At 49.6% G+C, this 67,616-nt stretch overlaps 1 protein-coding gene across 2 annotated transcripts; it reads right to left on the reverse strand.

Moving 5' to 3' along the window:
- Nucleotides 1-15,661: 15,661 nt before the first annotated feature.
- LOC141172613 (indolethylamine N-methyltransferase-like) lies at nucleotides 15,662-33,400 on the reverse strand. Of its 2 annotated transcripts, none has more exons than XM_073657016.1 (4): nucleotides 33,253-33,400; nucleotides 30,021-30,204; nucleotides 19,598-19,805; nucleotides 15,662-17,946 (listed from the first exon to the last, which is right to left on the reverse strand). In XM_073657016.1, the coding sequence occupies exons 2-4, from the start codon at nucleotides 30,169-30,171 to the stop codon at nucleotides 17,517-17,519; spliced, it is 789 nt and encodes a 262-aa protein (XP_073513117.1). In that variant the 5' UTR covers nucleotides 30,172-30,204; nucleotides 33,253-33,400; the 3' UTR covers nucleotides 15,662-17,516. The 2 variants fall into 2 exon arrangements, with proteins under 2 accessions (XP_073513117.1, XP_073513116.1); XM_073657015.1 differs by having other exon boundaries at nucleotides 30,021-30,214.
- Between the last annotated feature and the right edge of the window lie 34,216 nt (nucleotides 33,401-67,616).

Genomic DNA, 67,616 nt, shown 5'->3' on the forward strand with positions numbered 1-67,616 from the left:
TAACATGTCCGCCTGCATCTTCCTCACAGACCGGCAGTTTGCCAGGGACACCCTACTCAACCCCGTCAAAGCACAACAGCCAGCCCTCGGTCCCTCAGATGTGGACAAGTAAAAGACCATTTCCTCCTAGCCATGAGAAAGCTAAGAGGTTGAATTTCACCATCTGCAAGCTGTTGGCTACAGAAATGCTGCCTTTCCGCCTGGAGGACACAGTGGATTTTTGAGACCTTATGTCCGTCGCAGTGCCCCAGTACCAGATGCCCAGTCGGCACTACTTCTCAAAGAAAGGTGTGCCTGCGCTCCACCAGCATGTCGCACACAATATCATCGCTTCTTTGAGAAACTCTGTGTGTGACAGGGTGCATTTCACCACAGACACTTGGACGAGTAGGCATGGACAGGGGCGTTACATGTCGCTGACAGGGCACTGGGTAACTATGGTGACAGCAGGACAAGGGGCTGCTGTCCAAGTCTTGCCGTCCCCACGAGTTGTACGTCAATCCTCTTTATCTAGAAGTTCCTCCACTGCTTCTGCCTCCTCAACCTCCTCTCGGTCCTCCACCTGCACCCAAAGCCTGTCTGGTAATGCCACCTGCTTTCTAACTGCGCACCTCCTTACTATGCTGGCAGCAGGGCTCAACGGCATCAGTGTTTACTTTGAAATGTCTGGGAAATGTGAGTCACACAGCTGAGGACTTGTGGTCAGCTCTGGAGACCCAGTTTCATGAATGGTTGTCTCCACTGGACCTGCAACCAGGGAAGGCCGTGTGCGACAATGCTGCAAACCTGGGTGCGGCCCTTCGCCGGGGCAATGTTACACACGTGCCTTGTATGGCTCACGTGTTGAACCTGGTTGTCCATAAATTTTTAGCCCACTATCCCGGACTAGATGGCCTTCTGCAGAGGGCACGGTCGCTGTGTGCTCACTTCCGCCGTTCGCATCCCGCAGCTCAACGACTTACATCTCTACAGAAGTCGTTGGGCCTGCCAGTTCACCAGCTGAAATGCGATGTGCCGACACGGTGGAATTCAACTCTGCACATGTTGCAGCGACTGTGGCAGCACCGACAAGCCCTGGTGCAATAGTTTCTGACGTATAGCCTGGGCCAACGAGATCCAGAGGTGGGGCAAATCACACATCAGGAGTGGTCTCAGATTAGGGACCTATGAAGTTGACGCGCCCCCTGGGCCGTGGGGTACCCGGAGCCGGGCCGGTAGACGCTGGCGGTTGTAGTCACTGTGGCGGTGACCCGGTCCGTGACCCAGGGCGGTCAATCCAACGGTAATTTGTATATATGGATTTTATAATGTCCGACTACGCCACCTGTGGAGTGCGGCCAAAGGGGCCGCCGCTGCGGAACAGTCCTCTGAAGCTGGTGGTTTTGCTGCAATGGTATTATTACTCACCACAGGAAGAGTGTAGCTTCAGGGCAGTGTGGGTGGATGATGGTGGTTGTAGTGCAGGGAGTCAGTAATGAACACAGAGTCCGTGTGATGCAGTCCCAAGATCTTTACTCACAGTTGTTGCAGTCCAGATTACAGGTACCAGAGCTATCTCACCCGTCGTGCTGTGCGTACTCAGTGAGGGGCTCAGTCCACCCCCAGATAGCTCCGGAGTACTTAGCAGGACCCCCTTCTGTGTGTCCTTTCTCTGGCCTTCTCCCTGCACCTCACACCCAGTGACACTTCTATCCGGTATCCTCGGGCCTTGGCGGGCGACTTGTGTTCCGTCCCCTGGGTCCTATGTGGCTACCTTCTTAGTGAGACTGGTGTGGACTTTTGCCTGCAGTACATGAAATGCTGCAGCCTCCGGTTTCTAGTTGAGCCTTGCTGTTTCTCCTCTAGTTGAGGGACCGGTTCCCCTTATCTGGCCTGACCTCTCTACCTCCTGGTAGCAGCGGGAGTACAGGTGGCCTTCTGCACGGCCCGTAGCCCTAGGGTCCCTTCGGTTCCTGGAGCCTTCCTGCTCCCACTCCTCTCTTCTCTCCTTCAGTCCTGGGCCTCCCAGGCTAGGCCCGCCTCCGGAGCAGAGCTCATGCCGAGCCTCTGCTCCTGTCACTTTTCCTCCTCTGACTGGCTTGCTCTTTCTAAGATGGCTTCCTATTTATACTCTCCCTGTCATGTGCTCCCCTAAGCTGCTCCCCTAAGCACCCACTACATAGGATCCTCCCACCAGCTAGGGACCTGGGACTGTGCTCTCCCTTAGGAGCAATCTCGCCCTAACCCCACTGCGGGTATGTGTTGGATGCAGGTGTTAGGGTCCCGAGCCATACGCCTTCCTTACCTGAGGGTGAGATACCACACCTCTGGGTGAGATGCAGTAACTCTGTGGTGACTGCACCCTCAGGGGCGCCACACACCTTTCTGCACAGTTTTGAAATGGCGACGAAGATGTTTAGTGCTGACGACGATGCCATTATCACCATAACTATTCCGGTGATTTACATGCTGGAGCACACATTAAACAGAATTCAGAGTCAGGTGGTCGGACAAGAGGAGGTGGAGGAAGTAGAGGAGGAGTCGTATGCGGAAGGGATAACATCTCCAAGGTCCAGACGGTTGGCAGCACCAAGGAGGCAGGCATGGGAGGGTGGGGGAGAGGGATTAAACAGGGCGCATGGTAGCAGCCAAACTGTTGAGGAAGGTGCAGGAGCCGAGGAAGAAGTGGAGGATGAACTGGCGATGGGCATGGAAGACTCATCAGATGAGGGAGACCTTGATCACATTTCTGTTGTGTGAGGTTGGGGGGAGAGGGCAGAGGAAAGAAGCATGATTCTTACCTCGCTACCAACACAACAAGGACTTGGTCCTCCTGGATGCGCAAGACACATGAGTGCCTTCTTGCTGCACTACCTGCAACATGACCCTCAGATTGCAGAATTCGAAGTAATCTCGACTACTGGGTTGCCACACTCTTAGATCCCCGGTACAAAAGTAAATTTGCCGAAATAATTCCTGCCATAAAAAGGGATTGACGCATGGAGGAGTATCTGCAGACGCTGTTGCAGAATCTTACATGTGCTTTTCCACAAAACACCAGTGGTGCACGAAGTGAATCTCACAGTTCTAACTTGCCAACCGCGGGACTGTCGAGTCTTCATCACTCAAACCGTAACAGTAACACAGTATCTGCTGGTAACAGCAATTTTGTGAAATCGTTTCACCACTTTTTTAGACCATCCTTTGCAAGGCCACAGGAGACAAGAAGTCTGACACATAGTCAATGCCTAGAGAGGATGGTGCAGGAGTATCTCCAAGTGAACATCGAAGCCATGACTGTGTCACTGGACCCTTGCTCATTTTGGTATTCCAATCTGGAAAAATGGCCGGAGCTCGCCACTCACGCCTTGGAGATCTTGTCATGCCCTGCAGCCAGTGTTCTCTCTGAACGTGTGTTCAGCGCTGCTGATGGTGTGCTGACAGATAAGCGCACGCGGCTGTCCACTGAGAATGTAGACAGACTCACGTTCATAAAGATGAACAAATCATGGATTCGCAAGGACTTTTCTAATCCTGTGTTATCCTTGGGAGGCTAAAAGCTTGAGGATTTGGTAATATCACCTCACCAACCGTTTTAAGCAACTGTGGGGCAATTGATGCCACTTAACCCTAGAACGCATGACCATAAAAATCTACACTTTCATATACCTGGGGCCTTTTAGTCCCGTGTGCAAATAACATTGAATAACTCAAACTCAAATGACAAACAACTATATACATGAAGAATACCTAGAGTTTCAAAATTCTAACTAAAGTAATCTTGCAGAAAATAGAAAACAATTAACAGGGCGGGACTGCGAGGCCCCAGGTATGCGTTCTAGGGTTAAGTGGTGTCTGTGCCACAATTTTGGGAAAAATTGGAAACTCTTTTTGGAGTCCCCTTGCTGTGTCTTACGTGACGTTGGCATCGTCAATTCCAGGTGGGTTGGGTCGCTCCCCCCCCCTTTTAACTGTAAGAAACTACATACACTATGGCTTGGGGTAACACAGATGATTGAGTCTGAAGAGCTGTTTACTCAGTGGTCTGCTCCAAATCTTCAGTGTCTGCTAGTCAGCGTAGAATTTTTAACTGCATCTAGCCTAGGCAATACTTTGGGCGTAGTAGCCCAGCTGCGAAGCAAGCTGCACCGCCTGTGTATCTAATAAGAATTTTTAAATGCATCTAGCCTAGGCAGACTGTGGGGACCCCCAACCAAACCCAGACGCTCAGCCCCCCTACCGCCCCCCTTTCCTTGACAATACAATAATGTAACTCTTACAACTGGATGGGTGAGGATCGGTCACAGCTTTATTAACTCTTTATACTCATTCCATTAGAAAGACATTTTATTTCTAAAATAATTCAGCTTGTTGCAGCATGCCCTGGGTCTCCACTCCGGCAACTTGGCCAACAAGTGTAACTCTCCAACATGTCCTTTCTATTTCCAGGCCACGGAGGATCCTGCGTACTCGTATGCAGGACTCTGACCCCCACCCATCACTCTTAACGCTTGTTCCACTCCGTCCTGGAGTCCTGACAGGAATATGTCCAGTCCAATATCCATTAAGTGAACACCGTCGGGCCGTATGAGGCCTGCTTTATCTCCTTCCAGTTGTCGGTGTCGTACCACTATACCGCCTCTGTCTCTTCTAAATTTTGCCATCCGAATATTTATTACCCGCCTTGTCCGTTCGATGGCCGTGATGTCTCGCACACCTTGCCATACCGCTATCGGCACAATCTCTGACCATACTATAGCTAGTTTTGTGAAAAATTCTCTGAAGCGCTCAGTGTCTAGTTTCATTATTGCCATTAGTTATGCGCTCTTGTGATGACCTAGGTTGTTTCCCCCGGCCTGTATAACTAAGATGACCAGACATCTTGCCTCTCTCCCTACCTTGATTACCTCCATTAGTACCTGTGGCCATAGCAGGCCTCTAATACCTCTCCAGTTGAAATATGTGTTATGAAATTCTAATTTCCTCCCGCCTGGGCGGACTTTCGCCCTTTAATCTGCCCAATATATATACGAGTTGCCTATCACCCACACTGTTGGCTTAGCGTCACCTGTAAAAGAAACAAACCACGTTAGGATAACAAGTCCGGTCTTATGTATCGTGCCAAACACGTGGATCACCATCTCTCTATCCTCTGAACTTCCGTTTCTGACAGTCCTGCTCTTGCTGCTTCTGTGGCCGCGCCTATGCGGAATGAGTGTGTCCCGTAATCTTTGGGGTGGTTCCCTGCCGATGTTATGCATTTATTAAATATAGCTTGGAACTGGTATCTTGATAATGGCGTCCCATCAATGTGTGATAGGAACAAATTACTTTGTGATCTGATGGTTAGATATGGTTTTACTATTGTTACCCGACTCAGTGTACCGTTTGTGGGTTGTAGAAGTACCCAAGTGCCCCTGCCCGCTGGAACCATTTTCGATTTGTGTATGCGTAGACGTATTGCATTATTGCCTATGACTACGTCCTGGTGTAATAAACCTCCACTGGTGCTAATTTTGGATTGTGGGACTAATTCGCTTATGCATAGCGCCCCGAAGAAGGCGATCACAAATGCAGTAGACAGTAGTGTTGCTTCAAATTGTGAGTGTCATGTTAATGGTGTTAGGGATATGATGTGAGAAATCAGTTTTAGTGACACGGGACGGGACGTCTACACTCCTGACTTGGCTGACCCCTTTTCCACCCTTTTATGGATTGTCTGATGATGAATCTTTGTCACATCTCCCCAATTCAGTAGTTGGAAGTGAAATGCTACTCCGGTCAGACACCGCTGCGCTGACGCCCCTGATATGCCCCTCATCATTAGCTGGTGGAGAAATTCTATGGTGACTTGTGATCTGGCTTGTTCACATTGGTCAACCCGTCTGCCTGCTACTAGTCGTGTCCACTCTTCCCATGCCTTACCGTATGCTTGCCACGTCGACGGGGCAACTGACGCTCTGATTAATGGCATCAACTATTCGCCACTAGATCCCATAGGGAAGGTGGGCAACTGTTGTCCCGATGGGTGGGCATTGTGGAAGAGCTCTGTGAAAATCTGCCAATTGAATTGTTATAAAGCGTTAGCAGCAGCTTTAGACCCCTCAGCATAGTGGCTAGCGCGGACCCATACATTGTGTTTTAGGCACAGGAATGCTAGCCTGGGTAGTAGGCCTAGCACTGGGAGAGACGATGATGCCATCTTATTAATGCAGTGCGCTAAGCTGGTGTTTTTTGTTATGAAGCGTATATTTTTGTAAGCCAGGAGCGCGCCCCATATTTCTATTGCTACCACTATTGGGAAGAAAAATTATTTTCAGGGCTAGATGCAGCGAAAAATTATTATTAATTGAAAAGCTGGTGGAGCTTGGTATAGATGGCCTAATACAATGAGACCCACACACTGCTAGAAGGCCAAATATTTTTTCAGAGTTAGATGCAGAAAAAAATTATATTCAGTTTGTAACCTGATGGAGGTCAGTATAGATGGACTAATAGAACAAGTCCCACACACTGCTAGAAGGCCAAATATTTTTTCAGAGGTAGATGCAGACAAAAAATTATTTTGAATTTGCAACCTGATGGAGGTCAGTATAGATGACTAATAGAACAAGTCCCACACACTGCTAGAAGGCCAAATATTTTTTCAGTGCTAGATGCAGAAAAAAATTATATTCAGTTTGCAACCTTATGGAGGTCAGTATAGATGGACTAATTGTTATGTTCTGCTACCAGAGCTAAGGAAAGAGAGAAGATCTGTCCCTACGATAGAACTCAGCTGAATCCCTACGATGTAACAGGGGACCTGATCCTGCGATCAGACCTGCTAAAGTCCTAAGCTAGTCTGTACGGAGACCTATAGATGTGGGGAAGGAATCCCTACAAGTACTAAGGACTGGGAGGAATATGGGACACCTCCTAACAGAAATAGTAGCAGACAGACGAACAAACAAAATATATAGAACATAGAGGTCAGTAGACCAAGCAAACTAACAGAGCAAGACACAGAGCACAGGCTAGCTAGAAAGTAGATATACAATGAAGTCCAGCAAAGCCAGAAGGGCGGAGCAGGATTTAATAGGCCAACAAGGTCATGTGACCAGCAAAGGAAAAAAAAACCTAAGAGCAAGGTTCTAACAGTACCCCCCCTTCTAAGAGGATCCTCCGGATCCCCTAGGACCAGGCTTATCAGGAAATCTCCTGTGAAACGCTCTGATAAGTCTGGACGCGGAAACATCATCCGACCTCACCCAAGAGTTATCCTCGGGACCGAAACCTTTCCAGGCCACAAGATACTGCAAACTACCTCTATACCGTCTAGAGTTAAGGATGCGAGAAATTTCATATTCCCCGTCCTCCACCACCGGAGGAACAGAGGCAGAGGCGTCACAATCCGATACAACAGCTTTTTTCAACAGAGAGACATGAAATACCGGATTAATTCTCCAGGAGGTAGGAACCTCCAACCTAACAGCAGATTGGTTGAGAACCTGAAGCACCTTAAAGGGCCCTACAAACTTGGGACCCAATTTCTTTGAAGGAATCCTCAACCGCAGATTCCTAGAGGACAACCAAACCATGTCACCAACAGCGAACAAAACCTCCTGTCGTTTCCTATCAAAGTAGTCTTTAGATTTTCTGTTGGCCTCCTGAAGATTACCACGCACATCCGTCCAAACTCTCTCCAAATCACCGGAAAAATTCTCCTCCTCAGGCACGGCAGATCCCAACTTGGAGAACGACCCAAACGACGGATGTCTCCCAGAACAACAAAAAAAAGGCGAACAACCAGCAGAAGAAGATGTATGATTGTTCAGAGCAAATTCAGCAAGTGGCAGAAACTCAGACCACCCCTCTTGATTGTCTGCCACAAAACAACGCAAGAACTGCTCAACATCCTGGTTTTTCCTTTCTGTCTGGCCATTAGATTCAGGATGATATCCGGACGAGAACGACAAATGAACTCCCAACCTATCACAAAAGGCACGCCAAAAACGAGCCACGAACTGAGGACCCCTATCAGAAACAATGTCAGTAGGAACGCCATGAAGTCTGACAATTTCCTTGACAAAGGCCTTAGCGAGAGTTTTAGCGCAGGGCAGTTTGACGAAGGGAACCAAGTGACACATCTTGCTAAAACGGTCCACGACCACCCAGATGACAGAAAAAGCCTCAGAGGGGGGAAGGTCAGTTATAAAGTCCATAGCCAAATGTGTCCAAGGAGCACTGGGAACCTCCAAAGGACAAAGCAACCCCGCAGCAGGAGTATGTGAGGACTTAGATCTAGCACATATAGTACATTGACGCACCCACTTAATGACTTCCTTCTGCCATCCAGGCCACCAAAAACTGCGACCCACCAGTCTCTTGGTCTCAGAGATTCCGGGATGACCTGCCAACCGAGATTCGTGACACTCAACAAACAAATCTCTCCTAAAGGTCCCAGGCACAAACAACCTCCCATGAGGAGTGTTAGAAGGGGCATTCTCCTGTGCTTTAAGAATCTCATTTTCCAAAACGGAGTCCAAAGCAGCTATCACAACACCTTCTTGTAAAATGTTCTCCTCTTTCTCAGCACCGACTATGGGAGAAAAACTGCGAGACAAGGCATCCGCCTTAACATTCTTAGTACCAGGGATGTAAGTAACGGAGAAATTAAACCGCGAGAAAAACAGTGCCCACCTAGCCTGACGGGCATTCAGGCGCTTGGCAGCATCAAGATATATCAGATTTTTATGATCCGTAAGAACCTGAACGGGAAATTCCGCACCTTCCAAGAAGTGGCGCCAGTGTTCAAATGCGAGTTTAATAGCCAATAATTCCCGATTACCAATATCGTAATTCAGTTCAGTCTCCGAAAATTTTTTTGAAAAAAAGGCACAGGGATGTAATCCATCCCCGTTATCCTGAGACAATACTGTGCCTACCCCCACAGAGGAAGCATCAACCTCAACCAAAAACGGCCTAGTAACATCAGGCTGCATAAGGATGGGAGCAGAGGTGAACCTCTCCTTGAGATACACAAAAGCTTCAATGGCCTCAGAAGACCACTGAACCGCATCAGCACCTTTCCTGGTGAGATCAGTCAGAGGTTTGACAATACTAGAAAAAATTTTTATGAATTTTCTGTAGTAATTGGCGAAACCCAAAAACCTCTGTATCGATTTCAAACCAATAGGCCTAGGCCATTCCTGCACAGCCTGAACCTTAACCGGATCCATCTCAAAACCTTTGCTGGAGATAATGTAACCCAAAAAACTAATTCTCTGTACAGCGAACTCACATTTCTCCAGCTTAGCAAAAAGCGAATTGTCCATTAATAACTGTAATACCTCACGCACGCTCCGCCAATGAGACTCCAGATCCGGCGAATAAATCAAAATGTCATCCAAATACACAACCACATTTTTACCGATCAAAGGTCTAAGGATGTCATTAATCAGATTCTGAAAAAATGCAGGAGCATTAGTAAGACCAAAAGGCATAACCAGATTCTCAAAATGACCCACAGGAGTGTTAAAAGCAGTCTTCCATTCGTCACCCTCCTTCATGCGCAACAGATTGTATGCCCCCTTAAGGTCAATTTTAGAGAACCACTTGGCCCCCATTAACTGGTTAAACAGATCAGGAATCAATGGCAGTGGGTAAGGATTGCGTACAGTAATTTTGTTAATCTCACGAAAATCCAGACAAGGACGTAAACTGCCGTCCTTTTTTTTTACAAAAAAAAATCCAACCGCCACAGGAGACTTAGAGGGCCTAATGTGACCGGCGGCCAAACTTGTCTGTATGTATTCCTCCAAAGCCTTCCTCTCAGGAATAGTAAGGTTAAATAAACGACTTTTAGGAAGAGTCGCTCCAGGGACAAATTCAATAGAACAATCATAGTCCCTATGGGGAGGCAAAACCTGCGATTCCTTCTCAGAAAAAACTCTCCAAAAATCCTGAATAGGAACAGGCAATTCTCCCCTATCCAAAGCTGCAATACGCCCGTTACAACACTTGTCATAACATTTATGGCTCCAGGATTTAATTTCACTGGTAGACCAATCCAGTACAGGATTGTGAAATTTTAACCAGGGCAATCCCAATATTACTGGAGAAGGCAAGTTATTCAATACTACCAAATCCAATTTCTCATGGTGAACACCATTAATAGTGAGAGGAAATTCACAGACCTTGAGAGTAATATTCTTCAAAGGGGAACCATCCACAGAAACCACAGCAATGGGGGATGATAAAGGTTCAGGTTTTAAATTGAGTCTTTCCACGAATCCCCCATCAATTACATTCAGAGTAGACCCGCAATCAACAAACACCTGAAATTCCATTAATTTTTTCTGAGCAATCGTGGAAGCAGCTAAAAATATACCCTTGGAATTTAAACAGGCAATACGGGCGTGACTGACCTTTTTTTTTTCTTTCTTCATACGAAACTCACAGCCTTTAATCAAATGACCAGATTTTCCGCAATAGAAACACAAGCCTTCAGAAAATCGACGGTCTTTTTCTTGAGAGCGAGGTGCCACCGATCCAATCTCCATCGGTTCACCACTGTTAGTACACACATTCTTATAACCAGAAACTGACATAGCAGAGGATTTGCTCTCATTAACCCTTGCACGCAGTCTTCTATCCACCCGTATAGCTAATTGCATAGCCTGTTGCAAATCTTCAGGTGTAGGATAAGCAATTAGCAGGTCTTTAACCCTTTCACTGAGCCCAGCAAGAAATAGACTTTTCAGAGCAGAATCGTTCCACCCTGTTTGAGTAGACCAACGACGGAAATGAGTACAATATTTTTCCACATTACCTGATCCCTGTTTTAAACGTCTCAACTCAGTCTCAGCTGATGCGACACGGTCAGGATCATCATATAATAGTCCCAAAGCAGAAAAAAAACTATCCACTGATCTGAAGCATGTATCACTAGGTTGCAAAGAAAAGGCCCACTCCTGAGGCTCTTTGCGCAAAAGTGACATTATGAACCCTACGCGCTGGGATTCATCCCCAGAGGACTTAGGTCTCAAACGAAAATACAATAAGCAAGCATTTTTAAATGAAAAAAATTCTCGGTGTTCACCAAAAAATAAATCCGGCAAACATACCTTAGGCTCCAAGAAATGTGCTCCAGGACAGCTACTCACGTGCTGACGGAGCTCGGCCACCTCCAGAGAGAGTCCCTGCAGGCGATGAGCCAAATCCTGAACCGACACCATGATGGAACAGAAAAATCTTTCCTTAGAGAATTTGCAGGCTGGACTTACTGTTATGTTCTGCTACCAGAGCTAAGGAAAGAGAGGGGATCTGTCCCTACGATAGAACTCAGCTGAATCCCTACGATGTAACAGGGGACCTGATCCTGCGATCAGACCTGCTAAAGTCCTAAGCTAGTCTGTACGGAGACCTATAGATGTGGGGAAGGAATCCCTACAAGTACTAAGGACTGGGAGGAATATGGGACACCTCCTAACAGAAATAGTAGCAGACAGACGAACAAACAAAATATATAGAACATAGAGGTCAGTAGACCAAGCAAACTAACAGAGCAAGACACAGAGCACAGGCTAGCTAGAAAGTAGATATACAATGAAGTCCAGCAAAGCCAGAAGGGCGGAGCAGGATTAAATAGGCCAACAAGGTCATGTGACCAGCAAAGGAAAAAAAAACCTAAGAGCAAGGTTCTAACACTAATAGAACAAGTCCCACACACAGCTAGAAGCCCAAATATTTTTTCAGAGATAGATGCAGAAAAAAATTATATTCAGTTTGCAACCTGATGGAGGTCTGTATAGATGGATTAATAGAACAAGTCCCACACACAGCTAGAAGCCCAATATTTTTTTAGAGGTAGATGCAGAAAAAAATATATTCAGTTTGCAACCTGATGGAGGTCTGTATAGATGGATTAATAGAACAAGTCCCACACACAGCTAGAAGCCCAATATTTTTTCAGAGGTAGATGCAGAAAAAAATATATTCAGTTTGCAACCTGATGGAGGTCAGTATAGATGGACTAATAGAACAAGTCCCACACACTGCTAGAAGGCCAAACATTTTTTCAGAGCTAGATGCAGAAAAATATTATATTCAATTTGCAACCTGATGGAGGTCAGTATAGATGGACTAATAGAACAAGTCCCACACACAGCTAGAAGGCCAAATATTTTTTCAGAGGTAGATGCAGAAAAAAATTATATTCAGTTTGCAACCTTATGGAGGTCAGTATAGATGGACTAATAGAACAAGTCCCACACACAGCTAGAAGCCCAAATATCAGAGGTAGATGCAGAAAAAAATTATATTCAGTTTGCAACCTGATGGAGGTCAGTATAGATGGACTAATAGAACAAGTCCCACACACTGCTAGAAGGCCAAACATTTTTTAGAGCTAGATGCAGAAAAATATTATATTCAATTTGCAACCTGATGGAGGTCAGTATAGATGGACTAATAGAACAAGTCCCACACACAGCTAGAAGGCCAAATATTTTTTCAGAGGTAGATGCAGAAAAAAATTATATTCAGTTTGCAACCTTACGGAGGTCAGTATAGATGGACTAATAGAACAAGTCCCACACACAGCTAGAAGCCCAAATATTTTTTCAGAGGTAGATGCAGAAAAAAATTATATTCAGTTTGCAACCTGATGGAGGTCTGTATAGATGGATTAATAGAACAAGTCCCACACACAGCTAGAAGCCCAATATTTTTTCAGAGGTAGATGCAGAAAAAAATATATTCAGTTTGCAACCTGATGGAGGTCTGTATAGATGGATTAATAGAACAAGTCCCACACACAGCTAGAAGCCCAATATTTTTTCAGAGGTAGATGCAGAAAAAAATATATTCCGTTTGCAACCTGATGGAGGTCTGTATAGATGGATTAATAGAACAAGTCCCACACACAGCTAGAAGCCCAATATTTTTTCAGAGGTAGATGCAGAAAAAAATATATTCAGTTTGCAACCTGATGGAGGTCAGTATAGATGGACTAATAGAACAAGTCCCACACACTGCTAGAAGGCCAAACATTTTTTCAGAGCTAGAGGCAGAAAAATATTATATTCAATTTGCAACCTGATGGAGGTCAGTATAGATGGACTAATAGAACAAGTCCCACACACAGCTAGAAGGCCAAATATTTTTTCAGAGGTAGATGCAGAAAAAAATTATATTCAGTTTGCAACCTTATGGAGGTCAGTATAGATGGACTAATAGAACAAGTCCCACACACAGCTAGAAGCCCAAATATTTTTTCAGAGGTAGATGCAGAAAAAAATTATATTCAGTTTGCAACCTGATGGAGGTCAGTATAGATGGACTAATAGAACAAGTCCCACACACTGCTAGAAGGCCAAACATTTTTCAGAGCTAGATGCAGAAAAATATTATATTCAATTTGCAATCTGATGGAGGTCAGTATAGATGGACTAATAGAACAAGTCCCACACACAGCTAGAAGGCCAAATATTTTTTCAGAGGTAGATGCAGAAAAAAATTATATTCAGTTTGCAACCTGATGGAGGTCTGTATAGATGGATTAATAGAACAAGTCCCGCACACAGCTAGAAGCCCAATATTTTTTCAGAGGTAGATGCAGAAAAAAATATATTCAGTTTGCAACCTGATGGAGGTCTGTATAGATGGATTAATAGAACAAGTCCCACACACAGCTAGAAGCCCAATATTTTTTCAGAGGTAGATGCAGAAAAAAATATATTCAGTTTGCAACCTGATGGAGGTCTGTATAGATGGATTAATAGAACAAGTCCCACACACAGCTAGAAGCCCAATATTTTTTCAGAGGTAGATGCAGAAAAAAATATATTCAGTTTGCAACCTGATGGAGGTCAGTATAGATGGACTAATACAACAAGTCCCACACACAGCTAGAAGCCCAATATTTTTTCAGAGGTATATGCAGAAAAAAATATATTCAGTTTGCAACCTGATGGAGGTCTGTATAGATGGATTAATAGAACAAGTCCCACACACAGCTAGAAGCCCAATATTTTTTCAGAGGTAGATGCAGAAAAAAATATATTCAGTTTGCAACCTGATGAAGGTCTGTATAGATGGATTAATAGAACAAGTCCCACACACGGCTAGAAGCCCAATATTTTTTCAGAGGTAGATGCAGAAAAAAATATATTCAGTTTGCAACCTGATGGAGGTCTGTATAGATGGATTAATAGAACAAGTCCCACACACAGCTAGAAGCCCAATATTTTTTCAGAGCTAGATGCAGAAAAAAATTATATTCAATTTGCAACCTGATGGAGGTCAGTATAGATGGACTAATAGAATGATGCTATGCCCAAAAGATTTTACTTCACTAGGTGCAGTAAAAAAAAAAATTGGTATTCTATACACAGGTGGTATATCTTGCAACACAGATAGGCTACTCCACTGACTAACACACTCTGCAATAGGCCAAAAAGGATTAGCTTTGCTAGATTCAGCCAAATGCTGTGAAAAAAACTTGCACAGCACTGGCACAGACCTGCCTGGCAAAAACTGATAGGAACTGATGTAACCTAGTCCTGAAAAGGACTCCAATTACAATTAGTCTTTACTCCCACAATCTATCTATTTAAGAGCACAGACCTGCCTGATAAAAGTCGTAGGAAATGCTGTAACCTAGTCCTTAAAAGGACTGCAATCACAACTATTCCCTACTCCCAAGCTATCTGTAGATTTGTGCGAAAATTGGCTTGAAATTAACAAGGTATAGCGCACACAGCAACAGCGGTGCCGTCTAACACGCAGCTGCAGCAGTGAGAAAATGGTGGCGACGGGGAAAATGGCTTGGTCTTATAGGGCAAGGACATGTGACATACACTGCCAATGACACATGCCCTTGCTTGTGTGAAAAAAAGCACTTCGCTCCGTGTGTGCGCTGGTGATAGGCTGACAGATTGCACCTCCCCACTGCAAATGCGGGAAAGAGAAAAAAAAATGGAGATCTTCATTGTTCCTGCAGAGATCCATCCCCTGCCCCTCCCCCCACCCCGCTGTACACTCAAACTGCGTATTAACATTAATTTTCATCATTACTGAGAAAAAATCCAGTTATGATTTTGGTGCACGAACAGTTATCGAACATAACCTCGAACAGCCGAATTTTTCTCAAATTGTTCGTGTTCGCCGAACGGCTCGAACACCGCCCAAAACAGCTCGAATTTGAGATTGGCGAACAGTTCGAGTAGAACAACGCTCATCTCTAATCCTGATGCATTTAAAACCACCTGCGGCATGGAGGTGGGGGTGGAGTGCTCAGTCAACGTTGAATCTAGTAACAAAGAAAATGACGGCACTTCCACTACAAAAACTAGGTGTGAACAGGTGCTTACTAAGAGCAGCTACCTCCATATATAATGAATATATATGGAGGTAGCTGCTCTTAGTATTCATTATATATTGAGGTTGCTGCTCTTAGTAAGCACCTGTTCACACCTAGTTTTTGTAGTGGAAGTGCCGTCATTTTCTTTGTTACTAGATTCAGCGTTGACTGAGCACTCCACCCCCACCCCCATGCCGCAGCTGGTTTTAAATGCATCAGGATCTGTCTTTCCCACACATAAGCAGACGGAGGTCTCTTAGAGAGGTATTCACATTGGTAGGTCCTGACATTGAGAAACGCCTTACCGCGGCTGTCAGGTACACATGAATTGGCAAATTTATGCGCTAAGATTTCTCATTTATTTACAGCAGTAATGCTATTCATTTTCCATACTTCATATTTACATGCGCTAAAAAAAAATTAAAACATTTTTTTTCATTTATTTCTATTTTCTTCAGCAGTTATGCTATTCATATTTCATATTTCATATCTATATACTCAGTGTTACAGTGTGCTACTTTATTTGTTCATTATATATGGAGATAGCTGCTCTTAGTAAGCACCTGTTCACACCTAGTTTTTGTAGTGGAAGTGCCATCATTTTCTTTGTTACATACCTCAATGTAGTCAGTCAGCTTCCTTAGCTTGCCGCTACCCTCTCTCTGTGGGTGTCCGCCAAAAGCTGAGTGCTATTTGTTGGGCTAGTTGGCCCTGGATGCCTCGAATTCACAGATGTTGTAATCCCTGGCGAGTCAGCGGAAGGGTGAGACTCTGTCATTTGCACCATCTTGTGTATTTGCTGGGACTTTACTATATGTTATTGATTGTTGGTGATCCAATAAGGTATTACCACAGTGTGTTACCCTCACCCTCTGTTGTGTGAGTAGTATTCTGCTCACGGGGAAGGAGAGCGGACGTTTGGTGGAATCGCCCTGGCCCATGCTGTCTTTCTGAAGACAGCCAGGACAGTGGGCGAAAGCACCCACTGACCCTTGTGTCTCCATAATGATGCTTCATTTGAGAATCCCAGTGCATGCTGGGATATTCAAACAAGTTGTCATCAGGAGGCAGGTGCTGCAGTCACTGCCGCAGTCACTGCCCCTCCGTGAAACAAAGCATCATCAGTGACCTCTATTTCAGGGGCTGGGCTAGTTTCTTACACAGTTTCTTGCAATATGCATAGTGACAGTATACTTGCTCGCTGGCTCTGCTCAGAAGTAACGAGCTGGCAAAAGAGCAAACTGTAAGTGCGTGTTGTAAGAATACCCGACGTGAAGGAAAAGCAGAGACCAGCACCGCCCTCACAAGAAACATCACTTGCGGGGGTAGTGCTGGTCTCTACACTCTGAGTACTTCTGATTAGAGCCGGTGAGCAAGCGCACTGTCACTGTGCACATTAAGCAGTAACAAGAATCTACTGAGCATATGTCGGAATTAACAACTAACGCATGCTCAGTAGAGCAGGGACTAGACCAGCTCCTGAAACGGACGTCACTGATGACGTTTCATTTCAGGGAGGGGCCAAAGCCTGCGACAGTGATGGCAACCTCTGCCCCCTGATGACAGGTAGTTTAAATATCCCAGCATGCACTGGGATTCTCAAAAGAATTGTCATTAAATAGGAAGTAGTAAAAATATAAGTAAAGCGGTTAGATAGCGTAGTGAGGGAACGGTAGGGACTTTTTAATTTGAGTATATTAGAAAACAGTTTAAATTATTACTTTAAATAGATAGGCATTTAGGAGGATTAAAATAAATTTTAATTTTGGGATTACCTCTTAAAGATTTTCCTAGTTCATTTTCAAGGAGAGAAATTAGATCAGCTACAAGTCTTTAGTGACTTTATGTAGAGTTAAAATGCTCAATAAACATCAAAATAACCACAAATATCAACATAGAGCAAAACCTATGCACCACTGCCCGGATGATTATGCGACATTCTAGCTATTTTCCTAGATAGTAGATGTTTATTACTTTCACATGTGGACTCCATTATTAATGATATTGACATGTTTAGCATTCTTTTTGCATCGTGATCTTATTTAGCGTCTTACTTTTTGTTTTATTTTTGAGTTTTCAGATTCAGCTCAACAAAAAAACTGATATTTTGGCATTATATGCTTTAAAGTATGAACAAGTATGTACAAATATACAAGTATTTCCAAGAAAGGGATGCCTCAAGAATTTGGCGTTACTTTGGTTTACAGGCATGAATAAAATATTTACCTCCAAAGTCAGCAACATTTCTAGCTGATTTATCCACACGTGGCGCAAACGCTGCTTTTTCGATTTGGAAACCGGCATTTTTGAAGGCCGTCTCTAGAGTTTCTTTTTTTGCGGTCAGTGCACTAAATTGTTTTTTACCAACGTGATAAAAAGTGGCATTCAGTGTACCCATGATCAAAGCATGACCACCAGGTTTTATCAAGTTCTTAAAATTTTTCAGTACTTCACAGTATGACTTCATGTCTTTACACGCGGCTTCAAGACAAAGACAAGACAGGAGACAATCCACCGGCGGCACAACGACAGGGTCGAAAGGGTTTCTTTTCAGAGCGTCACATTTCAGGACTTCTTTCACCTTACCACGGAGATTTTCTATCTTTTTCTCATAATTCTCCCTTGAAACAAAAAAAGAATAAAATGAATTTGCTTATTTCTATTCTTTTCAACTCATAATTGATACTAGAACAAAATGTGACATATGTCCTACAAGGCAATTTGGACATCATGGAGGTGATTTTTTTGCTCAAGTTCTCCCTCGGAGTGTTGAGCCACAGTATTATGTATTGTAAGTTTCAGTCCAAAATTGTGAACAGGGTGCAATGATCGCGGTCGAAAACGGTGCTGGAGGGAGGCAAATACACAGGAGGACACACATCTAGCTTAAGTGTATGAACCCTCCGGCTCCCTGCACTGCATGGGTCACCATAGCAGGCCCACCAATGTCAACTGCCGGCCTCTATGCCGGCTACAGAAGAGGACACCACACATTGTGGGATCGAAGAAAATTGAGTAGAAAATACATATATATATATTTTCATGCAGAGACAGAAAAGTGGACATATATACCAAAAAGGGGCCCAGTATGTAGAACATATATAAATATCAGGAAGGAGCCCAGGATGGCAGACATATATACCTGGAAGAGGCCCAGGTTGGGGGACATATATACCAGAAAGGGGAGCAGGATGGGGGACATGTATACCAGGCAGGCGGACATATATACTAGGAAGAGGCCCAGGATGGAGGACACATATACCAGGATGAGGGACATATATACCTGAAAGTTGGGCATGTATACCAGGGTGGGGATATATATACCCAAAAGGGACCCAGGAAGGGGCCCAGGAAGGTGGACATATATACCCAAAAGGGACCCAGAATTGGGGAAATATATACTAGGATGGGGGACATATATGACTGGAAGGGGCCCAGAATGGACTGACATATATACTTGCAAGGGGCCCAGTATGGGGGACATTACTACATAATGAAGGGGGGCAAACACATATGTCTTTATAGGATTTAGAATGCTACAAGGGCCCATGCATCTGACCAACATGCAGGTGGGAGCCCAGGTCCAAATTCTGGAAATTTTGCAAATTGGACTCTAGTTACGCCACTGACTACAGGTCTCCTGACCCAAACTTAACAGCCTCATCGGCATATATGAGGCTGTTAAGTTTGGGTCAGGAGACCCATGGCCATTCCAAACTTCATAGTCTGTGCTCGGACTGCAAATGTTGGAAATTTGATAAATGGATTAGAGTAACTTCCATTGTGGCACATTCGAGAAGCTCATGTGTTACATAAATGACCATTCATTTGAATGGCCGCCATGTAATTCTACACTCCTCCTCCAGTTGCCGCTGCAAGTGAAATTTCTGACAGGTGGTTGCAAAATCAACACCAAAGGGGAGTTGTCTTCTGATTCGGCATTTTGCCAGATATTTTATTTATAAGACTATTTTACAGAATTTTGACTTTTATGATCAAATCCGTTTTCTGATTTCTCCAGGGCTGAAATGATGCATCAGGATGCATAACGGATAAGTAATGCCTTTAATGGCATCCCTACCTTCTTCTTGGGTGCTTTTTAATTGGTAACCGGTTTAAGCCTTATCTTTAACTTATCTTCCTTGTGATTTTTTTATGGCAGCTCTGTTTGACTCCTCTATATTAGCGCCAGCCCTGCACAAAACTTTCTGATACTCACAGACTTTATTGTAATGTATAAAGTTATTGTAAACCTGAAAAAGGAATCAATACCTATTTCCTTCCAGTTCACATACAAATTTGATGACGTGAGTCCAGTCAAAAGCCTTCGGATCCTTCTTCAGCCATCTTTGGAATTCGGCATGATTTTTCTCATTTAAATCTGAGACAATGATGTTATCAAACACTTCACAAGCCGAAAGGAGTTGATAAATGGAAGCTCCGGTGCCAACATCAAGCAGCGTGTCCCCTCTTACTCCACCTTACGAGATAACAGAACATTTAGATGTCAGGTTAGAAAAAAGGAATATTATTGAGAATGACAAATTACTGCTGAAATCCTAAATAGGTGAAAAGGGGGATTCAAAAATAATACCTGTTTTTTGGGGGGTCTTAATTAATTTAGTGGCTTGGTCTAGTGGCTGATTTAATTCAGGGTCAGGTGTATGGTTGGGTTTTATTCAATAGGTCTTCTGTCTTAAAGGGGCAGCTATGTCTTTGCCTAGCTTCAGGAGTGAGCCAGTCCCCAGCTCCTTGCCAGCGGCGGTACGCTTCTAATTGATAGGCAGGAGTTGTCGGGAGATGTGACATGGAATCTGAGAAGACCTTTATGGAGATTCACGCGGGCAACTGGGCAAGTCTTTGGAGTGGATGCCACTCTGCTTCTCCGCTAAACAAGACCCGGTTATCATGGGAGCATATGGGAGGAAACTGTAGGTCTGCATGGGTGTGGCTACCTCTGCTCAGAGACTGCTCTTGCTCCTTAGAGGAAGTCAGGGAGGGGTAAGTGCTCCAACTCCTGACCAGTCTTCAGAGCTTGCAAAGAAATGAGAGAGCTGCACATGCACTGCCACCTCTCCATTCCTGCAAGTCCATGCCATGGCTCCATTAAGTTTGCCAAGAGCAGGTGCGCTTCTGATTGACTGGTTGGAGGTGTCTTGAGCTGACAGGACATGTGACAGGGAGTCCGAGGAGACAGCTGCTGGTTCCAGAAGTGGTTGTTTCATCCATTGAATATTTATGATATATCGTATTGATTTACCATAAGTCTCCTGTCACACCGTAAACGGCAAAAACGGGAAATGGCTGAGAGTTGGTGACGCGCCCCTGGGCCTGCTGTGTCGCGCAGCGTCTCGCGCACGGGGGCTTACCCGGAACCGGATCAGATGAGGGTTGTAGTCTCCGAGTGGCGGGGACCCGGTCCGTGCCCAGGGGGTCAGACTCAGTGTGTGGCAGTCTTGATAGATGTTATTTGAGTGTCGACTACGCCACCCATTGATTTGCAGCTATGGAGCTGCCGCTGCAGGGCAGACCGCTGAGGCCGGTGTAGAATTGTGCAGCATGATAGTATAACCCCCAACGGGAGGGGTATGGCCTCAGGGCAGCCGACGTGGAAGATGGGGGTAGCAGGAACCACTCAGAGACGGTGCGGTGTAATTCAGGGTCTTTACTGGTAACAACGATAGACCCTCCCGGAGTACTTGCTAGCGAACGGGGCCTGGTCAGTCCTTGAGCAGATGGGATCTCCCCTGGCCAGGCGGAGTTGTAGGCCTCCCAAACTGACTGTACTCTTCTGGCTACCTTGCTAGAAGCGGATATAAGTAGCCCACGTCCCTGAGTGTACCGTGTGGTGCTCACCCGTATGGCCGGTGACTCGGGGCCTTCTATTGGCTTCCGCTCCACGATGGCGGTGCTGGTCCCACACGTGTGACCGTGCCTTCGGGTTTCTGGGCCTGAGGACCTGAAATCCCCTGCCGGTCGGCTTCTGCTGCTGGGTAAGAGTTAGTCCCCACAGCCTCGGACGCCGGGTCCGGTAAGAAAGCTTCTCAGTCAGGGCGAGCTCTGCAGCTGCCAGCCCCTGACTCGTAGTAGTATTGCTCCCACTGAGCTCCAGCTGTTTCTTCCTATGACTGTCTCTTGTCTCTACTCTCCTTGACTCCTAACCCTGCTTCAGCCCCGGGTTTATATAGGGGAAGTTCTTCCCCTCCCAAGACTGGGCAGGAGGTGTGGCATGCACAGGATCCCTGACCAAAGGACCTCCCACCTGCTCTCAGACATAACATCTCTATCACTGTGGCAACCAGACCCCTGGGGTGTCACATTCCCCCCTAGTGAAATTTAGTACTCCGGGACTAAACATATTTTAGAAAAACATAACAAGATAAAAACAATAATAATACAATAAGAAAAACATATAAAGATGGTTACGGCATGTCCGTAACCGGGTGCAGTCTTTGAAGAAAAGCAAGGTGTCCATTTCACCAAAACAGGGAGACGTAACCAGGTAGGGGTTTGTCCTACCCCGAGTCCTTAACAGTCTTTAGTCCGTCCTGGGTTACGCTCCAACTATGTACAAGGATTCCCGGTAAATCCACCAAGGACTCCTACAAATAACTAGAAACACAAAATTATACACAAGCAACAATACACAGGTAAACATAAATAAAACAATTTATACACTTCAAATCCTCCACCGTGCGGGTAACTGGCCTCTAGTGGCCCTAGTGGACCTACGGAGCGGACTGCCTAGCCCTGAACTACAGGGTGTAGGAGCTGTCAAGGGTAAACTGGGCAGCTGTCTACCGGCTCTTTGGCTCACTAGGGATATGGCAGGCTCACTGCAAGCAGAGGGTTGATCCTCCTGGTCTGCGGGTGTGGGGTCTTCTGCCTCCTGGACCGGCTGTTCTTCCAGCTCTACCTGTTGCTCCGTAAGTGCTTGGGATGCTGGTTGGAGGAAGGTGAGTACGGGTACCACAACTGCACCATTGACTTGAGTCCAAGACCGAGGGAAGTCCCCGAGCACAGTACTAACCATATCTTCCCTTTCCTCTACGGGTCGATGGTCTTCTTGTTCCTCTTCAGGGTTCCTCAGTTGTTCGGGACACTTCTTCAGGTGGTCCCGGGATACAATAGCTGTGGTTTCCCCTCCGTCTTTACTGATGGTACAAACCTTCGGGTTCTCGTGGCTTGAGGGCAGTACGGTGTACGGGTCCTTTTCCCACTGGTCGTCCAACCTGTGGAGCCGTCTCTTCCTCTTCAAGACCTGCTCTCCGGGTACCAGGGGAACAGCGGGAGCATACTGGTTGTAAGTTTTCTCTTGTCTTTCCCTAGCCTGACAGAGACTTCGCTCCACGCTGTCCTGTACTCTCCGGTACTGCTGGTGCCTCTCCGTGTCCCAGTCTGTTTCTGGTGAAGTGTCCTCGGGTGTCAGGACTCCCATTTCCAGGTCAACAGGTAACTTACCAGGTCTTGCCCTCATTAGGTAAGCCGGGGTACAGTTGGTGGAACCTACCGGGATGTGGTTGTATAGGTCCACCAGATCGGGCAACTTCTCAGGCCACAGACTGCGTTCTTCCAGGGGCAACGTTTTTAAAAGATCCATTACCACCTGGTTCATTTTCTCACAAAGTCCATTAGTTTGCGGATGGTAGGGTGTCGTCCTTATCTTCCGGCAGCCATACAGATTGCAGAATTCCTGGAAGACCTCCGCTTCAAAGGCAGGTCCCTGGTCCGTCAGCACTTGGTCCGGGTACCCGTGTGGACGGCAAAAGTGCTGCTGGAAGGCTCTAGCTGCTGTTTGAGCCGTTAAGTCCTTGACGGGGACGACAACCAAGAACCGGGAGTAATGATCCACGATGGTTAACGCGTAGACGTAGCCACTTCTGCTTGGGGTCAGTTTTACATGATCCAAGGCTACCAGTTCCAACGGTTGCCGGGTGACGATGGACTGCAGGGGAGTCTTCTGGCTGACACGGTCCTTCCTTCTCAGGTTGCACGGGCCACAGTCTCTGCACCACTTCTCAATGGTTCCCCTCATGCCTACCCAGTGGAATCGCTCGCGCAGCAGGAACTCCAGCTTCTTCCACCCGAAGTGTCCAGCTCCGTCGTGGTATGCCTCCATCACCATGGCTGCGTCTCTTCGTGGCACCACTACTTGCCAGAGTAGTTCATGCGTCCGGGAGTTAACCATTCTGCGGCACAACTTCCCCTTGTAAAGGAACAGTCGACTCTTCTCTGCCCATAGTTGTTTGGCTTCCTCCGGAGCGTCTGGTTCAAGGCAAGCCTCCGGGCGAGTCAGCATCTCCTTCACCAGTCGGACGGCAGGGTCGCTGTCTTACGTTTCCGCCCAGTTGTAGTGAGGTAAGGGGTTCAACGTAGCAGCCTGCTTACTCCTTACCCGGTGGGAATACTGGATAGTCCCATGACGGTGGAATGCAGGGAGTTCAACTTCTTCCAGTCCCTCCGGATCTTCTCCTTCGTCCGGCAGGTTGGGCATCCTGGACAGGGCATCCGCGTTGGTATTGGAGCGTCCGGCCCGGTATTTGATTGTGAACTCGTAGTTGGACAGACGGGCTATCCACCTCTGCTCCAGGGCACCGAGTCTTGCCGTGTCCAGGTGTGTCAACGGGTTGTTATCCGTGTACACGGTGAACCGGGAAGAAGCGAGGTAATGCTTAAAGCGCTCGGTGACTGCCCATACTACTGCCAGGAACTCTAGCTTAAATGAGCTGTAATTCTCGGGGTTCCTTTCGGTGGGTCGCAGTTTTCGGCTGGCGTAGGCGATTACTCGTTCCTTCCCCTGCTGGATCTGGGACAGTACGGCTCCTAGCCCGATGTTACTGGCGTCGGTGTAGAGGATAAAGGGCTGGCTATAATCCGGGTACGCCAGGATTTCGTCCCCCGTGAGGGCCATCTTCAGCTGGTGAAAGGACTCTTCTTCCAACTCCTCCCATTTGAAGGGCGGCTTCTGGTTCTTGGCCTTCCGGGACTGGCCTATCAGGAGGTCCTGCATAGGTGCTGCCTTTTTGGTGAAACCGGGAATAAACCTTCGGTAGTAGCCTACCAACCCGAGGAACTGCCGCACTTCTTTTACGCTGGAGGGGCTTGGCCATTCCTTAATTGCGGTGATCTTATCAGGGTCGGGAGCCACTCCGTCAGCGCTCACCACGTGTCCCAGGTACTGCACCTTTGGTTTCAGGAGGTGACACTTGGAGGGTTTCACCTTTAGGCCGTAACTCGCCAGAGCTTCGAACACTTCCGCCAGGTGTTTCAGGTGGTCCTCATACGTCTTGGAATATACGATGACATCGTCCAGGTACAACAAGACCATCTCGAAGTTTCTGTGGCCCAGACAACACTCCATTAGTCGTTGGAAGGTTCCTGGTGCGTTGCAGAGTCCGAACGGCATGCAGGTGAACTCGCTAAGTCCCATCGGGGTGGTGAATGCGGTCTTCTCCCGGTCCGCCTCTGCTACAGGAACCTGCCAGTACCCGCTAGTGAGATCCAAGGTAGAGAAGAAGTTAGCAGATCTTAAAGCAGCCAATGACTCCTCTATCCTTGGTAAGGGGTACGCATCCTTGTGTGTGATACGGTTGATTTTCCGGTAATCTACACACATCCTCATGGTGTTGTCTTTATTTCTGACTAAGACTAGTGGAGCTGTCCAGGGGCTACAGCTATCCCTGATCACCCCAGCCTCCTTCATGTCTCTAAGCATCCCCTTGGCGTGTTGGTAGTGGGCAGGGGGTACGGGTCGATACCTCTCTTTTATAGGAGGATGGTCTCCCGTGGGGATGTGGTGTTCTACCCCCTTGACTCGCCCGAAGTCTAACGGGTGTTTACTGAACACTCTCTCGTACTCCTGAACCACCCGATAGACTCCTTGTTTCTGGTGTGAGGGAGTGGAGTCAGTACCCAGATGTAGTTGCTGACACCAGTCCTCCATGTTTTTCTTAGAGCCGTTACCTTCCTCCGGGTGAGATGGAGGCAAGGGTTCCACAGATTGTATAGAATTTTGGTTAATGGTATATAATTTGGCTAGCGTGGCATACCGGGGCAGGTACACTTCCCTCTCCCCGATATTTATTATGCGAACGGGCACCCTCCCATGGCGTACATCAACCACCCCCCGTGCTGTCAAAATGGTGGGCCTACTGTCTGAGTAAACTGGTTCTACCATTGCCTGGTAATCCCTACCTCTCAGACCAATAGCTGCCCGGCACCAAATCATCATTTCACTTTTTGGGGGCATGGCAATAGGAAAAGGGTCACACATTCTTACGCTACCAATCTCACCGCCGGAGAGTTCCACCTGTTGCCGTCGCATCAGTGCCCGGATCTCTTTCTGGAGCACCCGCTGCTCGCCGGAGCTGGCGTTCTTGGCAACCTGCTGTAAAAGGAAAATCACCTCTGCAAGACAATTTTCAATTACATTAGTTCCTAGAGTTATTTTTGGGTGACTCTCATGTTTGTCAATATCTACAATGATCAGTCCCTGTGCTGCCAGTTCGACTCTACCAATTTTGATGGTCACCTCTTTAAATCCGATCTGTGGCACGGGCTGGCCATTGCTGGCGATGATACTCAAGTCGTCGTCAGGGTAGCGGGTAATATCCGAGTCATTCCAGTACTGCTTAAAGAGCACGTACGGGATGGTGGTGACCTGCGACCCGGTGTCCAGTAGGGCACTCATGGGAATGCCATCCAGTACCACCGGCAAGACTGGACGTCCTCCCACATATCTGTCGCGCCAGTTCGATGGGCCTGGTGATCTTTTTCCTGGGGGTTGGCCCTCTACCCCAGGTTGTGCCCATTTAAAGAACAGTACCTTGCCATATGTCCGGGTTGATTGCAGCGGCGGCAGATGGGTCGTCCGTCCTCGCTGTATCGGTCACTGGGTCTTCCTCTGGCCGGTGGGGTCCTCCTTGGTCGACGCCACGGGATGTCCTCCGGTCCGGATGCCAGCTGGATCTTCCCTGGGGTGGAAACCTGTAAAGACTGCACAGTTCGGGTTAGCGCAGCAACGCTCTTAGCTAGCTCTTGGACCTGATGGTGTAGGTCTGGAGCCGGGTCATTGTCCAAAGCCTGCGCATCAGCTCCCACAGGCCCTGCCGACAAGGGCGCCGCCTCCTGGTGGTAAGTAATAGCTGGGCGCCTGTGGGTCATAACGCCACCCGGTGCCGGTTCTCGGAGCACCCGGATGGCTCTGTCCTTGAACTGTGCAAAGCCCAGATGGGGATCCTGTAAGGCCATCGCCCGCAACTGGGTTCGGTGGGCATTACAATACAGTCCCTCTATAAATTGTTCAGTCAACAGCCTGTCCTCGTTTCCCACTCCATCAGGGTCGGTCTGCTTAATGGCCCTCAGGGCCTCTTGTAGGTTTAGTGCATAGTCCCTTATACTCTCATGCGCTCGCTGCTTGCACCCGTAGAATCTAAGCTTAATCTCGGCTGAGGTGCAGGTATCAAAGGTATCCTTCAGCCGGGTTAGTATCCCTGCGACAGTATTCCTCCCAGGTGGCCAGGATTTTACTTCCCTTTTAGCTGCCCCGGTTAGTTGGGCCACCAGGATGCTCACTTTTTGCTCTTCTGTGAGGGGGTACACCTGGAAGAGGCTATCCAGCTTTTCTCTAAAGTCATGCAGGGTAAGTGACTCCCCTGAGTACTGGGGTAGCCAAGCTGCTCCCGGGATATAGGGCATGGTGAAGGGCATAACTGCAGCAGCGGTGGCGCTGGCGGGGGTTGAGGCAGTGAAGCTCTCCTCCGTATCCGACATCTTCCTCCCCGCTAGTGGACCGTGGCCTACCTTGCGATGATCCTGTTCCGTAGGCCGCGGCTCCGCAGTAGATCGTCAGGGTTGAGGACCTTCCGTCGCGCTCCGGTGACGTCGGCGTCTGCTGGGCTCCTTCCAGGACCTTACGCAACGTCCGGACGTGAGGCGGGGCTTCAGTTCTCGCGCGCTTTCGAAGTCCACGCCCCTCTTCTTCCCGCGCGGCGTCCTCAAGATGGCGTCCAACGGTGGGAAAACTCCACGGATGGCGGGAAGAAGGCCGAAGATGGCGCCGGATGGCGGGAAAACTTCGCGGATGGCGGGAAGAAGGCAGAAGATGGCGCCGGATGGCGGGAAACCTCACCACTGGTAAGTTTGAACAGTCTTTGCTTTTCAGGCACGCAGTACCCGGTGGTTGCGGGCACGAAATCCTGCCGACTACGCCAAAGTTGACGCGCCCCTGGGCCTGCTGTGTCGCGCAGCGTCTCGCGCACGGGGGCTTACCCGGAACCGGATCAGATGAGGGTTGTAGTCTCCGAGTGGCGGGGACCCGGTCCGTGCCCAGGGGGTCAGACTCAGTGTGTGGCAGTCTTGATAGATGTTATTTGAGTGTCGACTACGCCACCCGTTGATTTGCAGCTATGGAGCTGCCGCTGCAGGGCAGACCGCTGAGGCCGGTGTAGAATTGTGCAGCGTGATAGTATAACCCCCAACGGGAGGGGTATGGCCTCAGGGCAGCCGACGTGGAAGATGGGGGTAGCAGGAACCACTCAGAGACGGTGCGGTGTAATTCAGGGTCTTTACTGGTAACAACGATAGACCCTCCCGGAGTACTTGCTAGCGAACGGGGCCTGGTCAGTCCTTGAGCAGATGGGATCTCCCCTGGCCAGGCGGAGTTGTAGGCCTCCCAAACTGACTGTACTCTTCTGGCTACCTTGCTAGAAGCGGATATAAGTAGCCCACGTCCCTGAGTGTACCGTGTGGTGCTCACCCGTATGGCCGGTGACTCGGGGCCTTCTATTGGCTTCCGCTCCACGATGGCAGTGCTGGTCCCACACGTGTGACCGTGCCTTCGGGTTTCTGGGCCTGAGGACCTGAAATCCCCTGCCGGTCGGCTTCTGCTGCTGGGTAAGAGTTAGTCCCCACAGCCTCGGACGCCGGGTCCGGTAAGAAAGCTTCTCAGTCAGGGCGAGCTCTGCAGCTGCCAGCCCCTGACTCGTAGTAGTATTGCTCCCACTGAGCTCCAGCTGTTTCTTCCTATGACTGTCTCTTGTCTCTACTCTCCTTGACTCCTAACCCTGCTTCAGCCCCGGGTTTATATAGGGGAAGTTCTTCCCCTCCCAAGACTGGGCAGGAGGTGTGGCATGCACAGGATCCCTGACCAAAGGACCTCCCACCTGCTCTCAGACATAACATCTCTATCACTGTGGCAACCAGACCCCTGGGGTGTCACATTGGGACCCGGACCTGTCCCTGCCACACTAGGGGAGCCCTGACTTTCCCTTATCTCAGGGGTACCTCTGAAGATGAGGAGGCCCGAGCCGCCAGTGTCTCCCTATCTCCTGCACAGGCCCTGTCAGTGACCCCCTATCCCCCAGGGAAGAAGACAGTACAATTAGGATGTTACTGTAACAAGACAGGGAAAACAGACAGGGTAAACTGAAATGGCAAGCTCACCAAAAATACACTCACAGCCACAAGGGAAAACACAGGGAAAGCAGCAAGCAGCAATCCCAAGGTAAACTTCCAACTACTCCAGACAACAGACTCCTTCTCCTCACTCCAGGTTAAGCAGAATGAACTGAACACCAACATCAGCTGAAGGGACATGTGACTATTTTTAGGGTGGAGCAAGAGATCACCAAGTTTAGCAAGGAAAGCTGACATTAACCCCTGATTGCCCAAAGGAAAAAACAGCATTTAAACAGCAAAATGACAGGGCCGTCACGAATCATTTAATACTTTGTGACATCTCCCAATAGGGACAATCCCTTTATGGAAGAATATCCTCTTGTGCAATTGTCCTAGTGACCATTTTGAGGTGGCTTGGACAAAAGGAATTTACCAGAGCAACAAGTTGTAAATTTATTATTTGGGGTGTCATTTTTTGGGGATTGAAACGAATAAAATTTTTTAATTTATTAGCATTTTACTAGACTGTATACATTCGGCACAATGAATGCTTAACCATGGTGGTCAATACAAAGACCAGCACATGATTTATTCTTTGCAAGAACCTTACAAAGAACCAGTTGACTTTTGTATGTGTGGAAGAAAGTTGAGTTAGACATTTATATAGGAAAGGGTTCTTTACAGTTAGAGCTAGAGTAGAATGCCCTACCGCAAGAGGTAGTAATGGCAAATACTATGTCATCATTAAAGTCAACTTGTAATCTGATCATTGCTTTCCAGAACACGGGCAGCATGAATCAGAACCTGGATGAACAATTGCAACGACGTATATTTTTCTCTGAAAGTCTCCTGTGTTTTAGATCATGTGGGGACCATAGACGGAGATCAGACTAGTCCGGCTCTGTCCCCGACCGGCTCATCCCAGCGCCACTCTCGCTATGGGAGAGACCTATAAATCATCTCCAGCAGCGCTGGGAAGAGCCTGTCAAGGGCAGAGCCAGACTAGTTTAATCTCTGCCTATGGTCTCCGGAGAGATTTTAAAGTATATTTTCTCTGAAATGCCATAGTGTTTCAGAGAAAAATGTACCTGACTACAATTATAAAAACCACAAGCATCATGAACCAGGTGACAGGTTCCCTTTAGAAGAGGGCTGGATGTTTAACTCCTAACTAATGGTATTGAGAGTTATCTATCTACTGGCAAATAATGTATCATTGATCGAAAAAAGTTGAACTTGATGGACCTATGTCCGTGTCCGTCTTCAACCTATAAAACTATGTAAAAATAAGACTTACCTTTAGTGAACGTTTCATGTAGATTTTGTAATACAAAATCTGTAAACTCTCCTAAAAGAATTCCTTCTCCAGCCGCATAGGATGTCTGTAAGTAATCTCTGGGGATAAATTCATCAGTGTAGGCATGCTGGGGAGTAAAAGTGGCGGCCATGATGATCTCTCCCCGGCACCGTCCTCGGATTATCTGTTAGATACTTCAGAAATAAGCCTGAATGTAAAATGAACTCTTTAACATAAACAAATTACTCTATATACATTTGGGGGTAATTTTTCCATCCATAGGACTGCATGCTTTATATTTCAGCAGATTACAAAAATACACACTGCATAACAATTGGAAGGAGGGCCCGCCGACACCAGCGACTATTTCAGCTAGATATAAGTCTGAGGACGCATATTCAGCTGAAATTACGGCACAGAGACCTGCTGGGTCCCTACACCACAATACATGCTGCCGGACAATCAGAGGCCAGCAGTTGATGTCGGCGATCCTGGCATTGGCGTCGCATGACAGTGACGTCATATGTCACCATAGCAGGTACACTGCCAGCCTCTATGATGGCTATAAAAGAAAATGCCACATGTCGTGAAAGTGAAGGAAGGTGATAAAAAAAAATTGGTTTTGTTTTGTTTTGTTTTATGCAGAGGCAGAACAGGAGACATATATAGCAAGAAAGGGAGCAGGATGGGTCACATATGTAACAGGATGGGGGACATATATACCAGGAACGTGCCAAGGATGGGGAATATATATACCAGGAAGGGGAACATATATACCAGGATGGGGACAAATATACCAGGATGGGTAACATATATACCAGGATGGGGGATATAGATACCAGGATGGAGAACATATATACCAGGATGGAGAACATATATACCAGGATAGGGAACAAATATACCAGGAAAGGGGACATATAAACTGTCAGGGAAATATTGAGAAATATTGAAAATGTCCTTTCTCCCCCTGTCACAGCTAATAAGAAGTCTTTCCCCCCTCACCCTTCCCTTATTCACCACTTGTCAGCACAAGAGCTGTCTTCACATAAGTTTCAGCGCAAAACGCCAATTAGCACACCCATGAGTAAGGCCTTGTACACAAATGCTGGCGAGATAGGTGTCACCAACCTAATTCAAATGCGAGGGTCTTTCCCACCTGGAAAAAGCAGAGGATGATAAGACGCAGGCTTGCGATAATTTATGTGTAAGTGTTGAAGCTTGCTTCCCGAGCTTCAAAAGGAAATCTATTGTCAAGCCAGCACTGATATGGAATATGGAATATTGTAAGTTCCATAATTCCGATTATGATGGGACCTATATTTTTAGTGGCGGGGACAGCCAAGGATCGATATGCTTATTTTCCCATAGCTGTAAACCCCTCCGTGGAGCTGTAGCGCAAAAGCACCAGAATAAGGGTTCGCAAATATTCCATGTATGGTCTCTAAATGAAGGTAAAATTATAACGGAAAATATGGCGTCGTTTGCAAGCTTCTGCGGTCAACAAGCGATAAGTTATCCCGGAAGTTAGCGTTTTTAATAAAAACATGAAGGGTGGAGCCCAGCCCCTGTGATGTCAGCACAGGGGGGTGGTGGCAGGTCTCTCCCTTCAACATAAAATAGTCTGCTGAGGCTGGAGGAGCACTCATTGCCAGGGGGGTATAGATACTATAGCAACATGTCACGTTCGATAACTTTCAAATCAAATCGGGGACCCCCTCCTCCACCTATGCTGATTCGTCCCTGCGAACCGTATAGAGTAAGTTTCTCCTTTAATCCTTATTATTTTGTGTAACTGCTTATGAATTGTATATCCTTTGTAAAATCTTGTATATTTTTCTTAAACACTGCCTCCCTTTTGGATTAAATATAAAATTTAATAGTTCTGTTTCTTTTGTCCTGTAATCGCTCCCTCCCCCGAAGCCATACACTACCAGAACGCAGGCGTCCGACCAGGCCTGTATTATATTTCAAATCTGGCCGGTGGTGGCAGAGAATAATAATAATTGGGCTATCGTGAATCAGACAGTGACCGTAAGGGGCGTCTACACATATTCCATGCATTGGAATCCGGAGGTGTGACGCCATATGCTCACTGGTCGCTTGCCGGTACCTAAGTAGTGATTAGTCTGGATCGTGTGCTCGCGATTCCGGATGAAATCCGAGACACAGTGACGGCACGGTGAGATATTGCGTGATCTCCCCGGTGTCATCGCTGTGGAATACACCTGACATATACCAAGAAGGGCCCAGGATGTGACAGATATAACAGGATGGAGGACATATATACCTGGAAGGGTATTTTTTTAGCAATTATATTATCCCATTTTAAAATCAATATTGAATACATGGACAAAATATAGAATGTATCCTAAGTTACCAAATACCACCAGGACAATGGTACGGGCACTAGCAGTGTAAAATTATGGGCACTCGCCAAATGTGTAGATCAAGATGGAGATTGTAGGGTGTTAGCAGGTAAGTGTCATCTCTATGGGAGTCTGCAAGTTTTATACTGAATCAATCCTATAAGGGACTTCTACAATTCTGATGCAAAGATCAGTGCCAATAATCCAACACCTTTCCATAATGTTCTATCAAACAAATAAACCCTACCTTCATATCATGTTATCCATTGTTTTCCCTAATGCGTTTTTATTGGATATCTCCACCAACTTCATCAGTGGCAACAAGGAAAAAGAATAATTATGTAGAGTAATACTGACAAACAGGTGATTTAATGGCATAATTAAGATAAAGTAGAAACACAGAAAATATCACTTCTGTCTAGTTCTCTTTTTCCAATTTTTACACCTCTGCCCCCCAATGAAGCGAGAATTGCAACTTTTGTGTGTTTTGGGGATTTTTTTTTAAAGTTTTATTGTTTTAATTAATATTATCCCTGAGTAAAGTTGATACATAAAGAAAAAAAGGAGTAACAAACACACAAATTTAATTTATAAACCCATCCCTGACTCCCATCTGCTCAGAGGCAAGAGAAAGGAGAAAACAAATCAATTAATTTTGTCCATGTTTCCAAAAACTTTTTGCTTATATTTTGTTTTGGGTTTTTTTGCTAAAAAATATTAGAACTTTGATCGCCGTGACTGATGGTAAAAAAAAGAACATTGCTGGACTTAATCCAGTTTTTAATAATCGTTACCATTGCAAATAGTAATAATAAATATTTTATGGTAGATCCTTAACAAGCAGCTACTAAAAACTAGACACTGACCTCTGAAGTCTACTGACGTCTTGTCTCCACAGAGAAGTTCTTCAATCCGGCAGCCACTTCTGTGGGTATCAGGGGGTGGAGGAGTGACAGACATTTCCTCTACTCGTCTATATATTGGCGCTCCAGACTATTTCACAATCTAGTGATGCAGATAATGCTGGGCCCTAGCCTCAGGGGGCTTCTGTACTTTTTCATACTGGCAGAAGATAACATTAATCTATTGTGCTTCACCTACTGAACAAAACAATTTTTCAACCAAACCCTTTTTCTTACAACACATATCTAGTCTGCAATGCCATTATTGAGATTATAAGCAAATGCAAGGGTGCAGAAAAGATTCTGATTTCATCTAAACAGATAGTCTCTTGCCAAACATCGGCCGTCAGGGAAGGTGTCACTGACTGCAGGAGACATGTATCCCTACTGAGATTCAAGAGTTTCTCCACTACTGTTATATTGATGACACATCCTTAGGATAAGTCATCAATATCAGATCATTGGGGGTCAAACACCTGGCAACTCAACCAATCAGCTCAGGCAGCGGCCAATCCAAGCAGCTCTTCTCGCTCCGGGGGACCTCATATTTAAATGAATAGGAGGTGATCTGCAGTTTATGTCATCAATATCAAATAGTAGACAACCCCTCTAATTCCCATAAAGGTTTAGTTCCCAGCAGCCATTGATAATTATTAAAGGGACTAAGCCAGTTTAAGTGTTAAAGTGACCCCCTGACCTTAGTTTTTGGCTGGAATCTTATGGCACAGACAAATGTCCCAAGCACAGTGCCGCCAACTTTTCCACTGCTGCATCGAAAGAAGCTAAAAACAAATGGGTCTGTGCGTGACCATGAGTGTGTAAATTACATATGAGCAGTCACATGAGGACCGTAGGAGCTGAGAAAAAAAAAGAAAACCTAACAGAACGTATTAGACTCCCGGATTAATTTAATACCAGACGTAGAAAAACCCTTTAGACTGTAACCACCAAGCTCTATGACTCCAATCAGAAGTGTAAAGTTCAAGTTGCCTCAAGCTGAATACCCGAGCTTTAGCTATACCTTGTCATGTCTGTGTTTGCCACTATTCCATCTTTATGTAGGTGTTTTTGACCAAAGGGTCATGCAAAAAAACTGACTTTCCTACACATTGACCTTACTGATGTAGGAGATTTCGACTGCACCAAAGCAACTTTCATAGTCTACCTTTTCCACACCATGCCCTTCCTATATACCACACACTGAGGTGCACCAGTAACTTAACCGAAAAACTGATCTGCATCACCTTGAGAATTTCAGGCTGCTGCACCCTACTTCTTACAATTTTTGGACCACTTTTTGACAATGTAAGAATAAAAGTGAACTAGACGCCATTACTAAAATTCTTCAAGGACGCCACAAGTTGGTGTCTGACGATACATCTTGTCTTCAACAGATCATAACAGCAAAAGGTCACTCTACTAAGTACTAAAAACTCTTGTCTATAAAGGGGATTGTTTCACGGGATGCTACTACATCTAAAGTAGTCACCTAACATAATCTACTCTGCTACAATGCTGGTCTCTGCTACATTGTATCAATGAATCACCTGAGCTACTCAACTCCTCTACGCTGCTGAGCCCTGCTACATCACAATAATGAGTTGTGACGCTCTCAGCCCTCACCCTGGGAAGTGGGTTTACTCAGAGCCGGGTCAGTTGTTGGGGGGGGTTGCAGTCGTGGCCCGGACCCGGTCCGTGCCCAGGGCGGTCACATAAAAGATTTAATGGGCTTTGAGTGGTAATTTTCCGACTACGCCACCTACGGTTTCCGGTGATGGACACCAGCGCTGTCTCAGTCCACTGAGGCCGGTGTTACGGACAGCTAAGATGGGACGGCTCCCCGCAGGCGGAGCAGGCCTCAGGGCAGTGTGAGGAAGGATGGTGGGTCCAGTGCCACGCAGTAAATAACAGGCTGAAGCGGGGTGTGAAGTCATCCAGGGTTTTTACTCACATTAAAATGAACTTTAGCCGCAAAGCTTCCCTCTGCTCCTCGCGGCGTGCTGCGGCCACCAGGAAGGGGGTCCAGCACTTTCCAGATAGATCAGGAGCACCTGTCAAGACCCCGTTGGTGTGTTCCTCTCCTTCTCCCTCACTTTCTCCTTCTCCTCCCGCTTGTGTCCCCCCTCCGGGATCCACTAAGCCGCTGGGCTTTCCAACAGTGACGTGAAGTACACAGTCAGATATCGGGGGCCGGTCACCCCTCTTGCAGCAGGAGTTCCTCTGGCTTGGCCAGAGTGAAGAAATACAGGTGGCGTATGCCGCTCCGTCCGTATCCCCCAGGGATCCTTTTGCCTGTGGAGCTTGTCTCCTCTACTCCCCTCCAGGCCTTCTTAGGTAGGGACCTTGACCAGGTAGAGACAGTGGTTAACTCAGACCCGCTCCTTGTCTCAAGGCCAGAGCACGAGGACCGTGTATCTCCAATCAGCTGCAGGTTCTAACAGAAAGCCACGTTCAGTGATGAAGATCACAATCAAAAGACCTTGAACCTAAGATGGCCGTTAGTTAAATATGATGCTATTAGTGCATCCTAAAAGTGTGTCCTCCACCCTCACCCACTACATGGTTCCCCCTATCTTTGGTTCCCCCCCATCTCCTCTATCCCGGGACGGGGCAGCACCCTGGTGCATCTAGGCCCCCTACAGGACAGGAGTGGTGCAGTGTTGGGTGGTGAAGTAGGGTCCTGAGAAGTGCTCCATCCTTACCTGGAAGAGGAGATACCACACCTCTAGCTGAGGTGCAGTACCCCTGTGGCGACTGAACCCTCAGGGGCGCCACAGAGTCATCTCTGCTACATCACTACATTGGATCTCCTACCTACTCAACTCTGCTATATCGCTGGGCTCTACTACAGTGAGTCCCTTAAACTACTCAACTCTGCTACATTGCTGGGCTCTGCTACATTGCTACAGGTGTGAAGGAGGAGAGGTGCAAACAAGAGGGACCTGAAGGCCTCTCTCTGCCACATAAGAAGATACAAGTTTTATGAAAGGCACATTTTGCAATTAGGCCCAGAAGCTTTAAATCAAATGTCCAACTACTATACTAGACTGAACAGAGAATTTTCTATAAGTTGGATGAATTTATTTAAATACTTTTATGAAATCACAGCCAAAATTCATTGTCTTAGTTTGGACACATTTATGAAATATGTTGGAACTGTAACAAGTTCTTAATATTTTTTAAGACAAATGCATACCCCTGGAAATGTCATTTTAACATTTTACAACCTTATCTGGCCATGTGGTGTGTGACACATTATCAGATACATCCTGTTTCATTTATGATGGAGGGACTCTAAAAGTCACAAAGCCTATTTTTATAGGGCCATCAGGCAGACTTACTATTCTTAAAAGGCCAGCAGTCGGCCTTCGCTATTGTTAGAGAGCCATCAGCCGGCTATGCTTTGTTGTTCCCATTATTAACGAGTGGGTCTCCTATACTGTTATTGCGTATGCAGTGATTGCAAGGGCTGCCAAAAATTCGGACGCAACCCAATACCCCTTTGAAGAGACATAGAGGAAGGTCTTAGTAAAAAAAATGTTCCCATTATAAAGGAGCGGATCTATTATAGTGGTAATGCCCATGCTGTGACTGCAAAACCCCACTAAGAATTTAAAGACACATAGAGCAGGGGCACAGTAACAAGTACGACATGTTCCCATTAGAAAGGAGCGGGTGTGCTATACAGTTATAGGGTATGCAGTGAGTCCAACGGCTGACCAAATTTAGGAAAAACTCCACTAAGAATTTAAAGACACATAGAGCAGGGCCACAGTAACGAGAAATTCCCATTAGAAAGGAGAGGGTCTCCCATAGTGTTGGCCTATGCAGTGAATGCAAGGGCTGCCAAAAATTGGGAGACACTTCAATGCTCCTTGGAAGAGACTTAGAGAGCCTCATAAAAAAATATTCCCATTAGAAAGGAGCGGTTCTCCTATACTTGTAATGCCCATGCGCTAAGTGTATGTGTGGCACCCCAGGGGTCTGGTTTTCCACAGTAATGTAATGTTATGTCTGAGAGCAGGTGGGAGGTCCTTTGGTCAGGGATCCTGTGCATGCCACACCTCCTGCCCAGTCTTGGGAGGGGAAGAACTTCCCCTGTATAAACCCGGGGCTGAGGCAGGGTGAGTCAGACAAGGAGAGTGGAGAAGAGAAGCAGCATAGGAAACAGCAGAGTTACTAGGAGTCAGGGGCTGGCAGCTACAGAGCTCGCCCTGACTAAGAAGATTCTTTACCGGACCCGGAGTCCGAGGCTGTGGGGACTAACTCCTACCCAGCAGCAGAATCCGTCGGGCAGGGGATTTCAGGTCCTCTGGCCCAGAAGCCCGAAGGCACGGTCACACGCGTGGGACCAGCACCGCCATCGTGGAGCGGAAGCCATTAGAAGGCCCCGAGTCACCGGCCATACGGGTGAGCACCACACGGTACACTCAGGGACGTGGGCTACTTACATCAGCTTCTAGCAAGGTAGCCAGAAGAGTACAGTCAGTTTGGGAGGCCTACAACTACGCCTGGCCAGGGGAGATCCCATCTGCTCAAAGACTGACCAGGCCCCGTTTGCTAGCAAGTACTCCGGGAGGGTCTGTCGTTGTTACCAGTAAAGACCCTGAACTACACCGTACCGTCTCTGAGTGGTTCCTGCTACCCCCATCATCCACGTCGGCTGCCCTGAGGCCATACCCCTCCCGTTGGGGGTTATACTATCACGCTGCACAATCCCACCATCGGCCTCAGCGGTCTGCCCTGCAGCAGCAGCCCCCTGGCTGCACTCAACGGGTGGCGTAGTCATCAACCATTTACTACTAATGGACTGCCGTCTAGTTTGACTCCCTGGGCACGGACCGGGTCACCGCCACGAGACTACAACCCTCCACAGATCCGGCTCCGGGTAAGCTCCCGCATGCGCAGCGCAGCGCGACACAGGCCCAGGGGCGCGTCAACTTTGGCGTAGTCGGCAGGATTTCGTGCCCGCAACCACCGGGTACTGCGTGCCTGAAAAGCAAAGACTGTTCAAACTTACCAGTGGTGAAGATTCCCGCCATCCGCGAAGTTTTCCCGCCATCCGGCGCCATCTTCGACCTTCTTCCCGCCATCCGTGGAGTTTTCCCGCCATTGGACGCCATCTTGAGGACGCCGCGCGGGAAGAAGAGGGGCGTGGACTCCGAAAGCGCGCGAGAACTGAAGCCCCGCCTCACGTCCGGACGTTGCGTAAGGTCCTGGAAGGAGCCCAGCAGACGCCGACGTCACAGGAGCGCGACGGAAGGTCCTCAACCCTGACGATCCACTGCGGAGCCGCGGCCTACGGAAGAGGATCATCGCAAGGTAGGCCACGGTCCACTAGGGGGGAGGAAGATGTCGGATACGGAGGAGAGCTTCACTGCCCCAACCCCCGCCAGCGCTACCGCTGCTGCAGTTATGCCCTTCACCATGCCCTATATCCCGGGAGCAGCTTGGCTACCCCAGTACTCAGGGGAGTCACATACCCTGCATGACTTTAGAGAAAAGCTGGATAGCCTCTTCCAGGTGTACCCCCTCACAGAAGAGCAAAAAGTGAGCATCCTGGTGGCCCAACTAACCGGGGCAGCCAAAAGGGAAGTAAAATCCTGGCCACCTGGGAGGAAGACTGTCGCAGGGATACTAACCCGGCTGAAGGACACCTTTAATACCCGCACCTCAGCCGAGATTAAGCTTAGATTCTACGGGTGCAAGCAGCGAGCGCATGAGAGTATAAGGGACTATGCACTAAACCTACAAGAGGCCCTGAGGGCCATAAAGCAGACCGACCCTGATGGGGTGGGAAACGAGGACAGGCTGTTGACTGAACAATTTATAGAGGGTTTATATTGCAATGCCCACCGAACCCAGTTGCGGGCAATGGCCTTACAGGATCCCCATCTGGACTTTGCACAGTTCAAGGACAGAGCCATCCGGGTGCTCCGAGAACCGGCACCAGGTGGCGTTGTGACCCACAGACGCCCCACTACCACTTACTACCAGGAGGCGGCGCCCTTGTCAGCAGGGCCTGTGGGAGCTGATGCGCAGGCTTTGGACAATGACCCGGCTCCAGACCTACACCATCAGGTCCAAGAGCTAGCTAAGAGCGTTGCTGCGCTAACCCGAACTGTGCAGTCTTTACAGGTTTCCACCCCAGGGAAGATCCAGCTGGCATCCGGACCGGAGGACATCCCGTGGCGTCGACCAAGGAGGACCCCACCGGCCAGAGGAAGACCCAGTGACCGATACAGCGAGGACGGACGACCCATCTGCCGCCGCTGCAATCAACCCGGACATATGGAAAGGTACTGTTCTTTAAACGGGCACAACCTGGGGTAGAGGGCCAACCCCCAGGAAAAAGATCACCAGGCCCATCGAACTGGCGCGACAGATATGTGGGAGGACGTCCAGTCTTGCCTGTGGTACTGGATGGCATTCCCATGAGTGCCCTACTGGATACCGGGTCACAGGTCACCACCATCCCGTACGTGCTCTTCAAGCAGTACTGGAATGACTCGGATATTACCCACTACCCTGACGACGACTTGAGTATCATCGCCAGCAATGGCCAGCCCGTGCCACAGATCGGATTTAAGGAGGTGGCCCTCAAAATCGGTAGAGTCGAACTGGCCGCACAGGGACTGATCATTGTAGATATTGATAAACATGAGAGTCACCCAAAAATAACTCTAGGAACTAACGTAATTGAAAATTGTCTTGCAGAGGTGATTTTCCTTTTACAGCAGGTTGCCAAGAACGCCAGCTCCGGCGAGCAGCGGGTGCTCCAGAAAGAGATCCGGGCACTGATGCAACGGCAACAAGTGGAACTCTCCGGCGGTGAGATTGGTAGCGTAAGAATGTGTGACCCTTTTCCTATTGCCATGCCCCCAAAAAGTGAAATGATGATTTGGTGCCGGGCAGCTATTGGTCTGAGAGGAAGAGATTACCAGGCAATGGTAGAACCAGTTTACTCAGACAGTAGGCCCACCATTTTGACAGCACGGGGGGTGGTCAATGTACGCCATGGGAGGGTGCCCATTCGCATAATAAATATCGGGGAGAGGGAAGTGTACCTGCCCCGGTATGCCACGCTAGCCAAATTATATACCACTAATCAAAATTCTATACAATCTGTGGAACCCTTGCCTCCATCTCACCCGGAGGACGGTAACGGCTCTAAGAAAGACATGGAGGACTGGTGTCAGCAACTACATTTGGGTACTGATTCCACTCCCTCACATCAGAAACAAGGAGTCTATCGGGTGGTTCAAGAGTATGAGAGAGTGTTTAGTAAACACCCGTTAGACTTCGGGCGAGTCAAGGGGGTAGAACACCGCATCCCCACGGGAGATCATCCTCCCATAAAAGAGAGGTATCGACCCGTACCCCCTGCACATTACCAACACGCCAAGGGGATGCTTAGAGACATGAAGGAGGCTGGGGTAATCCGGGATAGCTGTAGCCCCTGGGCAGCCCCACTAGTTTTAGTCAAAAAGAAAGACAACACCATGAGGATGTGTGTAGATTACCGGAAAATCAACCGTATCACACACAAGGATGCGTACCCCTTACCAAGGATAGAGGAGTCATTGGCTGCTTTAAGATCTGCTAACTTCTTCTCTACCTTGGATCTCACTAGCGGGTACTGGCAGGTTCCTGTAGCAGAGGCGGACCGGGAGAAGACCGCATTCACCACCCCGATGGGACTTAGTGAGTTCACCTGCATGCCGTTCGGACTCTGCAACGCCCCAGGAACCTTCCAACGATTAATGGAGTGCTGTCTGGGCCACAGAAACTTCGAGACGGTCCTGTTGTACCTGGACGATGTCATCGTATACTCCAAAACTTATGAGGACCACCTGAAACACCTGGCGGAGGTGTTCGAAGCTCTGGCGAGTTACGGCCTAAAGGTGAAACCCTCCAAGTGTCACCTCCTGAAACCAAAGGTGCAATACCTGGGACACGTGGTGAGCGCTGACGGAGTGGCTCCCGACCCCGATAAGATCACCGCAATTAAGGGATGGCCAAGCCCCTCCAGCGTAAAAGAAGTGCGGCAGTTCCTAGGGTTGGTAGGCTACTACCGAAGGTTTATTCCCGGTTTCACCAAAAAGGCAGCGCCTATGCAGGACCTCCTGATAGGCCAGTCCCGGAAGGCCAAGAACCAGAAGCCGCCCTTCAAATGGGAAGAGCTAGAAGAAGAGTCCTTCCGCCAGCTGAAGATGGCCCTCACGGGGGATGAAATCTTGGCGTACCCAGACTATAGCCAGCCCTTCATCCTCTACACCGACGCCAGTAACATCGGGCTAGGAGCCGTACTATCCCAGATTCAGCAGGGGAGAGAACGAGTGATCTCCTATGCCAGCCGAAAACTGCGACCCACCGAAAGGAACCCCGAGAATTACAGCTCATTTAAGCTAGAGTTCCTGGCCGTGGTATGGGCAGTCACCGAGCGCTTTAGGCATTACCTCGCTTCTTCCCGGTTCACCGTATACACGGATAACAACCCGTTGATACACCTGGACACGGCAAGACTCGGTGCCCTGGAGCAGAGGTGGATGGCCCGTCTGTCCAACTACGAGTTCACAATCAAATACCGGGCAGGACGCTCCAATACTAACGCCGATGCCCTGTCCAGGATGCCCAACCTGCCGGACGAAGGAGAAGATCCGGAGGGACTGGAAGAAGTTGAACTCCCTGCGTTCCACCGTCATGGGACTATCCAGTATTCCCACCGGGTAAGGGGTAAACAGGCTGCTACGTTGAACCCCTTACCCCACTACAACTGGGCGGAAACGCAAGACAGCGACCCTGCCGTCCGACTGGTGAAGGAGATGCTGACTCGGCCGGAGGCTCGACTTGAACCAGACGCTCCGGAGGAAGCCAAACAACTATGGGCGGAGAAGAGTCGACTATTCCTTTACAAGGGGAAGTTGTGCCGCAGAATGGTCAACTCCCAGACGCATGAACTACTCTGGCAAGTAGTGGTGCCACGAAGAGATGCAGCCATGGTGATGGAGGCATACCACGACGGAGCTGGACACTTCGGGTGGAAAAAGCTGGAGTTCCTGCTGCGCGAGCGGTTCCACTGGGTAGGCATGAGGGGAACCATCGAGAAGTGGTGCAGAGACTGTGGCCCGTGCAATCTGAGAAGGAAGGACCGGGCCAGCCAGAAGACTCCCCTGCAGTCCATCGTCACCCGGCAACCGTTGGAACTGGTAGCCTTGGATCATGTAAAACTGACCCCAAGCAGAAGTGGCTACGTCTACGCGTTAACCATCGTGGATCATTACTCCCGGTTCTTGGTTGTCGTCCCCGTCAAGGACTTAACGGCTCAAACAGCAGCTAGAGCCTTCCAGCAGCACTTCTGCCGTCCACACGGGTACCCGGACCAAGTGCTGACGGACCAGGGACCTGCCTTTGAAGCGGAGGTCTTCCAGGAATTCTGCAATCTGTATGGCTGCCGGAAGATAAGGACGACACCCTACCATCCGCAAACTAATGGACTTTGTGAAAAAATGAACCAGGTGGTAATGGATCTGCTAAAAACATTGCCCCTGGAAGAACGCAGTCTGTGGCCTGAGAAGTTGCCCGATCTGGTGGACCTATACAACCACATCCCGGTAGGTTCCACCAACTGTACCCCGGCTTACCTAATGAGGGCGAGACCTGGTAAGTTACCTGTTGACCTGGAAATGGGAGTCCTGACACCTGAGGACACTTCACCAGAAACAGACTGGGACACAGAGAGGCAGCAGCAGTACCGGAGAGTACAAGAGAGCGTGGAGCGAAGTCTCTGTCAGGCTAGGGAAAGACAAGAGAAGACTTACAACCAGTATGCTCCCGCTGTTCCCCTGGTACCCGGAGAGCAGGTCTTGAAGAGGAAAAGACGGCTCCACAAGTTGGATGACCAGTGGGAGGAGGACCCGTACACCGTACTGCCCTCAAGCCACGAGAACCCGAAGGTCTGTACCATCAGTAAAGACGGAGGGGAAACCACAGCCATTGTATCCCGGGACCACCTGAAGAAGTGTCCCGAACAACTGAGGAACCCTGAAGAGGAACAAGAAGACCATCGACCCGTGGAAGAAAGGGAAGATATGGTTAGTACCGTGCTCGGGGACTTCCCTCAGTCTTGGACTCAAGTCAATGGTGCAGTTGTGGTACCCGTACTCACCTTCCTCCAACCATCATCCCAAGAACCTACGGAGCAACGGGTAGAGCTGGAAGAACAGCCGGTCCAGGAGGCAGAAGACTCCACACAAGCAGAACAGGAGAATCAACCCTCTGCTTATAGTGAGCCTGCCGTACCCCTAGTGAGACAAAGAGCCGGTAGACAGCTGCCCAGTTTACCCTTGACAGCTCCTACACCCTGTAGTTCAGGGCCAGACAGTCAGCTCTGTAGGTCCACTCGGGCCACTAGAGGCCAGTTACCCGCACGCTGGAGAATTTAAAGTGTATAAATTGTTTTATTTATGTTTTTCTGTGTATTGTTGCTTGTGAATAATTTTGTGTTTCCAGTTGTTTTTAGGAAACCTTGGTGGATTTACCGGGAATCCTTGTATATAGTTGGAGCGTAACCCAGGATGGACTAGAGACTGTTAAGGACTCGGGGTAGGACAGACCCCTACCTGGTTACGTCTCCCTGTGTTGGTGAAATGGACACCTTTGCTTTTCTTCAAAGACTGCACCCGGTTGCGGACACGCCGCAACCATCTTATGTGTTTTTCTTATAGTATTGTTATTGTTATACTTTGTTATGTTTTTCTAAATGTGTTTAGTCCCGGAGTACTAAATTTCACTAGGGGGGAATGTGGCACCCCAGGGGTCTGGTTTTCCACAGTAATGTAATGTTATGTCTGAGAGCAGGTGGGAGGTCCTTTGGTCAGGGATCCTGTGCATGCCACACCTCCTGCCCAGTCTTGGGAGGGGAAGAACTTCCCCTGTATAAACCCGGGGCTGAGGCAGGGTGAGTCAGACAAGGAGAGTGGAGAAGAGAAGCAGCATAGGAAACAGCAGAGTTACTAGGAGTCAGGGGCTGGCAGCTACAGAGCTCGCCCTGACTAAGAAGATTCTTTACCGGACCCGGAGTCCGAGGCTGTGGGGACTAACTCCTACCCAGCAGCAGAATCCGTCGGGCAGGGGATTTCAGGTCCTCTGGCCCAGAAGCCCGAAGGCACGGTCACACGCGTGGGACCAGCACCGCCATCGTGGAGCGGAAGCCATTAGAAGGCCCCGAGTCACCGGCCATACGGGTGAGCACCACACGGTACACTCAGGGACGTGGGCTACTTACATCAGCTTCTAGCAAGGTAGCCAGAAGAGTACAGTCAGTTTGGGAGGCCTACAACTACGCCTGGCCAGGGGAGATCCCATCTGCTCAAAGACTGACCAGGCCCCTTTTGCTAGCAAGTACTCCGGGAGGGTCTGTCGTTGTTACCAGTAAAGACCCTGAACTACACCGTACCGTCTCTGAGTGGTTCCTGCTACCCCCATCATCCACGTCGGCTGCCCTGAGGCCATACCCCTCCCGTTGGGGGTTATACTATCACGCTGCACAATCCCACCATCGGCCTCAGCGGTCTGCCCTGCAGCAGCAGCCCCCTGGCTGCACTCAACGGGTGGCGTAGTCATCAACCATTTACTACTAATGGACTGCCGTCTAGTTTGACTCCCTGGGCACGGACCGGGTCACCGCCACGAGACTACAACCCTCCACAGATCCGGCTCCGGGTAAGCTCCCGCATGCGCAGCGCAGCGCGACACAGGCCCAGGGGCGCGTCATATGGGCTGACAAACATTTACCCCTAGGGGGTATACATGAACATACTGTATAAAAAAAAAATTTTAAGGACATCATAAACACCCTTTAAAAAAATTATGTGGGTGTTCCATCACGGACCACGGTTACCCTGGTGATGTGGTGGTGGAGGATGAGGATGAGGAGGAGTAGGAAAAGAGCAAATAGCCAAAATCAGGAAGTGTATACCCATGTGTGGGTGTGAAAAGGTGCATGGGAATACACCTCCCAAAAAAAGACAGTGGATTTGAGTTTATGTTATGCTGCTATTGTGGCGCCCCTGCGGGTTCAGTGGACACAGAGGTACTGCATCTCACCCAGAGGTGTGGTATCCCACTCTCAGGTAAGGATGGAGTACTGCCCAGGACCCAAACACCTGCATCCAACACTACACTACTCCAGACAGCAGGAGGGGCAAGATCCATTGCTGCGCTGCTGAGCCCTGACCCTGGCTGGAGTGGGGGGAACCAAGAGGGGAACTATGTAGTGGGTGTGAGTGGAGGAAGCAGTTCAGGGGAGCACTTGAGAAGGAGGATATAAAAAGGGGAAGCCATCTTGGGAGTGTGAGAACAGTCTGAGGGAACAGTGAGGAGAGAGTGTGTGGAGCAGGAGCTCTGCAGGAGCTCTGCTCAGGAGGAGGGCCTAGTGAGAGAGGCCCAGGACAGACTGAAGAGAGGAGAGGAACAGGAAGGAAGGCTCCAGAATAGAAAGGATCCCAGGGGCACGGGCAGTGCGGATGCCACCCGTGCGCCCGAATCCACCAGGAGTGGAAGGATCAGGCCGCAGAGAGGGGACCGGCCCCTAAACTAGCAGAGTTCTTCAAGTCTCAACTAGATAACCGGAGGCTGCAGCATTTCAGGTGCTGCAGCCAACAGCCACATCTAATCGCTAAAAAGGTGACCATAGAGGACCCAGGGGACAGAGAAGACGTCGCCAGACAGTGTCCGCAGTCACTGGCTTGGGACACTCAGTGTGAGGCGCAGGGCAGGAGGGTGAGAGCCAGCGCAGGAAGACGACTAGAAAAGGCACACAGAACGGGGTCCCGTTACGTACTCCGGAGGTACCTGGGAGTTTGCTGAACCCCTCCCAGGGTAAACACAGGATGGCGTGGGGAGTTACCCTGGCCCTGGTAACTTGGAGTCTAAAAATCGTGAGTAAAACCCTGAAGACTGCACCCCACTGTCTCTGCGAATTATTACTGCGCCATCATCCCCTGCACCGCTCTGCACAACAGCAACATCTATTACATCCCCACTACTCTGCCCTGGAGCTAAGCTCTACCCGTGGAGAGCTGAACCAACTCTGCTGCATTAACAACAGCTCCAGAGAACCTGCTCCACAGCGGTGGCTCCTTTTAGCCGCATACCACAGGTGGCGTCACGAACATTTCATAAAAACTATAATCCTTTTCTTTAAAACCCCTTTTAATTGACCGCCCTGAGTCACGGACCAGGTCACCGCCACTGTGACATCTCCCCTAGCAACGACAGGCCCGGCTACCGAGTACCCCACGGCCCAGGGGGCGCGTCATTATTTTGGCGTCACGAACAGGATATGAACTTACCCGTTATCACCGGGTATTGTGCGCCTAGAGACTGTGTTCTATACTGAATGTGGCGCCCACCCTAGAAGAACGGGCGTCATTATGTGCGTTATCAAGGATGACAAGAAACCTCCCATCGTAGGCCGGGTTCCAGAATGGCGCCAAAAGCACAACCCGCCCCATGCGCCTGTGGCCATATACCTGGATCTGTCCATCAGTCTGGGGAAGCTGCCTCCGGGTGTGGCTGACAGCAAGCAGCCATGGGACCGCCCCAGAAAGGGGAGAGGAGAGAAGAAACCTGGGAGACAGGGCGAAGTTTCCAGCAGTCTAGACAGACCGCACCCGGCAGGCAAGATGGAGAGAGGTCAGCCTGAAGCTCCGTCTTGTGGTCTGCAGCCCGAGGCAGAACCCCTCACCATGGAGGGGATGCTAACAAAGTTGTCCCTGGAGGACACCAGCTTTATCCGGGATGAGATGCAAGAACTGGGCAGGAGGATGGAAGAGGCCCAGCAAGCTGCGATTGCTGCCTGAAGAGTGGACCTGGTGGAGAAGTTGATGACCCGGCAGCAGTCGGCGTTGCAAGTGACCGGCAGTGCTCCGGCCCCGGCGGAGCTGCACACAGACCAGGAGGTGTCAGTCGCGGGAGCAGGTAGGAGAGATCCCCCTGTCCTGGACGTGGCTGGCGCTGCTCCGTCCCTCTTCCCTCTGGCGGAACCTTGGTCTCCGGGCGCTCACGCCACAGAACTGCTCCTGGGCCTGGAACCATCAACCCCGGGCGCTGGTGATGCAGACCTGCTCCTGTGCCCCCTGCTAGAGCCACATGCCTCTACACCTGAATGGGTGTACGGACGCACGGCCTGGGACTGGTCCGCGGAGGTGGAAGACCAGAGCCTCCCGTTGCTGCCCTCTCCTGTGCTCTCAGTCGCCCACCAGGAAGAAGGAGATCCATTCCTGTGGGATAACCCGGGAGGGGACCTCATGGGCCTTCCCCGGGAGGAGCATTGCCGGCGGGAGCTCCTGCAGTTGGAAAGGAGCGGCGCATCTGGCGGGTGCGCTGGGAGAAGATGGAGGCGAGGAACATGGAGGAGAAGACTCGGGCCCGCAAGGCAAAAACAGCCGCACCCAGTCCCCACGTAGAAGGGACTGTCGTGAAGTTCGACCTGGATGCCGGGTGGGGCTTCATCAGAGAGCCACAGGTCGCGACGGATTTATTTGTTAATCGGAGGGACGTGGAGTCCCACCTCCAGCAAGGACATCCTGACCGAGATCTGTACCCTGGTGACCGAGTCACCTACACCAGGCATAGAGGTGAGCGGCGCTGGTATGCCCTGAATGTATACAGGGTAGTGGAGGAGGACATGCCCCTGCAATCAGAGGCTGATGACCCGGCTGGGCCAGCCTACAGCAGACAGGTGTCTCCCCGGAGGAAGCACCACTACTAAGCACAGTATGTGAAACTGAACTGTACTGTATATAGTTAACCGGAAGGGTACATCCTTGTTTGAGTGAACTAAAAAGTTTTGTGTGCATGATTACCCGGTAAGGGTAAACAAACTGACAGGCTGAGGACTGTGAGCAGACAAAAACTTTTAAACTGTACATAGTTTGCACTTATTAAAGTGCCTCTTATTGGTGTTATATTAAAAGACCACTGAACAAAAACCTGTTTGGCGAGGCCGAAGATGTGGTCCAACAGCTGGATCACCTATGCCCTGAAGCCACGCCCAGGGCCTACGTGGACGGTTTGCGGACAGGTCCCTCATGTTGCTCAAATTGCACCTTCTCCAGTGAGATGGACACCCGGTTATTAGTGTTGAGCGAGCACTAAAATGCTCGGGTGCTCGAAGCTCGGGCCGAGCTCGCCGTGATACTCGGGTGCTCGACCCGAGCAACGAGCCCAATGTTAGTGACGCGCCCCCTGGGACATATTCCTTTTTGAGGGGAATACCCGGCACCGGATCAGATGGGGGGTTGTAGTCTCCGAGCGGCTGTGACCCGGTCCGTGCCCAGGGCGTCAAACTCAGTGTTATGTGGCAGTCCTACAGATGTTATTAAGAGTTCTTTTGTGTCGACTACGCCACCCGTTGTGATGCGGTCACTGTGGCCGCCGCTGCAGCAGGGTCCGCTGAGGCTGATGGTGGGTGCGCAGCTTGGTGGGATAACCCCCAACGGGAGGGGTATAGCCTCAGGGGGGACAGGTGCAGAGGATGGGGGTTGTGGTGGTGCAGTGCAGACGGCAATGAAGACAGAGTCGGGTTGTGCAGTTAAGGGTGTTTACTTACTGCAGATGTTGTACTGGTCACTCCAGCTTCGAGTGACCACCCGAGCCGTGCTGCGTCCACCAGGTCCTGGATCCAGCCAACCCCCAAACAAGTCCGGAGCGTGGCCCTGAGCTCTCCTTCTGTCCCGTTCTCTGGCCGTCCCCACCAGTGATCCACCTAGGTCCAGCTCCCTCGGGCCTTCTGTTGGGACACCCTTGGCCTTGGGTTCCCTGACCCTTCATGTGGTGTGCCTTCGGGGTGGATGTGATGGGTGACCGTGGCAAACGCTGCCCACGGTCTCCGGTCTCTGGCTAGGGTGTGTTTTCTGCCCCCACCAGCTTGGGTTCCGGTACCCTGTGCCGACTCCTCACCCGGTGCTTTAATTTGGGTTCTTGGGTCCTCTCTGTTTTCCCCTCTGGGTACTCCTTCTCTGCTCCTCTCTCACTCAGGGTCTTTCTTCTCCTCTGCTCGCTGACTTGTTCTCTGCATCTGACCCTGTTCTTAGTTGGTGCCCACCTTATATACACCCTCTATGTGTGAGCTCAGGTGACCAGCACCCAATGAGCTCCTATCTTTACCCAGGCTGCTCCCCCTATCTGCCCCTACACTACTTGGGATGTACCACCCCCCTCCCACTCCAGCCAGGAACAGACTCGGTCGTACCTGCACATTTCTAAGTGGGAGTACCGTCGGCCTGTTCCTCGGAAATGGGATGTGTGTAGTGCATGCAGCCTACCGAGCTCAGTTTCACACTCCTTCCTTACCCGGGAGTGGAATATCACACCTCTGGGTTGAGGTGCAATACCCCTGTAGCAGCCGAATCCTCAGGGTGCTACATTCCCCCCTGGTAAATCACAGCACGTCCTCGGGCTGTAAGACATAAATAACACCAAAACATACATTTTTTTTTTTCATAAACATATAAAACAACATATATTAGCAAATAAAACATTCTCGTCGCCTCTGGCTCCTCCTCCGGTCACTGTGCAACGTGTGACCGGGTACAGTGCGACAGTCTTTCTAGAAAACATAGTTTTCCTATAAAACCAGTAGGGGGCGCTTTAGGAAGCGCAACTATTTACAGGGGAAGTTGGCCGCTCTCAGTCCTCGGCCAGGTAAAGGGAAGGGAATGGCTGCTCACAGTCCTCAGCCTGATATGGATACGGAATAACGGGTGAACAGTTCACTCAGCTGGTCCCAACGGGGACTATATATATGTAGCAACAGTTTCTTTGTACCCCGGTCGGGTAACTATTTACATCTACTGCTCTGCCGCACTCAACGGCGTCTTCCTCCTGCTCTTTGCTTGTAGCTGGTTGTAACTTCAGACCCGTCCGGGTCCTCTTGCTCTTCCTCCTCACACCGCAGCTCTTCCTCCGTCAGGCGATGCACATGGAGGGCGTAGGGACCTTTGGCACACTTGTGCCGGGTGAAGGTGACCTCGTCCCCGATGTAAAGGTCACGACCTCTGTGTCCCTCCGGTAGGTGGGACTCAACGTCTCTCCTGGTTACGAAGACGTCGCCTAGGGTGTGGTGGTCTCGGATGAAGCCCCACCCATGCTGCAGGTTAAACTTTATCACAGTCCCGGTGGTGCGGGGACTATGCGCTGCACGGGGGTCTCTCCTGGCCCGGCTCTTCTGCTCCGCGCTCCTTACTTGAGCTTGCTGTTCCCGGACCCGCCTCTCTCTCCGCTCCCTTGCGAACTCTTCGAGCTGCTGTCGGCAACACTCAGCACGCTCCGCTGCAGCTGCCCTGGTTTCCTGAGTGAACCCCATTAGATCTTCTCCGGTGGGGTCCCACTCAAACTGTGCTTCCGCTAGCGGGGGCGAGATCCGTGCCACGGGCTTCGGAGCCGGAATCAGGGGTTCATCCAGGGGTCTTAGTCTCTGCTGCCGTTCCAGCTCATGGTATTCTTCGGGCCAGATGAAGGGCCGACCGTCCGGCCATGTGAGCTGGCTGAACAAGACCTCCCCCAGGTGTGGCACCCTTGGTTTTACGGGCGCGGGCGCGGTGGTGGTGGCGCCCGGGTTGCCCAGGCCTTGCGGCCAGGCCTGGGGCACCTGGAAGGTGAAGGGCACCGCTAGGACGGCGGCGCCCTGGGCTACCTGGCCTTGCGGCCAGGCCGGAGGCTCCGCGGAGGTAGGGGGCGCTGTTGGTGATGCGGCGCCCGGGGGTACTAGGCCTTGCGACCAGGCTGGTGGTATTTCCTGCTTTGTCACGCTCCGGGTCGAGGCGCGTGACGTCACAGGGGTCGCTGCGGCGGCTTCCGGTTGGGCCTAGTCCATAGCGGTGACATGGCGGCTACGGGCACAGCAGGGGGACTTTCGGGCTCTGCGACGGGGAGCTGGGGCAGGTACGCGGTTTCCCGGTTTGGGGTGTAGGCGTCCCCTTTACCTGCCTCCATGCGTTCGGCTCCCTTCTCGGCGTCGTCTCCGGCCTTTGGTCCTCCCGCGCCATCCTCAGAGGCGGTCTGTTTCCTCTTCCAGGGTAGCGTGCTCCGTTGACTGGTCTCAGCTTGCTGGGCCATCTCCCGGCTCCATTCCGCCAATATCTCGCGCTGTACCCGGGCCATCCTCCTTGCGAGGCCCTCCAGAGCGGTCTGTGCACACTCCCGGTCTCGGGGGAGCTGTGCAAGGACCTCCACTAGGCCTAGTGGGGTCGTGGTGTCTAGCAGGCTCCTGACCAACGGGTCGGTGCTGCTCTGCTCTTCCTCCAGCAGGCTCCTGGCCAGCGGGCCGGTGCTGCTCTGCTCGCCTTCCTCGGTCTCTAGCAGACTCCTGGCCAGCGGGCCGGTGCTGTTCTGCTTTCTCTCCATGTCCGGGTAAGCTCCTCCGCTACTCCTCGTTAGACTTCTTGCCTCCGGGTGCGCTCGCTCCAGACTGCTCCAGGCGGCACCCATCTTCGTTCTTTTCTTTCGTCTCCTCCCACTTCGAGGGCGGTCCCGGGGCAACTCGGTGACTGTCAGCTCCAGGGGCAGTTCTTTCACGCTGACAGACACCTCTAGCATCACAGTCTCTGTTGGTGGGGGCGGTTTCCACTTTTGGCGCCATTTTCTGTCCTGGCCCACGATGGGAGGCGGCCTCCTGCCCTCCTTTGGCACGCCCATAATGGCGTCCGCTGCTCTTCCAAGGCGGGAAATCTTCGGATTTGGCGGGAAGCGTCGCCCAGTGGCGGGAAACTCTGCAGATGGCGGGAACAAGCTGGAAATGGCGGACAATCGGCGGGAAACGACCTGTGATGGGGTCCGATGGCGTGGACCCTCCGGAACCGGCGGGAGACTTCTTTCTGAGGTAAACTTGCACTTTTCTTCAGGCACGCAGTACCCGGGTGTTGCGGGCACGTAATCCTGCCGACTACGCCAAAGTTGACGCGCCCCCTGGGACATATTCCTTTTTGAGGGGAATACCCGGCACCGGATCAGATGGGAGTTGTAGTCTTCCGAGTGGCTGTGACCCGGTCCGTGCCCAGGGTGTCAAACTCAGTTGTATGTGGCAGTCCTACAGATGTTATTAAGAGTTCTATCCTGCCGACTACGCCAAAGTTGACGCGCCCCCTGGGACATATTCCTTTTTGAGGGGAATACCCGGCACCGGATCAGATGGGGGGTTGTAGTCTCCGAGCGGCTGTGACCCGGTCCGTGCCCAGGGCGTCAAACTCAGTGTTATGTGGCAGTCCTACAGATGTTATTAAGAGTTCTTTTGTGTCGACTACGCCACCCGTTGTGATGCGGTCACTGTGGCCGCCGCTGCAGCAGGGTCCGCTGAGGCTGATGGTGGGTGCGCAGCTTGGTGGGATAACCCCCAACGGGAGGGGTATAGCCTCAGGGGGGACAGGTGCAGAGGATGGGGGTTGTGGTGGTGCAGTGCAGACGGCAATGAAGACAGAGTCGGGTTGTGCAGTTAAGGGTGTTTACTTACTGCAGATGTTGTACTGGTCACTCCAGCTTCGAGTGACCACCCGAGCCGTGCTGCGTCCACCAGGTCCTGGATCCAGCCAACCCCCAAACAAGTCCGGAGCGTGGCCCTGAGCTCTCCTTCTGTCCCGTTCTCTGGCCGTCCCCACCAGTGATCCACCTAGGTCCAGCTCCCTCGGGCCTTCTGTTGGGACACCCTTGGCCTTGGGTTCCCTGACCCTTCATGTGGTGTGCCTTCGGGGTGGATGTGATGGGTGACCGTGGCAAACGCTGCCCACGGTCTCCGGTCTCTGGCTAGGGTGTGTTTTCTGCCCCCACCAGCTTGGGTTCCGGTACCCTGTGCCGACTCCTCACCCGGTGCTTTAATTTGGGTTCTTGGGTCCTCTCTGTTTTCCCCTCTGGGTACTCCTTCTCTGCTCCTCTCTCACTCAGGGTCTTTCTTCTCCTCTGCTCGCTGACTTGTTCTCTGCATCTGACCCTGTTCTTAGTTGGTGCCCACCTTATATACACCCTCTATGTGTGAGCTCAGGTGACCAGCACCCAATGAGCTCCTATCTTTACCCAGGCTGCTCCCCCTATCTGCCCCTACACTACTTGGGATGTACCACCCCCCTCCCACTCCAGCCAGGAACAGACTCGGTCGTACCTGCACATTTCTAAGTGGGAGTACCGTCGGCCTGTTCCTCGGAAATGGGATGTGTGTAGTGCATGCAGCCTACCGAGCTCAGTTTCACACTCCTTCCTTACCCGGGAGTGGAATATCACACCTCTGGGTTGAGGTGCAATACCCCTGTAGCAGCCGAATCCTCAGGGTGCTACATTAGTCTATGGAAGACCCGAGCAGTTTTGCGGTGGCACCCCCGGCAGTCTTTTAAAAGCTTAACAAGTGCCCAAAACGATAGTGACAGTGCTCAAATGACATGGGGACAGCATGGGGATCGCCCCAGGAAGCATTTCTAACCCCCAGGTCATTGCTGTCAACAACGTGGTCAGAGGTATTAAGCCACTTTTAAGGGCTCACAATAAAACGTTCAAAAACGAAACTGAAACTGCTTTACTGTGAAATATGTTAAGGAAGTTCCTTTCCAGGGTAAAGACTTGTGTATAAGATAAAATAAATAACCCCCCCAAAAAATACTCCACCACACCTTGGGCTATGTTCACAAGTAGCATTTTTTTATGCGTTTTTGCACTTTTGTATTGCTTTCAACCGTGACAAATGCATTCACAGGGAAATGTCATTTTAACATTTTACAACCTTATCAGGCCATGTGCTGTGTGACACATGCATACAGTGCTGAAAGACATGGGAACAGCATGGGGAAGACCCCTGGAAGCATCTCTGACACCCAGGTCACCGCCTAAAAGTGTGCCCATCAGTAGTGATCCTTGCCGCATCAGAAGATGCAGACTTGCAACTATCCCCGTGCAAGTTCTTGTCCCAGGGCAGTGTTCAATTGTACCTCCCCCATTCCTTGCAATGCAAGCGCAAATATGCAGCCAACCACCCACCCACCCCCAGGCTGCAATACCATACTGCTTGCTTGCACTTGAAATTGGGCCTTTTAGGCATGTGGAGGCGGAATCTGGCCACCACGTCATGGCTGCGTTGGCGGCCTGGTATCCATACTCAGTCCCCAGCCGACCGGCGGCCGAGTATCCACTCTCGGTCCCCAGCCGCCAGAGGGCGGCCGGGTGTCCATACTCGGCCCCCAGCCACCCCGCGGCCGGGTGTCCACACACGGTGTCCAGCCGCCTGGGGGCAGCCAGGTATCCATAAACGGTCCCCAGCCGCCCCTATTTCTCCAGTCAACTCCCCCCCCACACTTTTCTTAGCCCGGCCTGCTTTAGGGCAGCATTGGACAAGCCCACCAGAGAACCAGACTCCTCCGGTGGGCCCTGGCTTCTTCATCAGGAGAGTTGAGAGTGCCAAGGTGAGGAGCATGATGATAATGATAGAAGTTAGCATCTGCTTTGTTTTCTTGGAATGCAAGCGTAAGTGTGCAGCCTGCCACCCACCCACCCCCAGGCTGCAATACCATACTGCTTGCTTGCACTTGAAATTGGGCCTTTTAGGCATGTGGAGGCGGAATCTGGCCACCACGTCACGGCTGCGTTGGCGGCCTGGTATCCATACTCAGTCCCCAGCCGCCTGGCGGCCGGGTGTCCACACTCGGTCCCCAGCCACCAGGGGGCGGCCAGGTGTCCATACTCGGTCCCCAGCCGCCCCGCGGCCTGGTGTCCACACACGGTCCCCAGCCGCCTGGGGGCAGCCAGGTGTCCATAAACGGTCCCCAGCCGCCCCTATTTCTCCTGTCAACTACCCCCCACACACTTTTCTTAGCCCGGCCTGCTTTAGGGCAGCATTGGACGAGCCCACCAGAGAACCAGACTCCTCCAGTGGTCCCTGGCTTCTCCATCAGGGGAGTTGAGAGTGCCAAGGTGAGGAGCATGATGATGATGATAGAAGTTAGCATCTGCTTTGTTTTCTTGGAATGCAAGCGCATGTATGTAGTAGCGGCTAGGCCTGAGGTGGTCAGCGTTTTGGCGCATACCCTACCTCCTCCGAGGATTGCTGGATGTTTTCCTGCTACTATCCCAGTTCTATGACTCCCGTTAAAACAAAGCTTCAGGTGATAAATGATGGATAAGGTAGTGGCAAAGGAAAAAGAGCAGGAGGAACAGGGACCATTCACATCAATATCAGGCCAGTCAACCACATATGTCTTGTAGGATATGTTTCTGTAACAAAAGGAGCGGTTCAGCTACACAGTTATAGGGCATACAGTGAGTGGAATGCCTGCCAAAAATTTTGAGGCACTCCAATGCCCCTTGGAAATGACATGGAGGTCAGAGGGCCTTAACTAAACCATTTTTTCCATTTATAGCAACTGGGTCTCCTGTACACTGTTGGCCTAAGCAGTGAATGGAAGGCTTTCCAAAAATTATGAGGAACTGCAATGCCCCTTGAAACAGACGTGGATTACAGCGTACTAAAAACCTTCTACCAATTATTGGGGAGTGGGTCTCCCTTAGTTTTCGCCTTTGCATTGAAAAGCAAAAACTGACTAAAATTAGGAGGAAATGCAATGCCCGTTGGAAGAGTCGTGGAGGTTAGAGGTAATTAAAAACAACATTTCAATGCCCCTTGGAAGAGCTGTGGAGTTCAGAGTGGCTTAAGTAGACGCTTTTAATGCCCCTTTGAAGAGATGTGGAGGTCACAGTAGCTTAACAAGACAGTTTTAATGCCCCTCGAAAAAGACGTGGAGGTCCCAGCAGCTTAACAAGACGGTTTGAATGCCCCTTGGAAGAGATGTGGAGGTCACAGTAGCTTAACAAGACGGTTTTAATGCCCCTCGGAAAAGTGGTGGAGGTTGCAGTAGCTTAACAAGACGGTTTTAATGCCCCTTACAAGAGCCATACAGTACAGCATCTTAAAAACATTATTCCCATTATTGGGGAGTGTGTCTCCCATAGTCTTTGCTTATGCCTTCCAAGCAAAAGCTGCCAAAAATTAGGACGGAGGAACTTGCAATGCCCCTTACAAGAGCCATGCAGTACAGCATATTACAAACATTATTCCCATTATTGGGGAGTGTGTCTCCCATAGTCTTTGCTTATGCCTTCCAAGCAAAAGCTGCCAAAAATTAGGACAGAGGAACTTGCAATGCCCCTTACAAGAGCCATGCAGTACAGCATATTACAAACATTATTCCCATTATTGGGGAGTGTGTCTCCCATAGTCTTTGCTTATGCCTTCCAAGCAAAAGCTGCCAAAAATTAGGACGGAGGAACTTGCAATGCCCCTTACAAGAGCCATGCAGTACAGCATATTACAAACATTATTCCCATTATTGGGGAGTGTGTCTCCCATAGTCTTTGCTTATGCCTTCCAAGCAAAAGCTGCCAAAAATTAGGACGGAGGAACTTGCAATGCCCCTTACAAGAGCCATGCAGTACAGCATATTACAAACATTATTCCCATTATTGGGGAGTGTGTCTCCCATAGTCTTTGCTTATGCCTTCCAAGCAAAAGCTGCCAAAAATTAGGACGGAGGAACTTGCAATGCCCCTTACAAGAGCCATACAGTACAGCATATTACAAACATTATTCCCATTATTGGGGAATGTGTCTCCCATAGTCTTTGTTTATGCCTTCCAAACAAAAGCTGACAAAAATTAGGAGGAAATGCAATGCCAGTTCGAAGAGTCGTGGAGGTTAGAGTTAATTAAAAACAACATTTCAATGCCCCTTGGAAGAGCTGTGGAGTTCAGAGTGGTTTAACAAGACGCTTTTAATGCCCCTCAGAAGAGACGTGGAGGTCCCAGTAGCTTAACAAGACGGTTTTAATGCCCCTTGGAAAAGTGGTGGAGGTCGCAGTAGCTTAACAAGACGGTTTGAATGCCCCTTGGAAGAGACGTGGAGGTCCCAGTAGCTTAACAAGACGGTTTTAATGCCCCTCGAAAGAGACGTGGAGGTCCCAGTAGCTTAACAAGACGGTTTTAATGCCCTTCGGAAAAGTGGTGGAGGTCACAGTAGCTTAACAAGACGCTTTTAATGCCCCTCAGAAGAGACGTGGAGGTCCCAGTAGCTTAACAAGACGGTTTTAATGCCCCTTGGAAAAGTGATGGAGGTCGCAGTAGCTTAACAAGACGGTTTGAATGCCCCTTGGAAGAGACATGGAGGTCCCAGTAGCTTAACAAGACGGTTTGAATGCCCCTCGAAAGAGACGTGGAGGTCCCAGTAGCTTAACAAGACAGTTTTAATGCCCCTTGGAAAAGTGGCGGAGGTCGCAGTAGCTTATCAAGACGGTTTGAATGCATCTTGGAAGAGACGTGGAGGTCCCAGTAGCTTAACAAGACGGTTTGAATGCCCCTCAAAAGAGACATGGAGGTCCCAGTAGCTTAACAAGACTGTTTTAATGCCCCTTGGAAAAGTGGTGGAGGTCGCAGTAGCTTAACAAGACGCTTTTAGTGCCCCTCGGAAAAGTGGTGGAGGTCGCAGTAGCTTAACAAGACGCTTTTAATGCCCCTCAGAAGAGACGTGGAGGTCACAGTAGCTTAGCAAGACGCTTTTAATGCCCCTCGGAAAAGTGGTGGAGGTCGCAGTAGCTTAACAAGACGCTTTTAATGCCCCTTACAAGAGCCATACAGTACAGCATCTTAAAAATATTATTCCAATTATTGGGGAGTGGGTCTCCCACAGTCTTTGCTTATGCCTTCCAAGCAAAAGCTGACAAAAATAAGGATGGAGGAGCTTTCAATAATGGCAACATGGACCACGGTCACCCTGGTGGTATAGTGGTGGTGGAGGCTGAGGATAAGAACATAAAACAGCCAAAATGAGGAAGCGTATACCCATGTGTGGGTGTGAAGCGGTGCATGTGAATACACCTCCCAAAATAACACAGTGGATTTGACTTTATGTTACTCTGCTGTCGTTTGGTGGTGATGAGAAGTCTGGCCCAATCCAGCCCTTGTTCATTTTGATAAGGGTCAGCTTGTCAGCATTGTCAGTTGACAGGCAAGTGCGCTTATCAGTTATAATTCCCCCAGCGGCACTAAAAACACGCTCCGATAACACGCTAGCGGCAGGGCAGGCCAGGACCTCCAAGGCATACAGAGCGAGTACATTCCAAGTGTCCAGCTTGGATACCCAATAATTAAAAGGCACAGAGGAATCACGGAGGACTCTGGTACGGTCGGCAAGGTACTCCCTCACCATCTTTTGAAACTTTAAACTCCTTGTGAGAGTACCCCACGCCTCAGGGCCTATAAGCTGGGCGGGTCTCAGAAAACTGTCCCAGAACGTTGACAGTGTTCCCCTGCCTCTGCTGGATTGGAGTTGCCTCTCTCTCGCTTGTACGCCTTGGTTGGTCAACGAACTGTGACCTATGCCACTAGCGTGTTCAGATGGGAAATTTTTTAACAGTTCTGGCAAAGGCCTTCTGGTACTGCCCCATTTTTGTAGACCTCTCCACCTCAGGAATAAGAGAGTGAAAGTTCTCCTTGTAGCGGGGGTCTAAAAGTGTCACCAACCAGTAATGACTGTCACCCAACATTTTGACAACGCGAGGGTCACGGTTAAGGCAGCGTAACATAAAGTCAGCCATGCGTGCCAGACTGGTAACGGGCAAGACTTCCGTGTCCTCACCAAGATGACGACTGACCATGCTCTCCTCCTCCTCCTCCTCCCCCCTGTCCTCAGGCCACCCACGCTGAACCGACGGTATGACAGTTGTACAGGTACTACCGTCTACAGCGCATGATACAAGCTCCTGTTCTTCCTCCTCCTCCTCCTCTCCCTCATTGTCCCCCAATGCACGTTGGGATGAGATGAGGCTGAGCTGTGTGTAATCGACCGCTACGGCTTCTTGATCCATCTCATCATACTCTGGCTGCAATGCCTCCTCTTTAATTCTCTGCAGAGAGCGTTGGAAAAGACAGACAAGTGGAATGCTGACGCTAATGATGGCGTCATCGCCACTCACCATCTTGGTGGACTCCTCAAAGTTTGTCAAGATGGTACATATGTCAGACATCCAGGTCCACTCCTGAGGTCTTATGTGTGGAGTCTGACCTGAATATTGACGGCCTTGTTGCAGCTGGTACTCCACAACTGCTCTCTTCTGCTCACAAATCCTTTGCAACATGAGGAGGGTTGAGTTCCAACGTGTGGGGACATCACACACCAGTCAGTGTGACGGAAGCTGCAAACGCTGCTGCAACACAGCAAGGGCGGCAGAAGCTGTAGCCGACTTGCGAAAATGAGCTGACAGGCGGCATACTTTGACGAGCAGATCTGGCAACTCGGGGTACGATTTAAGAAACCGCTGAACCACGAGGTTAAGCACATGAGCCAGGCATGGTACATGTGTGATCTCGCCTCGCCTCAGAGCTGCCACCAGGTTACGGCCATTGTCACACACGACCATGCCTGGATGTAGGTTCAGCGGTCTCAGCCACAGATCTGCCTGCTCTTTCACAGCTGTCCACAACTCACAAGCAGTGTGAGGTTTCTCACCTAAGCTTATGAGTTTCAGCACAGCCTGTTGCCGCTTGGCAGTGCTTCCAGCTTGTAACTGATCTGGTGATATCTGAAATGGAGGCTGAACATGAGGAGGAGGAGGAGGAGGATGATGCAAAGGAGCTGTACACTGTGGGGGCAACTCTGACTGACATAGGGCCCGCAATCCTCGGTGTGGGGAGGATGTGTTCCGTCCCAAGGTCCGACTGGGTCCCGGCTTCCACTATGTTTACCCAGTGTGCGTTAGCTGCGAATTTCCGCTTTCGTTCAAAGGTCTGGGATATGGACAATTGAACGCTGCGGTGGGACGTGGACGTGGACGTTGATGCTGCTTCTTGAGAAACTGCCACAACAAGTGAAGACTGAGAGGAGGGGGCATCTTTGCATGCAGTATAGACAGGGGATTACCTTGCACACACAACAGGGGGTTCTATTGCACGCACAACAGCGGAAGAAGCAGTGGTGACACCCGCTGACACTGGTCGTTGACCCTGGGGTTCACCACACAAAGTCGGGTGCTTTGCTGCCATGTGCCTGATCATGCTGGTGGTGGTCATGCTGGTAGTTTTGTCACCCCTGCTGATGCTGGCATGGCAGGTGGTACAAATGGCCTTTTTGGGGTTATCAGCAGAGTCTTTAAAAAAATTTCAGACTCTGGAAGACCTACAGGTTGTACTGGCAACGTCCCTCGTGTTGGTGTTACGGGGAACTTTTGCCCGCCTACTGTGTGCGGCCACCACACTGCTTCTTCCTGCCTGTTGGGGTACTTCTGCCTCCCTCACCCTGTGTGTTGCTAGCCTCGCTCTGCATGTCCTCCTGCCGCGTTGGGTCAGTTACTAGATCATCCACCACCTCCTCCTCTTCCACTTGCGCACCACGATCTTCCTCCTCACTTCCTGGCAATTGTGTCTTGTCATCGTCCACCTCTTGTGACAAATTGCCAGCGTCGACTTCCTGTGGCCGTGGCTGTTCAAATATTTGGGCATCGCTACATGGGATCTCCTCTTCCACCACTTCAAGCGGAGCAGGCGAGGGGCACAAATCTGAAAATGGACCAGTGAACAGCTCTTCAGAGTGTCCAAGTGTGGGATCAGTTGCTGTCTGACGACACTCGGCATGGTGGGAGGAAGGAGCATCAGGATGAGGAGGAGTATGCAGTCGAGACTCACGGCTACTAAGAGTTGACCGTGTGGAAGACAGACTGGAGGTGGTGGTGCCCAGGTAACTGGAAGTATTATCTGCTATCCAATTAATAACCTGTTCACACTGATCAGTTTGCAATGCTGTTGTTGTTCTGTGCTTCCCTAGTAATTCGGTCAAGAACTGGGAGCGAGAAGATGTGGCTGTTGGTTGTGGCACATTTTCACCTTGGCCACGGCCCCGTCCTCTGCACGCACCATCACCAAGACGTCCAGTTCCAGGTCCCTTGCCACGCGCCTTGCCCATTGTAAAGGAAGTAAAATAGCTTACACTCGCACTATCAATGGAAAAAGGGTAATAAAAAGTAGATTAGAACTGTGGAAGAGGAAAGCCACAGTTTTATTTCTCTGGCCTACACCCGACTCTTTTAAACAATCTGAACAATCACGGAGAAACTATTACTTGTTTTCTGTACGGAAAAAATACCGAAAGCTGAATAATAGAGATTTTTTACCGTGGAATGGCAAAACCACAGTTATTGTTTACTGGGGTATACTAGACAATTTTAAATAGATATATTTGCGGCTGAACAGTGAGCGACACACTCAAACTGTTTTTTTTGGTAAAAATGGCCCAAAAGTGGATAATACAGAGGTTTGAACCGTGGAACTGCAAAACCACACTTGTATTTCTCAGGCCTACACCAGACTATTTTCAACAGATATATTTGTGTCTGAACAATCAGGAGACACTGCTGTTTTTCTTTACGGCAAAAAAGCAGGATAATACAGAGATTTGACCCGTGGAACTGCAAAACCACAGTTCTAGTAATCTGGCCTACACCAGACTATTTTCAACAGATATATTTGTGTCTGAACAATCAGGAGACACTACTGTTTTTCTTTACGGCAAAAAATGCAAAAAAGCAGGATAATACAGAGATTTGACCCGTAGAACTGCAAAACCACACTTGTATTTCTCGGGCCTACACCACACTATTTTCAACAGATATATTTGTGTCTGAACAATCAGGAGACACTACTGTTTTTCTTTACAGCAAAAAAGCAGGATAATACAGAGATTTGACCCGTGGAACTGCAAAACCACACTTGCATTTCTCGGGCCTACACCAGACTATTTTCAACAGATATATTTGTGTCTGAACAATCAGGAGACACTACTGTTTTTCTTTACAGCAAAAAATGCAAAAAAGCAGGATAATACAGAGATTTGACCCGTGGAACTATAAAACCACACTTGTATTTCTCAGGCCTACACCAGACTATTTTCAACAGATATATTTGTGTCTGAATAATCAGGAGACACTACTGTTTTTCTTTACAGCAAAAAATGCAAAAAAACATGATAATACAGAGATTTGACCCGTGGAACTGCAAAACCACACTTGTATTTCTTGGGCCTACACCAGACTATTTTCAACAGATATATTTGTGTCTGAACAATCAGGAGACACTATTAATATTTTTTTATGGCAAAAAATGCCAAAAGCAGGATAATAGAGATTTTTTACTGTGGAACAGCAAAACCACAGTTATAATTTACTGGTGTATATACCAGACTTTTTTAAATATATATATTTGTGGCTGAACAGTGAGCGACACACTGAAACTGTTTTTTTTTAGATACAAACGGCCCAAAAGTGGATAATACAGAGGTTTGAACCGTGAAACTGCAAAACCACACTTCTGTTTCTCTAGCCTATACCAGACTATTTTCAACAGATATATTTGTGTCTGAAAAATCAGAGACACACTTTTTTTTTTCTTTTTTTTTTGGGGGGGGGGCACCAAAAGGTTAATAAGACGGGTATTTGTACAGTGTGAAGGAGGAAAAAAAAGAGGATTTAGATGAAAAAAAAAGGATTTTTCCTGGCCCCCGACCCCGAGACCTGGAGCTAAGTCCAGCAATTTCAGCAACAGGAGCACACAGGACTGTAATGCAGCATTTGCTGGTATAACCACTGCATCTCCTATACAGCCTGTCTGCCTGCCTGATATCTGGGATGGATATTAGTCCTGAGAAGGACTGTTTGTTTGATCTGGCATCCTTTACAGACCCTACACTAACTATTTTGCAGGATATATCTCTCCCTAAATCAGCAGCGCTGTCCCTACACTGTCTGATCCGGAGCGACTGTGTCCAAGATGGCGTCACCCGGTTTTAAATACTCGAGGTGACGCTGTGCGGCCAGCCAATCACTGTAATGCCCACAAACAACATGGCTGCGGCATTACAGTGACTGGCTGGCAATCCCTGCATGTTCATTGGCTCTGTAAAGAGCGCCAAACATGCAGGGCGGAGACCCGAGCTCCCGCCCAAGTAACCCGGAAATGCTCGGTGCTCGCCGAACATCCCGAGTAGCGTGATGCTCAGGTGAGTACCGAGCAGTGTCGAGCATGTTCGCTCAACACTACTCACTGTGTTGAGTTGAAAGATGTGTTTTATGACAAAAAGTGTTTTATAAATGTAAAGAGAATTTTATTGGAGAAAGTGTTAAAATGTTTTATAAGTTAATAAGAAACCTGTAACGTTTAAGAAATGTGCCTCCCATAAAGGGAAGAAAAATTGTTTGAAAATTCTTCTAAGTGATGCATCTAAAAATTTTGCATGTCTTTAAATTGCTGTGTTTTTACTCTGTTCCAGCCTGCGGACGTGTTGTGTTTTACCAGGGGGGTATGTGGCGCCCCTGCGGGTTCAGTAGCCACAGAGGTACTGTATCTCACCCAGAGGTGTGGTATCCCACTCTCAGGTAAGGATGGAGTACTGCCCAGGACCCAAACACCTGCATCCAACACTACACTACTCCAGACCAGCAGGAGGGGCAAGATGCATTGCTGCGCTGCTGAGACCTGACCCTGGCTGGAGTGGGGGGAACCAAGAGAGGGGGAACCATGTAGTGGGTGTGGGTGGAGGAAGCAGTTCAGGGGAGCACTTGAGAAGGAGGATATAAAAAGGGGAAGCCATCTTGGGAGTGTGAGAACAGTCTGAGGGAAAGGTGAGGAGAGAGTGTGTGGAGCAGGAGCTCTGCTCAGGAGGAGGGCCTAGTGAGAGAGGCCCAGGACAGACTGAAGAGAGGAGAGGAGCAGGAAGGAAGGCTTCAGTACAGAAAGGATCCCAGGGGCACGCGCAGTGCGGATGCGACCAGTGCGCCCGAACCCACCAGGAGTGGAAGAATCATGCCGCAGAGAGGGGACTGGCCCCTAAACTAGTAGAGTTCTTCAAGTCTCAACTAGATAACCGGAGTGTGCAGCATTTCAGGTGCTGCAGCCAACAACCACATCTAATCACTAAAAACGTGACCATAGAGGACCCAGGGGACAGAGAAGACGTCGCCCGACAAGGTCCGCGGTCACTGGCTTTGGACACTGGGTGTGAGGCGCAGGGCAGGAGGGTGAGAGCCAGCGCAGGAAGACGACTAGAAAAGGCACACAGAATGGGATCCCGTTACGTACTCCAGAGGTACCTGGGAGTTTGCTGAACCCCTCCCAGAGTAAACACAGGATGGCGTGGGGAGTTACCCTGGCCCTGGTAACTTGGAGTCTAAAAATCGTGAGTAAAACCCTGAAGACTGCACCCCACTGTCTCTGCGAATTATTACTGCGCCATCATCCCCTGCACCACCCTGCACAACAGCAACATCTATTACATCCCCACTACTCTTCCCTGGAGCTAAGCTCTACCTGTGGAGAGCTGAACCAACTCTGCTGCATTAACAACAGCTCCAGAGAACCTGCTCCACAGCGGCGGCTCCCTTTAGCCTCATACCACAGGTGGCGTCACGAACATTTCATAAATACTATAATCCTTTTCTTTAAAACCCCCTTTAATTGACCGCCCTGGGTCATGGACCGGGTCACCGCCACTGTGACATCTCCCCTAGCAACGACAGGCCCGGCTACCGAGTACCCCACGGCCCAGGGGGCGCGTCACCATCATTCGGTGGTGTTGAGAAGTCTGGCCCAATCCAACCCTTGTAAATTTTTATAAGAGTCAGCTTGTCAGCATTTTCAGTTGACTGGCGGATGCGCTTATCAGTTATAATTCCACCAGTGGCACTAAAAACCCGCTCTGATAAAACGCTGGTGGAAGAGCAGGCCAGGACCTCCAAGGCATAGAGAGCCAGTTCATTCCACGTATCCACCTTGAATACCCAATAATTATAAGGCACAGAGGAATCACGGAGGATGTTGGTACGGTCGGCAAGGTACTCCCTCAGCATCTTCCCAAACTTTGCACTCCTTGTGAGAGTACCCCACGCCTCAGGGCTTGTGCGATGGGAGGGGCTGAGAAAATTCTCCCAGAACTTTGACAGTGTTCCTCTGCCTCTGCTGGATTGGAGTTGTGTCTCTCTCGCCTGCACTCCTTGGTTGTCCAATGAACTATGACCTATACAGCCAGCGTTTTCAGATGGGAATTTTTTTAATAGTTCCGCAACAAGGGCCTTCTGGTACAGCCCCATTTTTGTAGACCTGTCTGCCTCAGGAATAAGAGCTATAAAGTTCTCCTTGTAGCATGGGTCTAGAAATGTCACCAACCAGTAATGACTGTCACCCAAAATTTTGAGAACGTGAGGGTCATGGGAAAGGCAGCGTAACATAAACTCAGCCATGCATGCGAGACTGCTAACAGGCAAGACTTCCGTGTCCTCACCAAGAGAACGAGTGACCATGCTCTCCTCCTCCTCCTACTCCTCACTGTCCTCAGGCCATCCGGTATGACAGTTGTGCAGGTAGTACCGTCTATGGCGCATGAAACTAGTGCCTCCTCCTCCTCTTCCTCATTGTCACCAAATCCACGTTGGGATGAAATGAGGCTGGGCTGTGTGTAATCACCCTGTATGGTTCCTTGCTCCATCTCATCGTGCTCCGCCTGTAATGCATCCTCTTTGATTGTGAACAGAGAGCGTTTCAGAAGACAGAGAAGCAGGATGGTGATGCTAATTATGGTGTCATCGCCGCTCACCATCTTGGTGGAGTCCTCAAAGTTTTGGAGGATGGTACATATGTCTGACATCCATGTCCACTCCTGATCTCTTATGTGTGGAGTCTGAACTGAATACCGACGGCCTTGTTGATGCTGGTACTCAACAACTGCCCTCTTCTGCTCACAAATCCTTCCCAACATCTGCAGTGTAGAGTTCCAACGAATGGGGACATCACACACCAGTCTGTGAGCCGGAAGCTGCAAACGCTGCTGAAGCACGGCAAGGGCGGCGGAAGCTGTAGCTGACATTCTAAAATGGGCACATAGGCGGCGTACTTTGACAAGCAGATCTGGCAGCTCCGGGTAGGATTTGAAAAATCACTGAACCACGAGGTTAAGCACATTGGCCAGGCATGGTACGTGTGTGAGCTTGCCTCGCCTCAGAGCCGCCACCAGGTTCCGGCTATGGTCACACACGACCATGCCTGGCAGTAGGTTCAGTGGTGTGAGCCACAGATCTGCCTGCTCTTTCAGAACTGTCCACAACTCTTCAGCATTGTGCGATTTGTCACCTAAGCATATTAGCTTCAACACAGCCTGCTGCCACTTGGCCGAGGCAGTGCTGCAGTGCTTCCAGCTTGTGACTGATGTGGTCATTTCGGAGATGGAGGCTGAAGAGGAGGAGGAGACTGAGGAGGATGAGGTGCAGGAGCTGCAGACTGTGGGGGCAACCCTGATTGACCTAGGGCCTGCGATCCTTGGCGTCTGGAGGACGTGTTCCGTCCCAAGGTTCGACTGGGTCCCGGCTTCCACTATGTTAATCCAGTGTGCCGTCAGTGAGATGTACTGTCCCTGCCCACAAGCACTTGTCAACGTGTCTGTGGTTAGGTGGACTTTCCCGGTAACTGCGTTGTTGAGGGCACGGCTAATGTTTTGGGACACATGCTTGTGTAATGCGGGGACGACACACCTGATGGCGGCTGGGGACTGAGTACCAAGGAACAGACGCCGCCATCAGGTTGCGGAATGCTTCCGTCTTCACGAGCCTAAAAGGCAACATTTCTAGCGCAAGCAGTCGCGAAATGCGAGAATTTAGTAGTGTGGCCTGTGGGGCGTTGGCTGCGTATTTGCGCTTGCGTTCCAAGGACTGGGGTATGGACAACTGAACGCTGCGTTGGGACAAGGATGTGGACGTGCTTCCTGGTGCTGCTACTTGAGAGTGTGCAATGACAGGTGCAGGACAGGAGGCATCTTCGCATGCACCATGGACAGAGGATTGGCTTGCATGTACAACAGCGGAAGAAGTAGTGGTGCCTCCCCCAGACACTGTTCCTGGACCCTGGGTTCGGCCCACAAAGTCGGGTGCTTTGATGCCATGTGACTGATCATGCTGGTGGTGGTGAGGCTGGTCGTTTTGCCAGCCCTGCTGATGCTGGCCTGGCAGGTGGTGCAAATGGCCTTTTTAGGGTTATTGGCAGAGTCTTTAAAAAACAACCAGACTCGGGAAGACCTAACAGTTGTACTGGCAACTTCCTTCGTGTTGGTGTTACGGGGAACGGTTGCCTGCCTTCTTTCTGCGGCCACCACACTGCTTCTTCCTGCCTGTTTCGGTGCTCTGCCTCCCTCCCCCTGTGTGCTGCTGTCTTCACTCTGCATGTCCTCCTGCCAGGTTGGGTCAGTTACTATATCATCCACCACCTCGTCTTCC

The sequence above is a fragment of the Phyllobates terribilis genome, unplaced genomic scaffold, assembly GCF_046119375.1.
Source record: "Phyllobates terribilis strain yellow unplaced genomic scaffold, ASM4611937v1 Scaffold_12__6_contigs__length_324123572, whole genome shotgun sequence".
NCBI lineage: Eukaryota > Metazoa > Chordata > Amphibia > Anura > Dendrobatidae > Phyllobates > Phyllobates terribilis.

Excerpts from the sequence above, each read along its gene's own strand:
- LOC141172613 (XM_073657016.1), bottom strand. The coding sequence starts at position 30,171 with ATGGCCGCCACTTTTACTCCCCAGCATGCCTACACTGATGAATTTATC. Across the intron at positions 19,806-30,020 it reads ACATGAAACGTTCACTAAAG|GTGGAGTAAGAGGGGACACG; the intron begins GTAAGTCTTATT and ends TTATCTCGTAAG. Across the intron at positions 17,947-19,597 it reads TGTGAACTGGAAGGAAATAG|GGAGAATTATGAGAAAAAGA; the intron begins GTATTGATTCCT and ends TTTTGTTTCAAG.